Below are 72,089 nucleotides of genomic sequence, written 5' to 3'. Positions count from 1 at the left end.
TCAATGTGAACAAACCTAACCTTTCCATGGTCAAACATCTTGACCAAATATGTGCAAGGGCCACATATCTTCACTACTCTTCCTGGTAACCACTTAACCATTTACAGTGATGGTTCTTCACTCTAACCTCCTGATTCAACTTCACACTCCTCTCTCTAACTCTACCTTTATCATGACTCTCTTTCTGCCTTGATTGTTTCTCTTCTACGGATTGTGCCAGGTTTGGCTTTAACAACGAGAACCTGGTTCGTGGCTGTCATTTGAGAAACAACTCTGCTGGTTTTCTACCAGTCGTAGTATGAGGAGTATTCCGATAGGTAATCAGAAAATTTGCCAGTTTGCAGTCCAACGGCAACTGATGTTTCTTTGGATTTGGATCCAACATTTGCTTGATGAGGGCATGTTTGACAATTTGTACTGTGCGCTCTGCTGCACCATTTGAAGCAGGGTGGTATGGTGGAACTTTGGTATGTTTCACGTCGTTTCTGCTCATGAACTGTGTGAACTCTTCTGAACAATATTGCAGCCCTTTATCAGACATAATTTCTTCTGGGAGGCCATATGAAGAAAACAATCTTTGCAAATTGTCTCGTGTTTTGCTTGTTATTATACACATCGGAAACACCTCTACCCACTTCGAGTGACTATCTATCACTATGAACAATTGCTGCCCTTCTAGCTCAGCAAAATCTACATAATCTGGGAGGCCATTTCCATGGCTGTAATGGTACTGATGGTGGTTTCTTGCTCACCGATTGATATGTTGTACACTGACTGACTATGTACTCTATCTCTTTATCTAAACCTGGCCACCATAAGTAACTGCGTGCAAAGCTCTTGGTCAAGCACATTCCCAGGTGCTGGTCATGAAGATCTCTGAACAATTTAGACCTGAACCTATTTGGGATAACCACCCTTGCTCCCCACATGATACAATCTTTATCCACCGACAATTCATTCCTACGAATGAAGTATGGATGGATATCTTCCTCTGATACCTGGTTTGGCCATCCATTTGCTATGTAATCATACACCTTTGACATAATTGGGTCCTGTTTGGTTGCCCTACCAATCTCTTCAGCTGTGACTGGTAGCTGATCAATGTATGAGAAATAGAACACTTCTTCCTTATTGAGTGTAACTTGTGACGGGGATGGCAACCTGGACATAGCATCAGCATTACTGTGATCAGCTGATTGTCTGTACTCAATGTCATACGTATACGCTGACAAAACCATAGCCCATCTCTGCATTCGGGCTGCAGCTAAGGTTGGAACTGGGGACTTTGGATGGAGGATTGTTGTCAGGGGCTTATGGTCAGTAACTATGGTAAACTTACAACCAAACAAGTATTTGTGAAACTTCTTGACCCCAAAAATCAATGATAAAGCTTCCCTTTTGATCTGCGCATAAATCCACTCACTGGCACTGAGAGTGCGTGAAGCAAAAGCAATTGGTCTCTCCTCCCCACTATCTAGTACATGAGAGATCATTGCCCCAACTCCGTACAGAGAGGTGTCACACGCTAGCTTGATATCCTTAGATACATCATGGTGAACTAACATGGTACTCTCTACTAACTGGCTTTTACACTCTTTGAATGCTGTGTTGCATTCGCTTGGCCACTTCCAAGGGACCTGTTTTCTCAACAGCTCATTCAGTGGATGTAACAATGTAGCCAAATTTGGGAGGAACTTTCTGTAATAATTCAAAAGACCCAAAAATGATCGCAATTCAGAGACATTCTTGGGAGTGGGTGCATTTCTGATTGCATCCAGCTTTCCCTTGGTTGGATGTAAACCATCTTTGTCTACTCTGTGCCCTAAGTACTCCACTGAGTTTTGAAACAACTCACGCTTGTGAGCTGTCACTCGTACTCCTTGCTTCTCTAGCCGTCTGAGCACTTCATTCAACACCTCAGCCTGCTTGGTGCTGAAATGAGTATGTCATCCAAATAACACACTGCTCCTTCAATCCCTTGCAAAATTTGGTTCATCACCCCTGGAATATGTCGGGGGCAGAAGACACTCCAAATGGTAGTCTATTGAACTGATATAGGCCTCGGTGAGTATTTATAGTCAAGCATGACTTGGACTCTTCATCTAACTCAAGTTGTAGGTAGGCGTTTGTTAGATCTAACTTCGAAAAGATCTGGCCACCTGTCAGCGTTGTGAACAAATCTTCCACATTTGGCAACGTATTGGGTAGATTACACTAGAACCTGGTTTACAGTTACCTTCTAATCACCACACAACCTTACCTTACCATCTGACTTAGGTACAACAACAATGGGTGTAGCCCATTTACTCAGATCTACCTTTGAGATAATGGTCTCAGTTTCTAATCTTTTGAGTTTTTGCTCAACTTTCTCCTCGAGTGCGTATGGTATGGGACATGGCTTGCAGTATACTGGTGTTGCATCCTTCTGCACTCTGACACTTGCCTTGAAGTCTTGGATCGGACTAGCCGTTTCGCTGAACACCTTCGGATACTGCTTGATGACATCATCTTTCGATGCAAATTTCGCTTCCACACAAAAAATCTCATTCCAATCCAGCTTCAGTGCTCCCAACCAGTTTCTACCTATCAAGGCAGGCTTGTCCCCTGCCACTACTATGAGGGGCAAGCTCTGACACTGATCCTTGTATTTCACTGGTATGGTGACACTTCCTGCTACAGGGATTTGCTCTCCTGAGTAGCCTCGCAGCTCTACCTTCGATTTCTCTAGTCAATAATCACGCAACTCGTCGCGATATAGTGTTTCCGGTACCATGCTCACGGATGCACCAGTGTCGATTTCCATGGGTATCCTGGTTCCTGTGACATCTACTTGGATGACCATAACTTGCGAATCGCTGTTAGATACCTTTGTGCTACCTTTGACATGAATCTCCAGAAACTCCTCGTCCTGCTGCTTCTCTTCAATGGTATGTAGTGTCTGGTGATTTCTGTTTCTAGCATTGCCAGTCGGTTTACTCTTCGGTCAGCATGCCTCTGCAAGATGCTCAGTTTTCTTGCAGTAGAAACACTCTGCCTTCACATATGGACAGCTTTGAGCGATGTGTTGTCCCAGGCACCGATAGCACAACTTCAAAGCACTGTTACCTTGGCCAGTTGCTGAGGCCTTGGGGCTCAACTGCCTTTTACTTTTAACCTGCAGCCGATTCACCTCGATTGTCTGATGACTGGAAATGGCGTGGAACTCTCAGGAGTATCGTTCAGCCATATCCATTGACATAGCTGTCCGACAAGCTAAGTCAAAAGTCAAAATAACAACAGCACAACATGACTTCTGGTAAGAACTGTACTGCACATGGCTTTATTATTATATACATCAGTAGTCCACCAGGTGGCTGTATTACACCCTCCATCTGCCCAAATCTCAGAATAACTGAACTGAAAAAGATTTAAATTTTTTTATCTACTTTGATATTGCTTCCATGCATCCTGAGAAAATTCAGCATTCCCTTTCCAAACAAGAGGAGGAATTCCTTGAGTGTTTAAGGGATGGTTATCTGGATCAATATGTCGAGGAACCAACTCGGGAACAGGCTATATTGGACTGGGTACTGTGCAATGAGAAGGGACTAATCAGTAATCTTGTTGTACGGGGACCCTTGGGTCAGAGCGATCATAACATGATCGATTTCTCACTCGAAATGGAGAGCGAAGAAATTGACTCAGAGACTAAGGTCCTGAATTTAAACAAGGGGAATTATGATGCCATGAGACGGGAACTGAGTAGGTCTGATTGGACAACGTTCCTGGGAGGACTGGAGGTAGATAAACAATGGCAAACATTTAAAGATAGAATGACAAAATTGCAAAAATTGTTTATACCAATCTGGCATAAAAGGAAATCTAAAAAGGTGACTCAACCGTGGATAACAGGGGAAATTAGAGACAGCATAAAATCCAAAGATAGGGCGTATAAAATAGCCCAAAAAAGCGCCAGAGCGGAAGATTGGGAACAGTTTAAGATAGAGCAAAGGAGGGCAAAGGGCATAATCAAGAGGGGCAAAATAGCTTACGAAAACAAGCTGGCGGAAAATATAAAAACTAACTCCAAAAGCTTTTATAAGTATATCAAAAGGAAAAGACTGGTGAAAACCAAAGTTGGTCCATTGCAGTCAGATACGGGGGAATATATAATGGGAAATAAGGAAATGGCAGATCAACTAAATGCATACTTTGGGTCAGTCTTTACGAAGGAAGACACAAAAAACCTCCCTGGGATATCGGGAAAAATAGGGACATTGGCAAAGGAGGAACTGACGCAAATCAATATCTCTAAGGATATGGTGTTAAGGAAGCTAAAGGGATTGAAGGTGGACAAATCCCCAGGGCCTGATAACATGCATCCTAGGGTACTGAAGGAGGTGGCCCTAGAGATAGCGGATGCACTAAGGATGATTTTTCAGAATTCATTAGACTCGGGAACAGTGCCCATGGATTGAAGGGTAGCTAACGTTACCCCACTATTCAAAAAGGGGGGTAGGGAAAAAGCAGGTAATTACAGACCTGTAAGCCTTACATCAGTTGTGGGCAAAATGCTGGAGTCCATCATTAAGGATGAAATAGCGGAGCACTTAGCAAATGGGGACAGGATAGGACAGAGTCAACATGGATTTACAAAGGGTAAATCGTGCTTGACTAATCTATTGGAATTTTTTGAGGGAGTAACTGGTAGAATAGATGGGGGAGAGCCAGTAGATGTGGTGTACCTGGACTTCCAAAAGGCCTTCGATAAGGTCCCACATAAAAGATTAGCATGGAAAATTGAGGCTCATGGGATAAAGGGGAAAGTATTGGCGTGGATAGGGAACTGGCTGTCAGATAGAAAACAGAGAGTTGGAATAAACGGCTCATTTTCTGAATGGCAGGCAGTAACAAGTGGGGTACCACAGGGATCTGTCCTGGGCCCCCAGCTGTTCACAATTTACATTAATGACCTGGATCAGGGAGTCGGATGCAGCATTTCCAAATTTGCAGACGACACTAAACTAGGAGGGGGGGTGGGCTCAGAGGAAGAGACCAGGAAGCTCCAGAGCGATTTGGACAGACTGGGCGATTGGGCGGATAAATGGCAGATGCACTATAATGTGGACAAGTGCGAAGTTATCCACCTTGGGTGCAGGAACGGGAGGGCAAATTATTATTTAAATGGCAATAGATTGGGAGAGGGGGAAGTACAGAGAGACCTGGGTGTTCTTGTACACCAGTCACTGAAGGCGAGCATGCAGGTGCAACAGGCGGTCAAGAAGGCAAACGGTATGCTGGCCTTCATAGCAAAAGGGTTAGAATACAGGAACAGGGATACCTTGCTGCAGCTGTACAGGGCACTGGTGAGACCACACCTCGAGTACTGTGTACAGTTTTGGTCGCCTCATCTGAGGAAGGATGTTCTTGCCATGGAGGGGGTGCAGCGGCGATTCACCAGGCTGATACCAGGAATGGCGGGAATGACCTATGAGGAGAGACTATGTAGTTTAGGGATGTACACACTGGAGTTTAGAAGATTGAGAGGGGACCTCATAGAAGTGTATAAAATTCTGACAGGTCTAGACAGACTGGATGCAGAAGGAATGTTTCCCTTGGCGGGTGAGAACAGAACTAGAGGACATAATTTAAGGATAAGGGTTAAACCATTTAGGACAGAGATGAGGGGGAATTTCTTCACTCAGAGAGTGGTGAACCTGTGGAACTCATTGCCACAGAGGGCAGTGTACGCCAGCTCATTAAATATATTTAAGAGGGAATTAGATATATTTCTACGGGCAAAAGGGGTTAAGGGTTACGGAGAGAAGGCGGGGACGGGATACTGAATTAAAGGATCAGCCATGATCTCATTGAATGGCGGAGCAGGCACGAAGGGCCGAATGGCCTACTCCTGCTCCTATCTTCTATGTATCTATCTATGTATCTATGTAAGAGCAAATAAAAATCATTCACCTATGAGATTCCTTTTGAAGGCTTGTAGATGGATCTGTTGACAAAGTTTCACGGAGATCGATTTTTAATTAGGGACGTGTTCGGAGCAGGCGAGGCAGGGAAACCCCTGTGAGGGCCATTTAACTTCCTGGCCTCATTTAAATATTCCAGGACAGTATCCTGCCTAACGAGAGTGACTTCAGGGCCGTCGGGTGGGAGCACAAATCCAGTTGGGAGCCCAAGGTTGCCGGGGGGACATAAGGGAACAGTCTCTGGCATAAAGTTAGCGCTGGGCACTGCGAGAGAGAGGCTGGGGAGGCCCAAGTGCCTAACTTTATGCTGGAGAGTGTTCCCTTAGGTCCCCCCGGCAACCTCGGGCTCCCAACCCGATTTGTGCTCCCACCCGATGGCCCTGAAGTCACTCTCGTTAGGCAGGATACTGTCCTGGAATATTTAAATGAGGCCAAGAAGTTAACAAAAACGTGCAAGTTCCAAAAGACATTCAGCACTCAAAAGATTTAACCTGCGCCATTTCATTTCAGTGCTGTGTGCCAGCAACAAAACACTTTTTTTTAAATTGCAGTTCGCTGCTGTTGCGACTAGTTTACTTTGAACATTCTCCCTTTTTGTGAATCTGATTGCATGTTAGCAAATCAAGGAGTCGAACTCGCATGGCCTTCCCCGTTTTAATTACTCTAAATTCTAATCAAAGGGCTGGAGTATGGCGAGCTAGCAGGCAACATGTTCAAGACTGCCTCATCTAGCCACTCCCTGACTCCTGCCATGATTCCGCTGCCAGTGTTGGCCCCATGCGCATCTCCCGAATCTGGGAGTTAAAATGCCAGTGTGGCACTGATAAAGTCACGGTGCCACACTTCTCAATGTGAAGGAGGCCCCCGTCAGCCAGGGCCGACGGCCCTCCTGTGCCTGAATTAGGGAAAGTAAATATGGTGAGGAACGGGAACGCATCAGGAACACGGCGCAACCCTCCCGCCATCTTAACTCCCTTTCCGCAGCATTCCCACTGGACGGGGTGAGGGGGGTGCGGTGTTGTTGACACTACAATTCAAAAATTGCACACAGCTTCCTTATGCATTCAATTAAATGCAGCATTCTATGGGAGCTAAGGACATTTTTATCTGCATTGCTTCACACGAATGCCGTGTTGCCAGACAAGCACAATGGGCAAACCACTATCTTCTTCATGAACAATCTGCTGCTTACACTTACTGCCTCTTGTACACAGTGACATCAGCCTCAGCCAAAAAGCCCTCCGGCTCCCTTTTGAACGTTGCAGCAAATCTGCGCTCGCCGCAAGAGGCGGAAACTTGCTCCAAAGGTCAGTGCCCGCTCTGTGAAAAGAAAAAAACTCCTGACATCCAACCCATTCTGTGCTTATGTACCGCATGTGCGTGTGTCCTCATTCTCCCTAACCTAGCTTATTCAAATATCCGCATGGACACAGTCCGGAAACGGTAGCATAGTGGTAATGTCACTGGGCTAGTAATCCAGAGGCCTGGGCTAATGATCCAGAGCTGGGGAATTTAAATTCAGTTAATTAAATAAATCTAGAATAAATGTAGCTAGTATCAGTAATGGTGACCATGAAACTACCGGATTGTTGTAAAAACCCATCTGGTTCACTAATGTCCTTTAGGGAAGGAAATCTGCTGTCTGGCCTTCACCACACGGACTGCAGCGATTCAAGAAGGTGGCTCACCACCACCTTCTCAAGAGCAATTCGGGATGGGCAATAAACGCCGGCCTTGCCAGCGACACACACATCCCGTGAATGAATTTTTAAAAATCTATCCATTCCAATTATCCAATTCCAATTAAAATGCTTTATTGGCATGAAAGTTTACAGAGAACCATATTGCCATTCATTATTTAACAGATCTCAAACACAGGCATGGACAGGATAACTCGTGGCAGATTCACCTGCATATTGTCCCATTTCAAGATTCAATAACCCCCCCTCCAAACTCCAGGCCATACAATGTCAGGCTGGGCTACTCTCCAAGTGGGGGAGGTGAAACCGGATGTGAAGAAAGATCCCAAACTGTTCAAGTTTGAATTTAAGAGATTTTATGAAAATCTGGAGCCTACAAAGCACAACCCTTCTTAATATTTCTTGCAGGACATTTTGCGAATGGCAATGTCCCTTTAAGAGAATTTGGTGAGGTGCTAGTGTCTGTGTGGGATTATGAGCAGTTGATGTCTGGGTGTGGTCCTTCAGTAAAATCATGCGTAAGAATGGCAAAAATTTAGTGAGCATCCTGGCATAGTTATCCAGTGACATTAAATTCCTTTGTAATTATATAGTTTGCTATCAATTTATTCTGCGTATGTCAATTACTTTCCCTACTAGGCGTACCGTGTGTGTGGTCTTACAAGAAGGGATAAGTCGATAACTGTGATATCAGTCCTTGTTTCACACCAGTGGCCAAAAGCCGCCAGGAGTAATTTTCACTTTGGGTGTAAAACTGGTGGCTGTGGATTGGCCGCCCGTTATCCAACCCACCCGATTTTTGCTTCCCATGACACATGTTGGAGGTGCTGTTCATTGGTTGAAGCTTAAAATTGAGGCCCGTCTGCCAATGTTCCCTTTAATTTTTTTTTTGAGTGCACGGCCCCTTGAAGGGGCTGCGCGGGAGGTCCAGAGCGCAGCTTAAAGGAAACATTGCCGTCTCAAGATTCAAGATTCAAGATTCAAGATTATTTTATTGCCATATGTAACTGGTACAATGGAATGCTTACTCCCCACTCACTCCCACAATATAAGCATAAATATAAAAAGCAAAAGTTAAAACAAGTATAAATATAGAAACAATAAGCAAATAAGCATAGCAATGACAGTCCAAGTTGCAGGATATGATGAATTGTGCAAAAAGCCTCTATTACCACTGGAAGTAATAGTAATGTAATATGATAAGTATATGGTAGTATAAGTATAATATAAATAAGTATAAGTTAAAATGCAGTGTGCAATGTACAAATGAGATATAAGTTAAAAAGTTAAGATTGAGGTACAAGAGTCCTATGTGCACACAGTCCAGTGATCAAGAATATTCTTGTGCGCTCACGGTTCAAGTGATATACAGTTCCAGTCTGCCTATCTAGGTGGACATAAAACACCCCACGACACCGTGTTGATGAAGAGCAATGGTGTGGAGATGCCGGTGTTGGACTGGGGTGGACAAATGTAAGAAGTCACACAACACCAGGTTATAGTCCAACAGTTTTATTTGAAATCACAAGCTTTCGGAGCGCTGCTCCTTCGTCAGGTGAAGTGCACCTGACGAAGGAGCAGCGCTCCGAAAGCTTGTGATTTCAAATAAAACTGTTGGACTATAACCTGGTGTTGTGTGACTTCTTACAGATGAAGAGCAAGGAATTGTTCTAGCCAACATTCCTCCCTCAACCAACTCCATCAAAATCAGATCATTCAACTGATCTCCTTACTATATGTAACAACATGGCAACAGGAGTAAAGCATTCAGCCCCTAAAGTCGCTTCCGTCATTCAGTCAGATCATGGCTGATTTGCACCTCAACTCCATTTACCTGCCTTTGTTCCATATCCCTTGATACCCTTACCCAACAAAAATCCATCAATCTCAGTCTTGAAAATTTCAATTGACCCCCCAGCACCCACAACCTTGTGGGGGAGTGAGTTCCAGGTTTCTACTACCCTTTGTGTGAAATAGTGCTTCCTGATTTCATTGCCTAAACTTAATTTTAAAATGATGCCCCCTTGTTCTGGATTCCTCCACCAGAGAAATGGTTTGTGTCTACCGTATTGAATCCCTTTATCATTTTAAGCACCTTGATTATATCACCCGACAAGCTTCCTAGCTCAAGGGGATACAAGCCAAGTTTATGCAACCTGTCTTCATAATTTAACCCTTTGAGTCCTGGTATCGTTCTTGTTAATCTGCGCTGCGCTCCTTTGAAGGCCAACATAGAAACAGAGAAGATAGGAGCAGGAGTAGGCCATTCGGCCCCTCGAGCCTGCTCCGCCATTCAATGAGATCATGGCTGATCATCCAAATTCAGTACCCTGTCCCTGCCTTCTCCCCATATTCCTTGATCCCTTTAGCCTTAAGAAATATATCTAACTCCTTCTTGAATATATTTAATAAGTTGGCCTCAACTGCCTTCTTTGGTAGAGAATTCCACAGGTTCACCACTCTCTGGGTGAAGAAATTCCTCCTCATCTCTGTCCTAAATGGCTTACCCCTTATCCTTAGACTGTGACCCCTGGTTCTGGACTCCCCGGCCATCGGGAACATCCATCCTGCATTTAGTCTGTCCAGTCCTGTTAGAATGTTATAAGTTTCAATGAGATCCCCTCTCATTCTTCTAAACTCCAGCGAGTATAAGCCCAATCGACCCAATCTCTCCTCATACGTCATTCCTGCAATCCCAGGTATCAGTCTGGTGAATCTTCGCTGCACTCCCTCCATGGCAAGGACATCCTTCCTCAGATAAGGCGACCAAAACTGCACACAATACTCAAGATGTGGTCTCACCAAGGCCCTGTACAACTGCAGCAAGACATCCTTGCTCCTGTACTCGAATCCTCTCGCTACGAAGGCCAACATACCATTTGCTTTCTTAACTGCCTGCTGCACCTGCATGCTTACCTTCAGTGACTGGTGCACAAGGACACCCAGGTCTTGTTGCACTTCCCCTTCTCCCAATCTATTGCCATTCAGATAATAATCTGCCTTCCTGTTTTTGCCACCAAAGTGGATAATCTCGCATTTGCTAATGCTAGAGTCCATTATAAAAGATGTAATAGCAGAGCACTTGGAAAACAGTGACAGGATCGGACAAAGTCAACATGGATTTACAAAAGGTAAATCATGCTTGACTAATCTACTGGAATTTTTTGAGGATGTAACTGGTAAAATAGATAAGGGAGAACCAGTGGATGTTGTGTATTTGGACTTTCGATAAGGTCCCGCATAAGAGATTGGCGTGTAAAGTTAAGGCACATGGGATTGGGGGCAAGGTATTGACTTGGATAGAGAACTGGTTGGCAGACAGAAAGCAAAGAGTTGGAATAAACGGTTCATTTTCCGATTGGCAGGCAGTGACTAGTGGGGTACTGCAGGGATCGGTCCCAGGACCCCAGCTATTCACAATATATATTAATGATCTGGATGAGGGAACTAGATGTAATATCTTCAAGTTTGCAGACGACACAAAGCTGGGTGGGCGTGTGTGCTGTGAGGATGATGCCGAGAAACTCCAGTATGATTTGGACAGGTTGGGTGATTGGGCAGAAGCATGGCAAATGCAATATAATGTGAATAGATGTGAGGTTATCCACTTGGGTGTCAAAAACAGGAAGGCAGGATATTATCTGAATGGCAATAGATTGGGAGAAGAGGAAGTGCAATGAGACCTGGGCGTCCTTGTGCACCAGTCATTGAAGGTAAGCATGCAGGTGCAGCAGGTGGTTAAGAAGGCAAATGGTATGTTGGCCTTCGTAGCGAGAGGGTTCGAGTACAGGAACAAGGATGTCTTGCTGCAGTTGTACAGGGCCTTGGTGAGACCACATCTTGAGTATTGCGTGCAGTTTTGGTCGCCTTATCTGAGGAAGGATGTTCTTGCCATGGAGGGAGTGCAGCGAAGATTCACCAGACCGATACCTGGGATGGCAGGAATGACATATGAGGAGAGATTGGGTCGATTGTGCTTATACTCACTGGAGTTTAGAAGAAGAGAGGGGATCTCATTGAAACTTCTAAAATTCTAACAGGACTAGACAGACTAGATGCAGGAAGGATGTTCCCGATGGTCGGGGAGTCCAGAACCAGGGGCCACAACCTAAGGATAAGGGGCAAGCCATTTAGGACAGAGATGAGGAGGAATTTCTTCACCCAGAGAGTGGTGAACCTGTGGAATTCTCTACCACAGAAGGCAGTAGAGGCCAATTCATTAAATATATTCAAAAAGGAGTTAGATATATTTCTTAAGGCTAAAGGGATCAAGGGATATGGAGAGAAGGCCGGGACAGGGTACTGAATTTGGATGATCACATGATCTCATTGAATAGCAGAGCAGGCTCGAGGGGCTGAATGGCCTACTCCTGCTCCTATCTTCTATGTTTCTGTGTTTCTATATTTATCCAAATTATACTGCATCTGCCATGCATCTGCCCAATCACCCAACCTGTCCAAATCATACTGGAGTTTCTTGGCATCCTCCTCACAGCACACACGCCCACCCAGCTTTGTGTCGTCTGCAAACCTGGAGACATTACATCTAGTTCCCTTGTCTAGATCATTAATATATATTGTGAATAGCTGGGGCCCTAGGACCGATCCCTGCGGTACCCCACTAGTCACTGCCTGCCACTCGGAAAAAGGCTCGTTTATTCCAACTCTTTGCTTCCTGTCTGCCAACCAGTTATCTATCCAAGACAGTACCTTACCCCCAATCCCATGTGCTTTAACTTTGCATGCTGATCTCTTATGCGGGACCTTATCGAAAGCCTTCTGAAAGTCCAAATACCCCACATCCACTGGTTCACCCTTATCTATTCTTCCAGTTACATCTTCAAAAACTTCCAGTAGATTAGTCAAGCATGATTTACCTTTTGTAAATCCATGTTGACTTTGTCTGATCCTGTCACTGTTTTCCAAGTGCTCTGCTATTACATCTTTTATAATGGACTCTTGCATTTTCCCCACTACCGATGTCAGGCTTACCGGTCAATAATTCCCTGTTTTCTCTCTACCACCTTTTTTCAATAGTGGAGTATCATTAGCTACCCTCCAATCCATGGGAACTGTTCCAGAGTCTATAGAATTTTGGATGATGACCAGCAATGCATCTACTATTTCTAGGGCCACTTCCTTAAGTACCCTAGGATGTAGATTATCAGGCCCTGGGGATTTATCGGCCTTCAATCTCGTCAATTTCCCTATCACCATTTCCCTACAAATACTGATTTCTTTCAGTTCCTCCCTCTCATTAGACCCTATGTTCCCCGACATCTCTGGGAGGTTATTTTTGTCCTCCTTTTTGAAGACAGAACCAACGTATGTATTTATTTGGTCTACCATTTCTTTGTTCCCCATTATAAATTCCCTGATTCTGACTGCAAGGGACCTACGCTTGACTTCACCAATCTTTTTCTCTTCACATATCTATAGATGCTTTTACAGTCAGTTTTTATGTTCCCTGCAAGCTTACTCTCATACTCTATTTTCCCCCTCTTAATTAATCCCTTTGTCCTCCTTTGTTGAATCCTAAACTGCTCCCAATCCTCAGGTTTACTGCTTTTTCATGCCAATTTATATGTCCTCTCCTTGGATCTTATGCTATCCCTAATTTCCCTTGTTAGCCACGGTTGAGTCACCTTTTTTGTTTTATTTTTATGCCAAACAGGAATGAACAAATTCTGTAGTTCATCCATGCGATCTTTAAATGTTTGCCATTGCCTATCCACCGTCAACCCTTTGAGTAACATTCCCCAATCAATACTACCCAACTCGCACCTCATACCATCGTAGTTTCCTTTATTTAAATTCAGGACCCTAGTCTCTGAGTCAAATACTTCACTCTCCATCTTAATGAAGAATTCTATCATATTATGATCGCTCCGCCCCAAGAGGCCTCGCACAACAAGATTGCTAATTAATCCTTTCTCATTATATAATACCCAGTCTAAGATGGCCTGATCTCCAGTTTGTTCCTCGACATATTGGTCCAGGAAACCATCCCATATACAGTCCGGGAATTCCTCCTCCACAGTATTGTTACTAATTTGGTTAGTCCAACATATCCTTCCTGAGGCTCGCTGTCCAGAACTGAACGCAGTACTCCAGCTGTGGTCTGATCAAGGATCTTATTTTGTGCAAAGTGGATGTGGTGTTTGCCTGCATAACAACAGTCACTGCCCTTCAAAATAACTTTGGATTGTTTCTGAAAGGCACTACATGGCACTGTATAAATGTACAGGCCCCAAAATCGCACTGCCGTTCCAGTGGACTCCTGCCATAAGTCCAGTGGAAGTCTGCCAGAATGGGCTACAAACAAAGTTGGGACCTGCCTATGCTGGTTCTTGGCCTTAAGTATGAGTTTCCAGGATGGCCTTGTGTGGGCAGATTGCCTGCCCACCTCTACAAGGCTGAGGGGATGAGGTCTCCCTAAGTCAGAAGTTCCAATCTCCCAGCTCTATGTCAGGACCCAGTGTACGATTGGTGGAAGTACGCCTGGTCTCATCAATTATACCTGCCTGGTTGCAAAGGAATCTGTGTCCACCTGAGGGTCATTGACAGGGTTAGGGGCCTAGACCCCTGAAGAGTATCCAAAAATGGGTTAGGGAGAGGGATTTGATGCAGCCCCCTTTACAAGGGCATCCAGATTGTTCTTGTGGTGGGGTGGTGTGGGGGGAAACCAAACACCTTTCTGAACCAGCCAGCTACTGCTGGCCTTTCCAGAGTATTCGTCAGGGGGCATCTTGGGTGTGCCGCACAACCCTGAAGGTCTGTTCCTGTTGACTCTGCAAACTTCAGGATCAGCGGTGGAGAGCGGTGGCCCTGAAGACTTTCCAGGCTTCATTCCCTTGTTTTGAACCCAGAAATCTCTCCAAGAAAGAAGGAAAGAAAGAAAGAAAGACCTGCATTTCTATAGCGCCCTTCATGACCACTGGACATCTCAAAGCGCTTTCCAGCCAATGAAATACTTTTGAAGTGGAGTCACAGTTGTAATGTGGGTAACGCGGCAGCCAATTTGTGCACAGCAAGGTCCCACAAACAGCAATGTGATAATGACCAGATGATCTGTTTTTGTTATGTTGGTTGAGGGATAAATATTGGCCCAGGACAAGAAGCTCAGGCTGCTTCAACTCTTCCTGAGGCAATCGAGGCTCGCACCTTGTCAACACGTTGGATATTTCCATTGCTAATTTCCATTTGCCGGAAGCTGTTTTCACAATCGTTCGTCTCCGTGCCGTGTAGGATGATGACCCTCCTTTAAAGCTGTGGTTTGACTTGAAGAATAATATTTGAATTTAGGGGTACGGTAGTGTGGTAAACCACTTTTATCGTTCACTATCGTTACACTATAGTTATCACTGTTATATTGTTCTCACTGTTCTCACTGTTGTATCACTATACGAGGTCGCCTCTTGTCACGCTGTTATACCTGGGCTGACCATCACTGACTCCGCCCATGGCTCCACCTACCTGCCCAGGTATAAAGGTAGTCGACTGGCTGGTATTCCTCCTTGTTGGATCCGATCACCCATGAGGGTGGGCTCTGTTATTTAGTCAATAAAAACCTATAGTTACTTTCCTAACTCGTCGCTTTTCATTGGACGAATTGATAGGTACATCAATTTTATTGACTAAATAACAGAGCCCACCCTCCGGGGCCCGTCTTGCTGCGAAAGCACGTGAGGGCCCATAAAACGGACCCCCTGGTCGAGAGGGTGAACCTCCTGCACGCCAACCCCCAGTACGCCTACGTGGCTTACCCAGACGGGCGGGAGGATACTGTCTCCTTACGAGACCTCGCACCCTCGGGCACTCCGGAGACACCACCTTTACCCCCCCCCACCACCCCCCCAATTCCAGCCCAGGTAGACGGCATGCCGGAACCCCACGAGCCTTCGCCGACCACGCAGACACTGGATAATGCAACACCGCCGCTGCGACGATCGGAGAGGCTTACGAGGCCTCCGGACAGACTGACATACCAGAACTGGTAGTACACTTCACCCCGCCGGACTCAAATCTAAAGAAGGGGTGAATGTGGTAAACCACTTTTATCATTCACTATCGTTACACTATAGTTATCGCTGTTATATTGTTATCACTGTTCTCACTGTTGTATCACTATACGAGGTCGCCTCTTGTCACGCTGTTATACCTGGGCTGACCATCACTGACTCCGCCCATGGCTCCACCTACCTGCCCAGGTATAAAGGTAGTCGACTGGCTGGTATTCCTCCTTGTTGGATCCGATCACCCATGAGGGTGGGCTCTGTTATTTAATCAATAAAAACCTATAGTTACTTTCCTAACTCGTCGCTTTTCATTGGATGAATTGATAGGTATATCAGGTAGCAGTGTAGTTATGTTACTGGACTAGTAATCCGGCAGGCCTGGACTAATGATCCAGAGACGTGAGTTCAAATCCCACCAGGGCAGCTGGGGAATTTAAATTCAGCTAATTAAATAAATCTGGAATAAAAAGCTAGTGCCAGTAATGGTGACCATGAAACTACCACATTGTCACAAAAAAAACATCTGGTTCACTAATGTCCTTTAGGGAAGGAAATCTACTGTCCTCTACCTGGTCTGGCCTATATGTGACTCCAGACCCACAGCAATGTGGTTGACTCTAAACTGCTCTCTGAAATGGCCCAGCAAGCCACTCAGTTGTACCAAACTGCTAAAAAGAAGTATCACGGACTGCAGCGGTTCAAGAAGGTGGCTCACCACCATCTTCTCAAGGGCAATTAGGGATGGGCAATAAATGCTGGCCTTGCCAGCGACACCCACATCCTGTGAACAAATTTTAAAAAATGACAAAGGATTTGTCCTAATTATTTGGCTTAAGTGGCCCGTTTGTTTCAGCACAGTAGATGGTGGCATAGTGGTTAGCACTGTTGCCTCACAGCGCCAGGGACCCGGGTTCGAATCCAGCCTCGGGTGACTGTCTGTGTGGAGTTTGCACATTCTCCCCGTGTTTGCGTGGGTTTCCTCCGGGTGCTCCGGTTTCCTCCCACAGTCCAAAGATGTGCGGGTTAGGTTGATTGGCTATGATAAATTGACCCTTAGTGTTAGGGGGATTAAATACGTGGGGTTACGGGGATAGGGTGGGATTTGTGTTGGTGTAGGGGTTACGGGGATCGGGTGGGATATGTGTCGGTGCAGGCTTGATGGGCCGAAATGGCCTCTCTCTGCACTGTGGGGTTTCTGTGATTCTGTGATAGACCACTTGGTCAAGAGTTCCGCCACAAACTCTATTTCCTATATTTCCTAAGGAGGCTGAGGGGATGTAACCTGTCACCCCTGATCCTCTCTAACTTTTACCGCTGCACAATAGAGAGCATCCTGACGAACTGTATCACAGTATGGTATGGCAGCTGTAGCTACTATGACCGGAAAGCCCTGCAGCGGGTAGTCAAAACTGCCCAATGCATTACCGGCACCCGGCTACCGACCATAGAGCACATATACCAGAAACGCTGTTTACGGAGGTCACGGTCCATCATCAAAGACCCTACCCACCCCAGCCACAGTCTGTTCGCCCTCCTGCCATCTGGGAGACGCTACAGATGCATTCGCACCCGTACGACCAGATTTAGGAACAGCTTCTTTCCCAGGGCTGTCATCCTACTGAACTCCACAAATAAACTCTAAAGCCTGCACATCTGCTAATGCACTTTATTATGGTTATGTTTATGTTAATGTATTACAAGCCAAATGTATGTTGAATGTTTAAATGTCTTAATCTAAATGTACACTCTCGGGAGCTGCAAGCCTACATTTTGTTGTACTGCACTTGTGCACTAACAATGGCAATAAAAGTTGATTTGATTTGATTTGATTTGATGTCCTGTGAGCAAGGTTACTGTAGGAGCATGTAGCACATTCATATTAAGTGTTTCTCTTCACTGTTTTCAATGAAATCGTTAACCTGTTAAAACATGCCTTTGTCAAAACAGTAGAGAGAATTTCAAAGAAGCCATGTTAAGCGTTCGTATGATGACATCACTCGGGGCAATCTCCAATGCTTCTATGTTCTCCAGAAGCCATTTTTTCTTTTATATGAGGATGTCAAAAATGTATTAAACAAAGGCCGTCAGCCTTCAGTAAAGATGCCTGCACCAGCAGGTAGCATCTCTTAATGCTGTGTAACCAGAGTATGGATCATGCTCAAAAGTGCATCACATAAGCACAAACAGATGTACGGGCATGCGGCTGGATTAGCAGAGTTCGGTTTTGTTAGTTAAGCTGCTCTTTAACCCATTTTTTTTAAACAGGAAGGGTCCAGCACTAAACTGACTCTTGTGCATTTCCCGGCAGATTTCACAGTGACATGAAAGCATTTGACAGTTAGGGATGTTATTAATAAATGTCAGAAGCCTCACAGAACTTGTCCCTGCTGAAACCAGATGAACAACAACGAAAAAAAAATCCTTAAATGTCAGACCAGAAAGTTTCAAGCTGGTTAAACAGGTCCCGGAGGAATTTCTACATCAGTCAATATTTCATGCGATTTTTTTTACAACTTGACAGGAAGTCTCTGGGGTAAAACATAAGTAAATAAGGTAAGAAATAAGATACTGTTTGAAAGTTTCAAATGCTAGTTATTCATTCCACACATACATGCTGGTGACACACGAGTGCTCTGGAACTGTGGAGTGGTAAATAGCGAGGAGGGAAGCCTCAGGCTACAGGACGATATAGACGGGATGGTTAGATGGGCAGAACAGTGGCAAATGGAATTTAACCCTGAAAAGTGTGAGGTGATGCATTTTGGGAGGACTAACAAGGCAAGGGAATACACAATGAATGGTAGGACCCTAGGAAGGACAGAGGATCAAAGGGACCTTGGTGTGCATGAACATAGATCCCTGAAGGCAGCAGGACAGGTAGATAAGGTGGTTAAAAAGGCATATGGGATACTTGCCTTCATTAGCCGAGGCATAGAATATAAGAGCAGAGAGGTTATGATGGAGCTGTACAAAACGCTTGTTAGGCCACAGTTACAATACTGTGTGTAGTTCTGGTCGCCACACTATAGGAAGGATGTGATTGCATTGGAGAGGGTGCAGGGGAGATTCACCAGGATGTTACCTGGGCTGGAGCATTTCAGCTATGAAGAGAGACTGGACAGGCTAGGGTTGTTTTCGTTATAGCAGATAAGGCTGAGGGGGGACCTAATTGAGGTGTACAAAATTATGAGGGGCATAGATAGGGTAAATAGAAAGGAACTTTTCCCCTTAGTAGAGGGGTCAATAACCAGGGGGGCATAGTTTCAAGGTAAGGGGCAGGAAGTTTAGAGGGGATTTGAGGAAATACCTTTTCACCCAGAGGGTGGTTGGAATCTGGAACTCACTGCCTGAAAGGGTGGTAGAGGCAGGAACCCTCACAACATTCAAGAAGCATTTAGATGAGCACTTGAAACGCCATAGCATACAAGGCTACAGACCAAGTGCTGGAAAATGGGATTAGAATAGACAGGGCTTGATGGCCGGCGCGGACACGATGGGCCGAAGGGCCTCTTTCTGTGCTGTATAACTCTATGACTCTATGTGCTTGATAGAGGCAGTTGCAGCTGTAAGTTCTGTGGATCAAGCAAGATTTACAAAACAATCGTCGGGGGATATTTTGTTTGACTCCAAAAGTATTTTTCAGTTTCCTAATATTGTAAGATCCGTAACGTAGAAGGAAAATGTCTGCAAGGTGACACTTGTCTACTTTTTAAGAATCAGCACTGGAATGGACTTGAAATTGGAACTGATGTCTGGCCACAGAATGTTGGGGCACTAACACATCATACTGTGAATTGGGGAAAAGAAAGAACTTGCCAGTTATATAGCACCTTTCACAACCTCAGGACGTCCCAAGGTGCTTTATAGCCAATGATGCACTTTTGAAGTGGAGTCACTGTTGTATTGTAGGCAAAGCGGTAGCCAATTTGCACAAAGCAAGCTCCCACAAACAGCAATGTGATAATGACCAACTAATCTGTTTTTAGTGACGTTGGTTGAGGGGATAAGTATTGGCCAGGACACCGGGGAGAACTCCCCCCGCTCTTCTTCGAAATAGTGCCGAGGGATCTTTTACATCCACCACCTGAGAGGGCAGATGGAGACCTCGGTTTAATGTTTCATCCGAAAGACGGCACCCCCCGACAGTGCAGCACTCCCCCAGTACGCCGGCACCCCCCGACAGTGCAGCACTCCCCCAGTACGCCGGCACCCCCCGACAGTGCAGCACTCCCCCAGTACGCCGGCACCCCCCGACAGTGCAGCACTCCCCCAGTACGCCGGCACCCCCCGACAGTGCAGCACTCCCCCAGTACACCGGCACCCCCCGACAGTGCAGCACTCCCCCAGTACGCCGGCACCCCCCGACAGTGCAGCACTCCCCCAGTACGCTGGCACCCCCCAACAGTGCAGCACTCCCCCAGTACGCTGGCACCCCCCAACAGTGCAGCACTCCCCCAGTACGCCGGCACCCCCCGACAGTGCAGCACTCCCCCAGTACGCCACCCCCCCCGACAGTGCAGCACTCCCCCAGTACGCCACCCCCCCCGACAGTGCAGCACTCCCCCAGTACGCCACCCCCCCCGACAGTGCAGCACTCCCCCAGTACGCCGGCACCCCCCGACAGTGCAGCACTCCCCCAGTACGCCGGCACCCCCCAACAGCGCAGCACTCCCCCAGTACGCCGGCACCCCCCGACAGTGCAGCACTCCCCCAGTACGCCGGCACCCCCCAACAGTGCAGCACTCCCCCAGTACGCCGGCACCCCCCGACAGTGCAGCACTCCCCCAGTACGCCGGCACCCCCCGACAGTGCAGCACTCCCCCAGTACGCCGGCACCCCCCGACAGTGCAGCACTCCCCCAGTACGCCGGCACCCCCCGACAGTGCAGCACTCCCCCAGTACGCTGGCACCCCCCAACAGTGCAGCACTCCCCCAGTACGCCGGCACCCCCCGACAGTGCAGCACTCCCCCAGTACGCCACCCCCCCTGACAGTGCAGCACTCCCCCAGTACGCCACCCCCCCCAACAGTGCAGCACTCCCACAGTACGCCACCCCCCCCCGACAGTGCAGCACTCCCCCAGTACGCCGGCACCCCCCGACAGTGCAGCACTCCCCCAGTACGCCGGCACCCCCCAACAGTGCAGCACTCCCCCAGTACGCCACCCCCCCCGACAGTGCAGCACTCCCCCAGTACGCCGGCACCCCCCGACAGTGCAGCACTCCCCCAGTACGCCGGCACCCCCCAACAGCGCAGCACTCCCCCAGTACGCCGGCACCCCCCAACAGCGCAGCACTCCCCCAGTACGCCGGCACCCCCCGACAGTGCAGCACTCCCCCAGTACGCCGGCACCCCCCGACAGTGCAGCACTCCCCCCAGTACACCGGCACCCCCCAACAGTGCAGCACTCCCCCAGTACGCCGGCACCTCCCAACAGTGCAGCACTCCCCCAGTACGGGTAGCGTAAGTTGCTTCCTGTAGTCCTTCACAATGCTATGTTACTGATCTTAGCTGTGCAAAAGCATTAAGTGGAGTGTAGAGGCCTCGAAATTGAGGAGGAGAGGCAGCACTGAGCCGCGCCCAGACATGTCAGCAACAAAATCAGAATGTGGTTGGCAGAAGCCTGGGGGTCAGGTTGGCTGCCTCAACTTTGTCTACACTAGTGATTCTCAAAGAGAGTTCCAGTGTAGCATCCTTGTGGAAGTTTTGCTATAGTGCTAAAGAATCATTCTCCTATGGCTCAGCTTCATCAACTGTCTCAAGATTCCTGCTCGGATGCTGGGTCAGGAGCCCCTTTGAGTGTTGACAATACTGCTGCCTGTCCCCTTCTCGGTCTCAATTGGTTCATCGCTCAGGGAGAGCAGGTGGGTGGGAGGAAAGGAGGGCTTGGCATCCCCATCAAATTAGAATCTTTTTGCATAATTTTGAAGAGCCTAACCAATAAGGAAGATAGGCCTAGGTTTTCAGTAGCTTGCGCCAGCAGTTAGCGCCTTAAGAGAAGTGATTTCCGGGCGCTATGCGTGTAGCGCCCGGGCGCAGCGCAGTTTGCGCTCCGCCCCAAATTAAGTTGCCCGTTAGCGCCGGCGCAAAGTTTAGCGCCCGCCCGGATGCGCGCGCAGAAAATGACGTCACATCCTCGTGCAACGCCCTTTGGCCGCCCCGATTGCAAACTTCAGTCGGACCGCCCCATTGTGCGGCGGGCGGCCGGAGCGTTTGGAAAAAGGAACGCAACACAACCAGCGCGGGCCCCGGGGGGCGCTAATTAAAGGGAACGTCCTCTCCAGTATAAAGGCCATCCTTTTTTCAGAAAACAGTCTTGTGCAACGCATTTCTGGAGACACAACAAGGAGGATAGCTAACTGGTTTCAAGCAGCAAGAGGCAGGTATTTTTGGACTCAGGCAATAGCGCTGCAAGTGGCCATTTGGAAATTAGACTGTTTGCCAGGATTTGATGGGGGCTGCATGGGGTGCCAACGCGCAGCTGCAGCGCCATATCCGTAGGGCTCGCAGACGCATTGTGAGAGGGGCAGCCCTGGCTAGAGGCAGAGGGGGCTACAGGCGTCGGCCACGTAGGCCTTACCCAGTCAGGCTATACCGCCAGCAGCGCTCCTACCTAAACATGAGTGCCGCGCGATGTGTTAGAAGGATCCGATTCCGAAAGGAGGTGATTGCAGAGATCTGCCACCTGCTTCGCCGAGATCTGCGGCCAAAGCTCAGGTGCAGGACGTCTCTGTCGGTGGAAGTGAAGGTGACGGTGGCATTGAACTTCTATGCCACCGGCTCCTTCCAATACGCTGCTGGGGACATAGCAAACATCTCCCAGTATGGCGCGCATCGCTGCATCCGCCACGTGACCGAAGCACTGTTCAGAAGGAGAAGCCAATTCATCTCCTTCCCCATGGCCCTCGAGAGCCAGCATCAGCGCGCATTGGGATTTGCCAGACTCGGGGAATTCCCCTTGGTGCAGGGCGCCATTGACTGTATGCATGTGGCTTTGCGGGCCCCTCTGGAGCATGGCGAGCAGTATCGCAACAGGAAGGGCTACCATTCTCTGAATGTGCAGCTGGTATGTGACCACAAGCAGCGCATCATGGCAGTCAATGCCAGCTTCCCAGGCAGCAGCCACGATGCCTTTATCCTGCGGCAGAGTACTGTGCATGACATGTTCCAGGCACAGCCTTCCCCAAGAGGATGGCTCATCGGGGACAAAGGCTATCCTTTGTGCACCTGGCTCATGACCCCGCTTCGCGCGCCCAGGACCGCTGCTGAAGAGGCCTACAACGAGAGCCATCAAACCACCCGCAACATCATCGAGCTAACTATTGGGGTCCTCAAGCAGCGGTTCCGCTGCCTTGATCGCTCCGGAGGAGCTCTCCAGTATTCGCCGGACCGGGTCTCCCAATTTGTGGTGGTTTGCTGCATGCTGCACAACCTGGCTATCCGCAGGACTCAGGCACTGCCACCTGACGTTGGACCAGCACCTCAGGAGGAGGAGCAGGAGGAGAATGAGGAGGAGGAGGAGGAGCAGGAGTACGTTCCCAGGAGGGAGCGACCAGGGCCAAGGGCCGCACGACGCCACCTTATTACACGGTACTTCTAAGCCCCCTGTCAGGGAATGGCCAGGGGCCATGAGGGAAGATGAATGCAGCCGCTCCGCAAGCCCTCAGCCGGCGAAGCCAACAAACACTAAGAAGAACAACCATGGAGACTGCATGAATAAAGATAATTTTTTATTGCACAAAAATGAAAAGCCCTTCCCACATGAATCCCCAAAAACAATAAACGGGCCCCACAAAAAGCCCAACAAACGACTCACTCGCACAAACTGGGGAGGAGCCACTCCACCTTTATTGAAACCGGGCCTCAACGTCGGCCTAATGCAAAAAATAAGCCCTCCAAAAGCACAACCATGGGCAAAATAAAGATGGCCACCGCCATATTAAAGGAAAGCTGGCCACACCCTCTACTGAGTGGCCCGCGAGGGCGAGACCTTGGCCAGCATTTTGCCTCCCCTGCCCTGCCTGCTGCTCCTTCGCAAGCTCTGCCCAGTGGCTGCTGCGATGCTGGGGGAAGGCGCCTGAGGCTCAGATGCCCTTCCGCCAGATGCCGCTGGGGGGCGGCCTACACGGCGTTTGGGCCTCGAGGGGCCGTCTGCTGAGTGGCGCACCTGAGCCTGGCCACCATCAGCTGCAGCCGCTTGCCGTCGATGCCCCAGAGGGGGAATGGCAGCGACGGATGGCGCAATGTGGGCCAGCTGGCGTCTCGGATGCGCTGGCTGGTGCTGTGGCGCGGTGGCACTCGGCCGGGCCCGCACTGCAGGATCCGCAGCAATCAGCCGACGGGCGGCTTGCTGGGATGGTCCAGCGCGGCGCCTGCCCTGGCGATGCCTGCCTGAGACAGCGCGTGTGGCAGCAGTGAGTGGCCCTGTGGTCCTGGTGTGCGCGCGCATCACATCCGCCAGGGTCTTGACGGCATCAGTTAGCATGCGGCCAGTCGCGGCAGTTGCTGCCCCGAACTCGCGCACACTGGTCGCCAGCGACTCGATGGCCTCAGGCATGCGCCCCACCGCGCTCATGAGCTCCGTGTGGCGCCGGTCCGAGTCGTCGGCCATCTGATCCAGCTTCCGCACCTCCTCCGAAGTGAAGGTGTCCGGACTGGAGTCGCGACTCTCCCGCTGGGGAGGAGGGGGCCGAACTAGGGGACCCTTGCCGCGTTGGTGACGGCGAGTGTGCTGAGCAGCAGCACTCCCCTCTGATCCTTCCCCCCTTTGGGGGGAAGGCTGCGGGCCACGCGCACGGCTGCTGGGTGGCTGGACGCCACTGGTCCCAGAAGCTGCATTGCCCTGCGACAGTTCCTCCAGGCACTCGTCCAGTGAGGAGGTGTCAAGCATTTCCTCCTCTCCTGCGGGACGTGACTGTTCCCCCGAAGGTCCGGCTTGCTCCTCCTCCTCCTCCTGGTCGGAGGTGCTGTCACTGGCAGCCTCAGGGTCCTGGTCGTCACCAGCTGAAAGCAGGAATGCACAAGAGTAGCTTCAGAGTGAGGAGACGGCGTCAGCGAGGGAGTTAGGACTGGTGGGATTCAGCGCATTGCTGGGACAGTGGCAAAGGAGGTAGCTCGGATGGGCCAGTGCGACGCGAGAGGGCCAAAAGGCGAGGTCCTTACCATTGCCGGGCAGTGGAGGGTCGGATACACCGCACGCTGTGGGGACAATCACACGGGCTCCCATGAGCACACACACGCGCTCCTCCAGCCGAGTGAGCTTCTGCAGCTTGGCGCGGCCACCCCTGGCACGGGCCTGGCGATTAAACGCTACTTTAGCCTGCAAGAGAAAGGACGGGCTGTAAGTGCGCAGTGAAGCCCTGATGTAGTGTGCACTGCCTCCCATGGTGGAATAGCTTGGACAGAGTGAAGCCCTGATGTAGTGTGCACTGCCTCCCATGGTGGAATAGCTTGGACAGAGTGAAGCCCTGATGTAGTGTGCACTGCTTCCCATGGTGGAATAGCTTGGACAGAGTGAAGCCCTGATGTAGTGTGCACTGCCTCCCATGGTGGAATAGCTTGGACAGAGTGAAGCCCTGATGTACTGTCCACTGCCTCCCATGGTGGAATAGCTTGGCCAAAGTGTAGAGTGCCGAATGGCCATTTGATGCTCATGACTGTCCCAATGCTGCTGGCTGAGGGCTGGCCAATAGGACTTTCAGGTCCCTTTGCCCATCATGTCAGGTGTACATGCAAGAATGAGGAGGAGACTGGAAAGGCTACTCACCCTCACAATCCTGGTCAGATCGTTGTATTTCTTACGGCATTGTTTGTGGGTCCTGGGGGCCTCGCCGGTGAATGTCACCCTCTGGGCGATCTGCTTCCAGGCTTTGGTGTAGTCGTGGTGGGTTGGATTCCTCCCACTCTCTGGAAACAAGATCTTGCGCCTCACCTCCAGAGCTGTGACCATTATGTCCAGATCACCCTCTGAGAAGCGCAGGGCACGCTGACGGGCCTTCTCTGGCGTTGCCATGACTCCCTGGGGCTGAGCAGTAGTGTTGAGGCCTCTTTGCAAGGCTGCAGTGTGCAGGGCGTGGCAGCAGACCAATTCGTCCCTTCCCCCTTTAAGAGCTGGTCGGCACCACGGGGTCTGCTGTCAGTGCAAAAATGACCGCACCCGTGCTGCGCCCCGCCTAGGCGCTATCCCTCTGGACCGCCGGCTTAGCGCCTAAAGGTAGGAGTGCAACGCCTCTTTTAGCGCTCCACCACTCTCTTAGGGCGAAGCCACTGAATTTCCGGCAACGGGGCGCTACTTTGGGGCGGGCGCTAACTTCGGGCGGGCGCTAAGGTTAGCGCCCCAAAACTGTCTGTACTGAAAATCTAGCCCATAGTGTTCACTATGACCAAACTAGACTTTTTAGAAACCCAAGCTAGAGCCTGTCCCATACCATCTCCTTTTGCCTTGAATATCGCTTAATGTCTCTTAACCTCTCCTGCCTTCTATCCTATCACAGACCTTCCCTTTTGTTCTTTCATCCCCTCCCCCCTGGTATGGGACAGGCTCTAGCTTGGGTTTCTAAAAAGTCTAGTGACCATTCCCCTCTCAAACAGGTATACCGATTTGGATACTGTTGAGGGGGATGACTCACCAGGGGAAGGCAGCAGCAGCCAACTTCCTGGCACTGGGGGTGCTCCTGCTGCCCAGGAAGGGAGGAAAAAGAGTGGGAGAGCAATAGTGGTAGGGGATTCTATAGTAAGGGGAACAGATAGGCGTTTCTGTGGCCATAGACGTGAATCCAGGATGGTTTGTTGCCTCCCTGGTGCCAGGGTCAAGGATGTCACTGAGCGGCTGCAGGGCATTCTGGAGGGGGAGGGTGAACAGCCAGAGGTCGTGGTCCACATTGGTACCAACGACATAGGTAAAAAGAGGGATGAGGTCCTGCAGCAAGAATTTAGGGAGCTAGGTGGAAGATTAAAGAGCAGGACCTCAAAGGTTGTAATCTCTGGATTACTCCCGGTGCCACGTGCTAGTGAGTATAGGAATAGGAAGATAGAACAGATGAATGCGTGGCTAAAGGGATGGTGCAGGAGAGAGGGCTTTAGTTTCCTGGATCACTGGGTCTGCTTCTGGGAAAGGTGGGACTTGTACAAGTCGGACGGTTAACACCTGAACCAGAGGGGGACCAATATCCTTGCGGGGAGGTTTGCTAGCACTGCTGGGGGGGGTTTAAACTAACTTGGCAGGGGGATGGGATACAGAGTGGAACTATAGTAGGGGGTGATTTACAGCCAAATACGGAGGAAAAAACAAGTCAGCTGGGAAGGCAGAGCAAATATGTGAAGGCAAAAGGGAATATGGCAAGGCTGGAAGGCATTTATTTTAATGCAAGGAGTCTTGCAAATAAGGTGGATGAACTGAAGTTGTTGTTGAACACATGGGAGTACGATATTGTTGCTATCACGGAGACATGGTTGAGGGAGGGTCAGGACTGGCAGCTCAATATTCCGGGGTATAGAATCTTCAGGCGAGACAGAGGGGGGTGTAAAAGAGGAGGGGGTGTTGCAATATTAATTAAGGAATCAATTACTGCTGTAAGGAGGGATGATATATTAGCGGGTTCCTCTAATGAGGCCATATGGGTAGAACTTAAAAACAAAAAGGGGGCAAGCACTTTGCTGGGAGTGTACTATAGGCCCCCAAACAGTCAGGGGGAGATAGAGGAACAGATATGTAGGCAAATCTCAGAGAAGTGCGAAAATAATAGGGTAATAATAGTGGGGGATTTCAACTTCCCCGATATTAATTGGGATAGTCAGAGTGTGAAAGGCTTAGAGGGTGCAGAATTCTTAAAGTGCATCCAGGAGAGCTTTTTGAGCCAACATGTAGAAAGTCCTACAAGAGAGGGGGCGGTACTGGACCTAATTCTAGGGAATGTAGCCGGGCAAGTGTTGGAAGCGTCAGTAGGAGAGCATTTTGGCGACAGTGACCATAATTCGGTGAGATTTAAGGTGGTCATGTAAAAAGACAAAGACAGCCCGGAAATAAGGGTTCTAAATTGGGGAAAGGCCGATTTTAATATGATAAGGCAGGATCTGGCCAAAGTGGACTGGGAGCAGCTACTTATAGGAAAATCCACATCAAAGCAGTGGGAGACTTTCAGAAGGGAAATAGAGAGAGTACAACGCCAACATGTTCCTGTAAAGGTCAAGGGTGGGACCAACAAGCAAAGGGAACCTTGGATGACAAGGGATATACAAAAATGCATTAGGAAAAAAAGGGGGGCTTTTGGCAGTTACAAAAGACTAAAGACGGAGGAAGCCCTAGAGGAGTATAAAAAGTGCAGGGGCATACTTAAAAAAGAAATTAGGAGGGCAAGGAGGGGGCGAGCAAAATAAAGGAAAATCCTAAGATGTTTTATAAGTATATTAAGGGCAAGAGGATAATCAGGGAAAGGGTAGGGCCCATTAGAGACCAAAGTGGCAATCTGTGTGTAGAGCCAGATGATGTAGGCGGGGTTTTAAATGAATTTTTTGCATCTGTGTTCACTATGGAGAAAGACGATGTAGACATAGAAATCGGGCAAGGGGACTGTGACATACTTGAACATATTAGCATCGAGAGGGAGGAGGTACTAGCGGTTTTAGCAGGCCAAAAAGTGGATAAATCTCCAGGCCCGGATGAGATGTATCCCAGGCTGTTGTGTGAGGCAAAGGAGGAGATTGCAGGGGCTCTGACACAAATTTTCAGAACCTCTCTGGCCACAGGGGATGTACCAGAGGACTGGAGAACAGCTAACGTAGTACCATTATTCAAGAAGGGTAGCAGGGATAAACCAGGGAATTACAGGCCAGTGAGCCTAACATCTGTGGTAGGGAAATTATTGGAAAAAATTCTGAGTGACAAAATTAGTCTCCACTTGGAGAGGCAAGGATTAATCGGGGATAGTCAGCATGGCTTTGTCAAGGGTAAATCATGTCTGACCAATCTGATTGAATTTTTCGAGGGGGTGACTAGGTGTGTGGATGAGGGAAATGCTGTGGATGTGGTTTACATGGATTTCAGTAAAGCTTTTGACAAAGTCCCGCATAGGAGACTGGTCAAGAAGGTAAGAGCCCATGGGATCCAGGGTGCCTTGGCGCGTTGGATCCTAAACTGGCTGAGTGGCAGGAGGCAGAGGGTGATGGTCGAAGGTTGCTTTTGTGACTGGAAGCCTGTGTCCAGTGGGGTACCTCAGGGATCGGTGCTGGGACCCTTGCTGTTTGTGATCTACATAAATGATTTGGATGAGAATGTAAAAGGTATGATCAGTAAGTTCGCAGATGACACGAAAATTGGTGGGGTGGTAAATTGCGAGGAGGAAAGCCTCAGGCTACAGGACGATATAAACGGGTTGGTCAGATGGGCGGAAAAGTGGCAAATGGAATTTAACCCTGAAAAGTGCGAGGTGATGCATTTTGGATGGACAAATAAGGCAAGGGAATACACAATGAGTGGTAGGACCCTAGGAAGTACAGAGGGTCAGAGGGACCTTGGTGTACGTGTACATAGATCCCTGAAGGCAGCGGAACAGGTAGATAAGGTGGTTAAAAAGGCATATGGGATACTTGCCTTCATTAGCCGAGGCATAGAATATAAGAGCAGGGAGGTTATGATGGAGTTGTACAAAACGCTGGTGAGGCCACAGCTGGAGTACTGTGTGCAGTTCTGGTCGCCTCACTATAAGAAGGATGTGATTGCTTTGGAGAGGGTGCAGAGAAGATTCACCAGGATGTTACCTGGGATGGAGCGCCTCAGCTATGAAGAAAGACTAAACAGGCTGGGGTTGTTTTCCTTGGAGCAAAGAAGGCTGAGGGGGGACCTGATTGAGGTGTACAAAATGATGAGGGGTATAGATAGGGTAGATAAAGAGGAACTTTTCCCCTTAGTAGGGGGGTCAATAACAAGGAGGCATAGATTCAAGGTAAGGGGCAGGAGGTTTAGAGGGGATTTGAGGAGAAACTTTTTCACCCAGAGGGTGGTTGGAATCTGGAACTCACTGCCTGAAAGGGTGGTAGAGGCAGGAACCCTCATAACATTCAAGAAGCATTTGGATGAGCACTTGAAATGCCATTGCATACAAGGCTATGGACCAAATGCTGGAAAATGGGATTAGACTGGACAGGGATTGATGGTCGGCGCAGACACGATGGGCCGAAGGGCCTCTTTCTGTGCTGTATAACTCTATGGCCTAGAAATTCATTAGGGCGCTGCCAGCTTTGCGGCCAGTTACCGCCTAAAGAGGGCTTCTGTGCCAAAAATGAGTTTGCGCTGATATTCAGCGCAGCAGTATTGGCGGCGGTAGCCGTTAGCGCTGCGCCGCCCCGAAACCGGCCCGATCCCCATATTTAGTAGCGGCCGCCTCCTCCGAAGCGGCCGCAAACAGCGACCAGAAAACGGGGCCGTGCTGTAGCCTTAGTGGGGCGCTTTAAAGGGGAAGGTGCGGCCGGCCGCTTTTTCGGCGGCCGCCTGCCCGCACCTCCTTCCCTGGCCTCCTCCACCGCCCCCCCCCCCCCCCGCGGCATTGCCGGCTGCTTTCCGCGAACCCGGCACTTCTCCGTGGTGCCGGGCTCATTTGCCGGCACTCTCCAGCGGCGATCTCCCCGTTGCAGGCAGCTCCCCCTTAAGAGAAGGAGGAGGCCTGCAGTACCGCAGCCTGCCGCTCCGCAGCGGCTGGCGCAGCGGCGCCAAGAGCGCTGAAATTCAGTGTCAGCGCCCCAAGCGGAGGCGGGCACACCCTGGTATAGCGCCCGGTTCCGAATTGGGGCGCAAACACTGAATATCTGACGATCGCTAATGGCTCCCCGCCCAGCGCTAACTTTTGGGCGCGAGCGAGCTGGCCGCCCCAAAGTGAATTTCTAGGCCTATGACTCTATGGGCTAGATTTTCAGTTGCTTGCGCCAACAGTTAGCGCCTTAAGAGAAGTGATTTTCGGGCGCTATGCGTGTAGCACCCGGGCGCAGCGCAGTTTGCGCCCCGCCCCAAATTAAGTTGCCCGTTAGCGCCGGCACAAAGTTTAGCGGCCGCCCGGATGCGCGCGCAGAAAATGACGTCACATCCTCGTGCAACGCCCTTTGGCCGCCCTGAATCCAAACTTCAGTTGGATCGCCCCATTGTGCGGCTGGCGTCCAGAGCGTTTGTAAAATGGAACGCAACACAACCTGGGGAGCGCAAATTAAAGGGCCCTCCTCCTGCACTATAGACGGCAGTCTGCATGTGTTGTGTGGAAGGATCCAGTGTGTTGTTGTGAACGGTGTATTAATGTTTCCGGCCACCACCACCACCACCACCACCACCTCCTCCTCCTCCTCCTCCTCCTCCTCCTCCTCCTCCTCCTCCTCCGAAAAAACACATGCACCCTACCCCTTTAAGAGCTCACTGGCACCAGAGTGTCTGCCGTGCGCTGCGCCCGAGCTCGGGTGTTGCGCTCTGCACCGCCGGCTTAGCGCCTAAAGATAGTAGTGGAACGCCTCTTTTAGCGCTCCACCAACCTCTTAGGGCGAAGCCACTGAATTTCCGGCAACGGGGCGCTACTTTGGGGCGGGCGCTAACTTCGGGCGGGCGCTAAGGTTAGCGCCCCAAAACTGTCTATACTGAAAATCTAGGCCTATGACTCTGTGACTCTATGAAACGTTAACTCTGTTTCTCTCTTCACAGATGCTGCCTGATCTACTGAGTATCCATTTTCTGTTTTAATTTCCTCATTTTATCTGGGTAGAGTTAGGCCCTTTCATAGGAGCTCTCTCTAATTTGAAGTGTTTCGAAGATACTGGGCTTCTGTGCTTCAATAATCCTCTGCGGCTCTCTACTCTGTGGCCACCTTACCTAGATCCTGATACACAACCATACTTTAAGTTTTAATGGAACACACAGATTTTCAGCACTTCAGCTCCCTGGCAGTTTAAGCGATTATTTGTTCAATTTAACAATGTTAAGAAAGGCATTCAGACTTCTAAAGACACTGACCTTGTAATGACACTGTGCAAATATTAGCATACCATTCAACGCTGTTCGACATTAGTCCTGCTACTTTAATGGAGACATTAACCCAATAAGCATCCATGTACCCATATTCACACAATGTCATTTCAAGGCCACCGATTTCATATGGTTGTATTCCAATGCACTAGTTTGCAACTCTTGACGGGCTGGTGTTGGGTGAGAATTCCGCTTGCTCCTGTGACTCTGCCATGACCCCAAAAACATTTGTCTGGCTCATATGCTTCCAGCAGGAGCCCCACCTTCTTTTTCTTCTTCTTAGGCAGTCCCTCGGGACCGAGGATGACTTGCTTCCACATTAAAAATGAGTTTGCAGGTGACTGATTAGTCCAATGCGGGACCTACAGTCTCTGTCACAGGTGGGGCAGATGGTGGTTGAAGGGACGGGTGGGTGGGGTGCTTGGGTTGATGTGCGCTGTAGTGTATGTACCTTTAAGAGCCCCTGTGTACTGTAATACCTGTAGTGACCACTCGGGTATATAAGCCTGTATAGCATCTTGTATCTTTTAGTTCACCTCCAGACTTTGTTCAGTAAACACCTGTTACACCAACTCCTGCATTCTGTGTCTCCATTAACACACGGATACAACAGTGGCGACGAATTGGAAACGGACTTACCTGCAATTCGGCAGCACCTCAAGGAGATCGATTCCTCAGACGAAGGTAGAAGAAAAAAAAAGAAAAAAACTGGTTTCACCAGCTAGCCGGGCTGGTGGCAGGTACTGCACTAATCCTTCCTGGGCGGCGGGCTGGGGCTCGATCGGGTGGCTCTGCAGCGGTGCCGAGCAGAGAGTCGGAAGGTGGAGGCAAACAGAGATGGAGGGTGGAGCACTCGGGAGACGGCCGGCGCTGCAAAGCAGGTCGGCGTTCGGACCAAGCAGAGGGAGGGAAAAGTCCCAGAGAGTCCGGCGGGAACGAGTCTCCAACTATTAAAAATATCTGTGTAAATAAAAACCGCGGAGAACAGCATTGTCAGCAGCGGCAGCGGCGGGAAAGCGCGGGAGGCGCCATTTTTTTCTCGGCAGGGAAGAAAGGAAAGCGCAGGAGGTGCCATTTTTGATTTTCAGGATGCCTAAGACTGGCAATATTACTGCTTTCGATAGTAATATAGAGGATTGGACCACATATGTGGAAAGAGTGGCGGTATATTGCACAGCGAATGAAGTAGAGGATGATAAAAAGGCATCAATACTTCTAAATCTGATGGGCGCAAGGACATACGGGCTGTTACGAAACTTAATCACTCCAGCCAAACCGATGGACAAGAGTTTTAAGGAGATTGTTGATACCCTACAGGAGCACTTAAACCCAACACCGCTGCTGATAGCGGAACGATTCAAATTCTTCAGGAGGAATCAGCACAAGAATGAAAGTAACGCTGATTACCTCACTGAATTAAGAAAGCTGTCAAAGCACTGCCAATTCGGGGCAGGACTGGCAGATTCTCTTCGAGACAAATTCGTCTGCGGTCTCCTAAGTGAAGGAACACAGAAAAGGCTACTTTCTGAGAAAGATTTGACACTGGACAAGGCTTTCAGTGTGGCTGTATCATACGAAGCAGCAGCAAGAGGAGCTGCAGAGATACAGCAAAAGCCACAGGACTTCGGCACCCATGAAATGACACGGGGTTTCGAGAGATGTTATCGCTGTGGCAGATCCACCCATGACCAGAGGGACTGCTGGTTCAAGGACAAAGCATGCAGGCAATGCGGAAAGATGGGACACATTGCACATGTATGTCAATCAGAAACAAAAAATCCACTGACAGAAAAAAAATCAATAAGGAAAAGTACAGAAAGGTACAAATGATGACGGACAGTAGCTTCGAAGACCAGAAGAGCGATAGCGACTCCGGAAACAAGAGACTAAGCTGTCTCAAATTACATAATGTAATTGCCAAAGAAGATTACCAGACCATTTGGGTTACCCTCACGATAGCGGGGTCCCCAGTTAAAATGGAGCTAGATACAGGATCAGCTCTGACCGTCATAAGTCGACGGGATTACGAGCGGCTATTTCCGCATATACCTTTGAAAGACACATCCATTATCTTGAAGACATATACGGGGCAGAAAGTATACCCCAGAGGGAAAATAAGGGTGCCTGTTGTATACAACGGTAAGGAAATACAGAAGTTGTATTTATACGTTCTGCAAGATGGTGGTCCACCGCTGTTGGGACGTGAATGGATCAGGAAGATACGTTTAGACTGGTACTCCATTCAGGCACTGACGGTGACCAGTAAGAAAAAAAATGATGATGACGTCATACCTGAACGATTAAAAGACATCTTGGCCAACGCCAAAGAAGTGTTTCAACAGGAACTAGGAACCATGAAAGGCGTCACCGCCTCAATAAAAGTGGAAGATGCGGCAATTCCCAAGTTTTTTAAGGCAAGGCCGGTGCCATACGCAATTCGTCCAGCAGTCGAGGCAGAGCTGGAGAATTTGGAAAAGGCAGGCGTGTTATCCAAGGTAGATTGGAGCGAGTGGGCAACACCCATCGTCCCGGTCATGAAGAAAACGTTGAATAATGATAAATCTGAAGAACAGAGAAAAATTCGCATCTGTGGGGACTTCAAGGTGACTGTAAACCCGGTCCTTCACACGGTACAGCATCCTCTTCCGAGGATAGAAGATATTTTCGCCTCACTATCCGGAGGGAAACGTTTCACCAAAATTGACTTGGCACAGGCATATCTACAGATGGAGGTTGAAGAGGCCTCTAGAAAGTATCTCACGATAAATACACACAAAGGCCTGTACCACTACAATCGACTGGCTTTCGGAGTAGCATCAGCTCCAGCTATCTGGCAAAGAGCTATGGAGCAAGTCCTGCAAGGGATTCCGGGGACTCAATGCTACCAAGACGACATCCTTGTAACAGGAGAAAATGACAACGAGCACCTTGCCAATTTGGAGCAGGTGCTCACTAGGCTGAGAGAACGGGGCCTACGAGCAAATCGCCCCAAGTGCAAATTTTTCCAGGAACAAATATCATATTGTGGCCATATAATTAACGAAGAAGGGTTGCATAAGTCACCTGAAAAAATTGAAGCGGTCATAAAAGCCCCAGCACCTGAAAATGTCTCACAATTAAGGTCGTTCCTGGGATTGATAAATTACTATCATAAATTTTTACCGAACTTGTCAACTGTTCTGCACCCTCTTAATGCACTGCTACAAACGGGAGTAATTTGGAAATGGAGCGAAGACTGTAAACGTGCCTTCCATAAATGCAAAGGCTTGATCACGTCCAAGGAAGTGTTGGCTCATTACAACCCATCACTGCCAATCAGACTGGCGTGCGATGCATCCCCTTATGGCGTAGGAGCGGTATTGTCGCATAGATTCCCTGATGGCTCGGAGCGGCCGATAGATTTTGCGTCACGCTCATTGAACTCAGCTGAGCGTAACTATGCCCAGATCGACAGGGAAGCACTCAGCCTAGTGTGGGGAGTGAAGAAATTCAACCATTGGATTGTGGGGAGTGACGAACAGATATGTAGGCAAATCTCAGAGAAATGTGCAAATAATAGGGTAATATAATGGGGGATTTCAACTTCCCCAATATTAACTGGGATAGTCAGAGTGTGAAAGGCACAGAGGGTGTAGAATTCTTAAAGTGCATCCAGGAGAGCTTTTTGAGCCAGCATGTAGAAGGTCCTACAAGAGAGGGGGCGGTACTGGACCTAATTCTAGGGAATGTGGCCGGCCAAGTGGAAGAAGTGCTACTAGGTGAGCACTTTGGTGACAGTGACCATAATATGGTGAGATTTAAGGTGGTCATGGAAAAGGACAGGGATGGGCTGGAAATAAAGGTTCTAAATTGGGGGAAGGCCGATTTTAATAGGATAAGGCAGGATCTGGCCAAAATGGACTGGGATCAGCTACTTGTAGGAAAATCCGCATCGGAGCAATGGGAGGCTTTCAGAAGGGAGGTTGAGATCATACAATGGCAACATGTTCCCGTAAAGGTCAAGGGTGGTTCCAAAAACCACAGGGAACCTTGGATGTCAGGGGATATACGAGAATGGATTAGAAAAAAAAGGAGGGCTTTTGGCAGATACAAAAGGCTAAAGATGGAGGAAGTCCTAGAGGAGTACAAAAAGTGCAGGGGGATACTTAAAAAAGAAATTAGGAGATCAAGGAGGGGCCATGAAATAACACTGGCGAGCAAAATAAAGGAAAATCCTAAGATGTTTTATAAGTATATTAAGGGTAAGAGGATAACTAGGGAAAAAATAGGGCCCATTAGGGACAAAAGTGGCAATCTGTGTGTGGAGCCGGAAGATGTAGGAGGGGTTCTAAATGAATCTTTTGCATCTGTTTCCACTATGGAGAGGGACGATGTAGACATAGAAATAGGGCGGGGGGACTGTGATATGCTCAAACATATTAACATCGAGAGGGAGGAGGTATTGGCGGTTTTAGCAGGCCTAAAAATGGATAAATCCCCAGGCCCGGACGAAATGTATCCCAGGCTGCTGTGTGAGGCAAAGGAAGAGATTGCGGGGGCTCTAACACATATATTCAGAACCTCTCTGGCCACAGGGGATGTGCCAGAGGACTGGAGAACCGCTAATGTAGTACCATTATTCAAGAAGGGGAGTAGGGAAAAACCGGGGAACTACAGGCCAGTGAGCCTAACATCAGTGGTAGGAAAATTATTGGAAAAAATTCTGAGGGACAAAATTAGTCTCCACTTGGAGAGGCAAGGATTAATCAGGGATAGTCAACATGGCTTTGTCAAGGGAAGATCATGTCTGACTAATTTGATTGAATTTTTTGAGGGGGTGACTAGGTGTGTGGATGAGGGTAACGCAGTGGATGTGGTATACATGGATTTCAGTAAGGCCTTCGATAAAGTCCCGCACAGGAGACTGGTCAAGAAGGTAAGAGCCCATGGAATCCAGGGTGCCTTGGCACATTGGATACAAAACTGGCTTAGTGGCAGAAGGCAGAGGGTGATGGTCGAAGGTTGTTTTTGTGACTGGAAGCCTGTGGCCAGTGGGGTACCACAGGGATCGGTGCTGGGTCCCTTGCTGTTTGTGGTCTACATTAATGACTTGGATATGAATGTAAAAGGTATGATCAGTAAGTTCGCGGATGATACAAAAATTGGTAGGGTGGTAAATAGCGAGGAGGGTAGTCTCAGTCTGCAGGACGATATAGATGGGTTGGTCAGATGGGCGGAACAGTGGCAAATGGAATTTAACCCGGAAAAGTGCGAGGTGATGCACTTTGGGGGGACAAACAAGGCAAGGGAATACACAATGAATGGTAAGACCCTAGGCAAGACGGAGGGTCAGAGGGATCTGGGTGTGCAAGTACACAGATCCCTGAAGGCGGCGGAACAGGTGGCTAAGTTGGTAAAAAAGGCATATGGGATACTTGCCTTCATTAGCCGAGGCATAGAATATAAGAGCAAGGAGGTTATGATGGAGCTGTATAAAACACTGGTTAGGCCACAGCTGGAATACTGTGTGCAGTTCTGGTCGCCACACTACAGGAAGGATGTGATAGCTTTGGAGCGGGTGCAGAGAAGATTCACCAGGATGTTACCAGGGCTGGAGCGCTTCAGCTATGAAGAGAGACTGGGCAGATTGGGTTTGTTTTCCTTGGAGCAGAGGAGGCTGAGGGGGGACATGATTGAGGTGTACAAAATTACGAGGGGCATAGATAGGATGGATACTAAGGAGCTTTTTCCCTTAGTAGAAGGGTTAATAACTAGGGGGCATAGATTCAAGGTAAAGGGCGGGAGGTTTAGAGGGGATTTGAGAAAGAACTTTTTCACCCAGAGGGTGGTTGGAGTCTGGAACTCACTGCCTGAAAGGGTTGTGGAGGCTGGAACACTCACAACATTCAGGAAGCATTTGGATGAGCACTTGAAATGCCATAGCATATAAGGCTACGGACCAAATGCTGGAATATGGGATTAGATTAGACAGGGCTTGATGGCCGGCGCGGACACGATGGGCCGAAGGGCCTCTATCCGTGCTGTATAACTCTATGACTCTAACTCTATTACCTACACGGACAAAAATTTACCTTGTTGACTGACCATCAACCCCTCGTCTCCATATTCAACCCTAAAAAGGGCGTTCCCATTATGACAGCGCAAAGGCTACAGAGGTGGTCCCTTTTCCTAGGGGCACACCAATATGACATAGAATACAAAGGATCAAAACAGCATGGGAATGCTGACGGTTTATCGTGCCTACCGTTGCCAACGGTAGAAGAGGCACCTACAGTGGACCCAGTGGAGATGTTCCCCTCAACCATAGTGGAATGTCTACCAGTAACAAATTCTACCATTGAAAAGGAAACGAGAAATGACCCGACTCTCTCACGAGTCTACGATTTAACGGTGAAGGGATGGCCAGCACATGGCGAACCACTGTTGCCAGCCTTCTCGCAAAGAAGAGAACAGCTGTCAGTGTGCCGAGGAACCTTGATGTGTGGATCCAGAGTGGTGATTCCACCCAAACTCCAGGATAAAGTGCTAAAGGAGCTTCACGAGGGGCATCTGTGTGGAGTGAAAATGAAGAACCTAGCCAGAGCGTTTGTGTGGTGGCCAGGAATCGATGGAGACATCGAAGAAATGACCAAGAGCTGTCTAGGATGCCAGAAGGTCCAAAACGCCCCACCACAAGCCCCTCTACATCCATGGGAGTGGCCCTCATCTCCATGGCAAAGGGTACATATCGACATTGCTGGTCCATTTATGGACTCAATGTTCTTAATCGCGGTTGATGCACACTCCAAGTGGCCGAAGGTAATAAAGATGTCCTCCACCACCACGGAAAAAACCATCACAGTATTAAGGACCATATTTGCCAGGAATGGGCTGCCTGAACAGATCTGTTCTGATAATGGACCGCAATTTGTGTCCGAAGAATTCAGGAAGTTCTTAAAAAACAATGGGGTTAAGCACTACACGTCCGCCCCATACCATCCCGCCACCAATGGATTAGCTGAAAGGTTTGTCCAGACCTTCAAGAAGGCCATAAAGGCCATGGGTAATGAAGACATAAAACTACAACATAAGGTAGATAACTTCTTGTTTGCGTACAGGAATGCTACACATGTGGTTACAAACCAAACTCCCGCCATGATGTTTTTCAATAGAAGACTAAGATGCCGGCTGGATTTGATCAAGCCAAACATCAGAAGGGACGTAGAGAACCGGCAATTTCAAGGCATGAATGAAAGGCCAACTAGAACCTTCCAGATAGGTCAACAAGTTTTGGCCCGGGACTACCGTACCAAGAAATGGCAGCCTGGAACTATTTGCACACGACTAGGACCGCTGATGTATACCGTGGACATTGGAGAAAGCATAATAAGGCGCCATGCTGACCAGATCATAGAATCATCCAAAAAGGGACAACCTACACCACAACTCTATACGCCTAATGATGAAGCGGAGATACCCATAGTATCTACCTCCGATCCGGTGATACTGGAACCAGATGAACCCGACACTGGCATTCAAGCCGAATCGACCTTGCCAAAAGAACCTACTACACCACCGAAAACTACTACACCACCGAGGCGTTATCCGGACCGAGTCAGGAAGCCTCCAGAGAGACTGACTTATAATTGATTAACTGCAGCAAATGTGTAGATTATTGTTCTTGTAAACATGTTAATTAATGATTACTTAAAATGTTATGTACTAATTATCTAAAAGGGGAGGAATTGTAGTGTATGTACCTTTAAGAGCCCCTGTGTACTGTAATACCTGTAGTGACCACTCGGGTATATAAGCCTGTATAGCGTCTTGTATCTTTTAGTTCACCTCCAGACTTTGTTCAGTAAACACCTGTTAAACCAACTCTTGCATTCCGTGTCTCCATTAACACACGGATACAACATGCGCTCCTTGTGCTGCCTGCGCTTGGCTTCCGCTTGCTCCCGGCGAAGAGACTCGAGGTGTTCGGCGCCTTCCCGGATGCTTCTCCTCCACTTTGTGCGGTCTTGGGCCAGGGATTCCTTGGAGTCGGTGGGGATGTTGCACTTTTTCAAGGAGGCTTTGAGGGTGTCCTTGAAGCGTTTCCTCTGCCCACCTGGGGCTCTCTTGCCGTGTCGGAGCTCCGAGTAGAGCGCTTGTTTTGGGAGACTCGTATCAGGCATGCGGACGATGTGACCCATCCATCGGAGCTGGTCGAGCGCGGTCAAAGCTTCGATGCTGGGGATGTTGGCCTGAGCAAGAACACTGACGTTGGTGCGCCTATGCTGTCTCTGCAAGATCCTGCAAGTCCATTGGCAGTATAGGCGCACCAATGTCAGCGTTCTCGCTTCAGGCCAAAAACCCCAATATTATTTTGTTTGATACAATGGCCCAGAAATTCGGGTCTCCATGGGTGAGTACGCACGGGGTACTCACCCGTAGGCCCAATGGAAGTGCCGGTTTTCTGCATGCACTGTGCATACGCGGGAAACCGGCACTTCCGTTCCTCTGAACGAATGGGTTCAGAGGTTGAATGCATGCGCGGGAGAGGCTGCGCGTGCGCATCGAACTTCGGTCTTTTTTATAGGTTTTCCCGGGAACGTAAGCCTGCAGAATTTAGAAATGTAAAAAGCAGGCGTAAGGCCTGCTTTTTACAAGGTAAGTGGTGAATTAATTAAAATTGAAATTTCTTCCACAGGTTTATTATTTTTAAATACTTTAAAGCAAGGTAAGTTTATTTTTAGCCCCGTTAGAAAATAAAATTATTTTTCTCAAAAATTTAAATTATTGTTTAAAATAGTTATTTCATATAATTTATAGTTTATTTAAAAAATATGATTAAAAAAAAATGTATTTGAAGATTTAGTGCTATTTTGGGGCCATAGTATTTATAAGTCTTGACAGCACTTCCTGTCAGACTTATGAATGGAGCATCCCCTGCTCCGATTGGCTCCCCATGGCCCACGTGATCCCAGGGGACGCATCGAACTAACTGCGCCCCTGGGATACACAAGCACTGTGCACCGGCAGCTGGAGCAGGCCCAGGATCGGAATCCCACGGGGGCCCACAGCACAACGGCCGGCGCGAAAGGTAAATGCAGATCGGGGGCTTGCACCCGTGGGAAGCCCCCGACCCGAATTTCTGGGCCATTATTCCAAACATTTGTCACTCTTTGAGAAAAGACATTTTTCTTGCTAGCTGTAGTAAATGTAGGTTTCCATCCTTTTCTGTTAAGCCCCCTACTGCTGCAATATTCTTGTGTTTTGAAATAATAATTTGGGTTTAGTTTATTCATATTATTATTTACTTTATATGTTTTGATGAGATCCACCCCACTTTAATTGTATTCTTTCTGGATCGTAAACCTTAAGCTTTTTTAACCTGGACATGAGACCTTTGTGCAACCTATTGCTTGCCAAAACTGTGGTAAAATTTGGGCAAACATCTAAGTTACATAAATCAAAGAGCACAGCACTTGTACAAAATATGTTGCAATTTTACCCATTGATTAAATTGTCTTTTTGATTATATTTAATCCATTTTGTTAGACAAAATGATGTAAGCATTTTCATAACAATTTGAATACATTTATTGAAAAAATGCATCTTTTCACAAACCACGCATGGGAAATGAAAGTAATGCTGCTGTTAATATCCCCTCTACACTACCATACTGCATATTGAGTATGGTAGTGTTGCTGGACTAGAAACTCAGAGACCTGGAATAATAATCCAGAGAACATGGCCGGACTTTTCCCTACCTGGGCGGGTCTGGTGCGGCTGCTGGCCATGGCAGGTCACGACGCCATTGCTGGCTCCATCCCGCTCCACAGAATTACTTTACGTTATTAGGGCCTATTAAGCCCATCCTGCGCATTACCCGGCCCAATTAAATGGTGCAGTTCTGGTGATGTCATTCATGACGTGTTTTCAGCTGGGATCTTTAAAGGGGCCATGGCCACATTAGATTTCAAGTTTAATCTAACATAGTGCTGTCGGTGCACTACAGCATTGGAGTGCTGCAAACACTTTGACAATCACTGCATAGAGGCAGAGGGCTGCACCCAGGTTCTCCAATGACTCCCTCCATGTGCTTGTGGATGGAGTCAGGGCACGCAGGGAGGTCCGCTTCCCTGCCAATGGCCGGAAGAGATCTCCCCAGGACACCAAAACAGCCTGGTTGGAGATTGCAGAGGAAGTCACAAGCAGGGATGTGGTCAGGAGGACCTGGGTGCAGTGCCACAAACGTTTCAATTATCTCATTAGATCAGGAAACATGAGTACAAAGCCACACTCAACCTCATCCTGCTGTGCCTCCCATCACTCTGCCTTCCCAACCCTACTCCTGCACATCCTTACTCACACCAACATACCTTGTACGTCCACCCATCCCTCTCTCTCTATCTACATATCACATCCCCATCTCACTAGCCACCACTCACACTCACCCTCATCCTCGTGCAATCATACCAACTAACAACACACAAGGAGGTCACTTTGCATTGCCACCCCACTCTATCATAGTCCCCCTCTACAGATGTAACCCATCCATTCCTTACACTCATTCCAACACTCTCACTCAACCTTCTCTTCTTTCTCTCCTGCAGGAAAAGAGAGCCCACAATAAGAGGGAGATGGGGAGAACCAGCAGTGGCCCTCCATCATTTGCAAACCTTACAACAGCAGAGGAGGCTACTTTAGAAATATCTGGAGTGGCCGAGCAGCTGGAGGTGGGAGACGGAGAGAGGGGGACATCTCAGCAACCTGGTGACAAAATTACATATCATACAGCTACATGGCATACATCAGTCACTCATATGGGGACTGATGTCAGCAGCCACTGAATGCTCATCATGTGCATAATGGTATCTGTAGCCATTCTTCATATGACATATCTCACTCATCTCTTTACTCTCCTATAGGTCCATTAAGAGCACCTCCCGTGCCCGTCACTGTCCAGAAGGAAGAGGAAATTGACTCCTCAGAGGAGCCTCCAGCCTCTGAGGGCGCACCATCACCAGACATAAGCGCACCCAGCACCAGCACAGATACACACACCTGGGTGGATCCCACGCGACATAGAGTAATGTTGTCACCTAGTGTCTCACAACTCACAAGTGAGCAAGAGCAGATGGTGGAGACAGGGACAGCAGTGGAGAGTCCTCGACGGAGGGCGCAGGACGCTCCTAGCTCTGCTCAGCTGCATGCAGACGCTGAGCCTTAGGGGCCATTGAGGGTGATCCTGGAGGTGCATCTACAAATGTTCAGGGAATGGAGGAGTCCATCTCCAACATGAGCACCACTGTGTCGCAGGCGATGGCGACAGTAGGCTCCTCCATGGAAAGGATGGCCACCTACATGGAGCAGCTAATGCACCACTCATAGGAGCATATGGTTTCTATGGAGAACAGATGGCTATCTGTGGAGGATAGATGGCTATGTATGGAGAATAGAGGGCAGAGGCTCATACACCTCCTCTCTAGGAGGGATGTCAGCATGGGTGTGGTCCTCATGGCCCCACTGATGTGCAGCAAGATGCTCTCCAGCTCCTTGGCAGCAGGGAAGTGAGCAGGCTGCCTCTACCTCTGCTGAAGCCATAGGGCTAGCACCTCATAGAAGCACATGGAAGAGAAAGATGATGTACAAGTAGATTCACAAGGGTAGTGTAGGATTTCGCAATAATTTTGAAATTTCCTACAGTTCCGTAGATTGATTTTTGATTAAAGAATACCTGGGTAGAATATGCCTTTAAAAATCCAGGGATCAAAATGGCCATCAGACCTCGTGGCAGAAGACAAAAGGACAGTCTCTCTTCAAAACATGGGCTGACAAAAGAGGACTGAAAGGCAGCCTGTGTGTGTCTGTGAAAAAGGATAATTAAAGGTGGCTGTCCGACCTCGTGGCAAAAGTGCATATGAAAAGGGGAAATCAAAGATGGCTGACAAAGGATTTATTTAAAAAAACCAGCCCTGAAGCAATGGAGTAGTTAAACTGTCAATCAAAGGCAGTTCAGGGAGTTTCCCTCCCTGCAGGACAATCGATGTTTGTTTTCACTAAACTGCTACAATGTTGAACTTGAGACTGCCAATCAATTGTGGTTGGGCGTGACCACAGGAGAATCAGTTTGTTTACATTAACATCCAAGGGCTGTTTACTTAAGGAAATAGACATGGTTTTTCAAACTGAGACAGTTTCATTCAACCCATCACAATGAATGGGAATACATTCAAAAACCCATCACAATGAATGGGAATACATTCAAAAACCCATCACCAGGAAATGGGTAATTCATCCAAAACCCATCACAGTTAATGGGGACAGCGGATCCCTTTTGTTTAGCCCAGATGCATCCGGATTTAGGCGGGAAGATTTCAGCTGCAAATGGGATATAAGATAGCTTCTCAGGAAGCCTCTCTCTCTCTGCAGCCTCGCCTCCATGCCCTCTACAACTTGGGAGCCCACCCAAGGGAGTGGAATACCAGCAGTTACTTTTAAACACTGGGGTATCTCTATCTTTAGGGTGGTGAAGAATCTAAGACCGCAAGGGCACGGAGCAGGCGTTTCATTGGTGAGCATACCTTTTCTGGCTCATTACAAGGCAACTTAGAATAGGTATAGGGGTGGGAATTAAGGGGAATTTTTGTTAAAACTGTAATTTTAGTCAATTTTCCCTCATTGTGTCCATTTTCTCCTCCCCTATTGAAGTATCAGTGTTGCACTAAGCAGAAAAGTGCTGTAGTGAACACTAAGTAGTTGTATTAAAAGTGCTGTATTTAAGTAAAGGCCACTAAGCAAAAGGTGCTGTAGTGAGCAAAGTGTACTGTATTAAAAGTGTGTTGCACTAGTTAAAAGTGCTGTATTTAAGTAAAAGCCACTAAGCAAAAGGTGCTGTAGTGAGCAAGGTGTACTGTATTAAAAGTGTTGTATTTAAGTAACAGTGTTCTATTAAGCTAACAGTGTTGTAGTAGGCACTAAAGTGTACTGTGAGAAGTAAAGTGTTGTATTTCAGCATAGGTGTGCTGTATTGTTTATTTTCAATTTTTTGTTTTGTTTCAATAAATACTGGTCTGTTTTGCACCCAACCACAAGTCACGTTTTCTGTCTACATCACTACCGAATAAGTCCGGCGGTCAGAACCAGGAATAGGGGAGCGCTTCGAAACTGCACGGGGGTCCCTGGAGCAGCTCAGAGGCTTCTGACTGGCCAGAGACAATAACCCCAACTCCGCTTATTAAGTCCTACAGTAGCCATAAGGGTGTTTTATCCAATGTTTATGTAAAGTTTCCGTTAATGTGCTGTCAAGCATAAAGATCTTTATTTTCACCACTTTCCCATCTTGGACACATTTGTGTGCACCTTTGGAAGTGGCTTAGTGAGTTGCAGTGAATGGTGAGACATAATGGTACCTCCAGCAATGGTGGTGAGTGTGAAAGGAATGGCTTGGCCATTGCAGGGATGCTTTATGGTGTTGGTGTGGAGTGGTGCCAACTGACAAGTTAAGTAAAGCTGGCCATGATGAGGCCATCCCTGGCCTCCAGGGCAGCAATGTGGTCGTGTGCTGATGCCCTCTGTCTTGTGCAGCATCAGGTGATTGTGGAGAAGGTTGGTGGTGTTGTTGTTGGTGCTGCTGGTGTGTCTGGTGCTGCTGGTGTTGGGGCTCATCGTGGTCAGATTCTGAGGACCAAGGTGAGAGAGTATTAACAGCATCTATGTTGATGGAATAGTTGGCAGGCGAAGTACAGATGACAGAAGCATTCTGTCAGTGGTAAGAGAGGTTCTTCCAATGAGGTGACACTGGATGGAGACTTTGCTGGAAAGACTTGCAGCCTGCAGAATCTGTGCTGGGAATGCTGTGAGCAACAGCTTCTGCCTGAAGAATGTGATCAGCTGTCAGGTGGGAGCTTTTATAGTACATTTCATGCTGTCATCTAATCAGCTGGAGCAATGACCACTCAACTCCCGCCTCAGGTTGACAGACGTGGTTCCTGAGCAGCGTGGTTCCCGTGGCCATCCAGCTAGATTTAAAATGTAGGGAAAAAGGCACTTAACTGTCTGAAAACTAGGTTATAATGATTTCAATTAGGTCGCCCGCCTCTGCTGGTTGGGTCACTGCCGCACCTGCAAATGCACCCGAGGGAAGGGCGCATGGGGGTGGGATGACGGCACGTTCCCGACCTGCTCCAAAAAATATCAACTTTCCCACCCGACACGCATCTGCAACCACCCCGGAAAATTCAAAGTTCAAACCCTATGTTTAAGAGTTTGAATTCAGTTTAACAATAATCTGGTTGTATAAATCTGGCATCAGTTTAAAAAACAAGTGAAGATGGAGCTATCAGATTGTTGTAAAAAACCAAGCTGGTTCACTAACGCCCTTTAGGGAAGGAAACCTGTCGTCCTTGCCTGATCTATGTGACTCTAGACTGGTTGACTCTACATCCAAAGCCACTCAGTGGGATTGGTTCAAGAAAAAGGTCCACCACCACCTTCTCAAGGCAACTAGGGATGGGGAATAAATGCCGGCCTTGCCAACGACGCCCAAATCCAGAGAATTAATTCAAAAGAAAAGCTCCAATCACATGGGAGTATATGGTACACCTGAAGTCTAAAACAGAGCTTGGTGCAAGGATTTATGTAAGAGCCTCTTCCCACTCCTAAGTATATATGAACTCAGAAATAAAGATCAGTCTTTCAAAATGACCTGTTTCTCTGCCTGACGTTTGCACTGATTTGTAAGCAGGCAGCGTTCCAGGTAGTCCTTTTGAATTGCATTCCAAGTTGTACCTCTTGGGATCAGGACAGTACTAAATATAAAGTTGTCTATTATTTTTGGCTGTCTGTGACAGATGAGGGATGTTAAAAGAGTTTGGAGACAATGGTTCACTTCAGTACTGTACAAGGAGAAACCAGCGCTCAAAACAACCATGACTTGTTAGCTAATTAATGTTACATGATCAAAATATTTACTTAGTACTTTGTTCCTTCAGCACCAGGTTCTAATTTGGCACACAACACAAGGTGGATTTGAATACTGCAACAAGTGTCTGATGCCCCGTACAAAACTGGACCAGCCTCCAAAACCTATCAATTTAATCATATGAAATGCATCTTACTGCTATTTCCCTTAACTGGGGTAAAGGAAATCTATTTTTCCACACATTAATTTGGCTGATCTAGCTTCATTATTTGATTGTAACCGTGGAGGCTCAGTCGTTGAGGGTATTCAAGACAGAGATTGATAGATTTTTGGATACTAAGGGAATCCAGGGATATGGTGATAGTGGAGTTGAGGTAGAAGATCAGTCATGATCTTATTGAATGGCGGAGCAGGCTCGAGGGGCCGAATGGCCTACTCCTGCTCCTATTTCTTATGTTCTTATGTAACCACAGACATATCAGACACAAAAAGCAAGTATTTCTAAGCAGATTTGACGTGAACTACACGTAATTTGCCTCCAGGCACACTGTACGCATTTATTTACTTCTTGGTTTGCTTTTGTGTATCGATGATGTACACAGGGCTTTTAATTTAACACAAAAGGAACCATTTTGTTTGTGCACAAGTTGATTGTATCTCTTGCCTCCTGGATCATAGATGAAAAAAGACCACGGTCCATCTAGTTCGCCTTCTACCATCCTGGTGGTTGCATCATACAACGATAATGGAGTTGTTGACTAATCACGGCAATCAATCTCTATCAATTAGTCTACAACAGACCCAGACATGAGTGAGGAAAATCCCAGTGGTGGAGAGCTTTGGGAACCATAAGTTCAAAGTCACCAGTTCCTCCCAAGCGTGTTATACTTACTTACCACATGCCATGTCTCAAATATTCATATACTGTATCCCTGTGGTGATTATTCCTTGTTTAGTAAAAGTATTGTGATTGGTTGTTTGTTAACTGCCTTGGGATATATGTTGTAATCTCATTGGTAGTTGATGATCACATGATGTGTTGTGGCCACCTTAAATTCAGTTCTTTTCCAGCTTTGGTTGGGACTGGATGTGGGAAGATGTGCTGCAGATTTTAAAGTTAATAAAGCCTAGCTTTGGAAGGCAAATCTATTCTTTATTTCAATTTATTAACTTTATGTTAGAATGGAGCGATATCTTCAACCAGAATGATTCAAGGCTGACCCCAATTCTGCTGGAGTGGATGATAAATGGAAACATTGGTATTGTACATTTAAAAACTTTTTGGGCGTGTTGGATCAAGAGTCTCTAAATAAGCTGAATATGCTGATCAACTACATTGCTCCGGATGTATATAAATATATTTTGGACTGTAAAACTTATGAAGTGGCTATTTCTACATTGGAAAAGATTTTTGTTAAACCAAAGAATGAGGTATTTGCACGTCACCTTCTATCTGCCCGTAGGCAGCAGGTGGGAGAATCTTTGGATATTTATTTACAAGCACTTCAGTGCCTTAGTGTTAACTGTAATTATAAGGCCGTGACGGCTGAAGAATATAAGGAAGAATCGGTACGGGATGCTTTTATTAATGGATTACTGTCTAGATCAATTCATCAGCGGTTGTTAGAAAATAAGACTTTGGATCTTAAAAGTGCTTTTGAGCAAGCTTCTACATTGGATGTGGCTCAGAGAAGTTCAGATTCTTATGCTCTTTTTAATCGGCCTGCGACTATGGTTTCGGCAGTTTCGGATGAAAAGGAATTATGTGGACTTAATGGGAGTGGTTTACTAGATTCTGAAACAGTTTCTACTTCGGCGGCTGTTGCCTCTAGGATTCAGAAGTGTTATTTTTGTGGGAATATCCGGCACCCTCGTCTGAAGTGTTCTGCTCGGGAGGCTGTGTGTAGTAAATGCGGCAAGAGAGGTCATTATGCACGCGTGTGCAAATCATCAGGTTCAATTACCTCCTCCTCTCCTGGTGTGGGAGGGCCCTTCTCCACTACCTCCTCTGTGACTATTCAGCCTTTAGATAGGGCGTTTATTGCATCAATTTCTGCTGCATTTGCTCATGGCCTAAACAAAGCTATAGTTACGGCTCAAGTTAATGGGTTGGAAGTGAAGGCCCTTATAGATACGGGCAGTACTGAGAGTTTTATAAGTCTTCAGTTTGCGAAGGAGAAGCATTTGAAAATTTTGCCTGTTACGTATCAGGTGTGTATGGCTCAGACGACCCTTACTTCACAAATAGCTGGTTGTTGCTTTGTGAAAATGATTCTTCTAGGTAATACGTATACTGATATACGCCTATCTGTTTTGCCTAATCTCTGTGCGGATATTTTGATTGGACATGATGTGCTTCAGTTACACGAGTCTCTTAGTCTTTCATTTGGAGGGACTAAGCCACCTTTATCTATTTGTGGATTAACCTCTTTATCTATTTCTCCATTATCACTTTTTTCCAATTTGATGTCGGATTGTAAGCCAATTGCTACCAAGTCAAGAAGATATAGTAGTCAGGATAGAGAATTTATTAATTCTGAAGTTCAACGTCTCTTATTGGAAGGAATCATTGAACCTAGTTGTTCGCCTTGGCGAGCACAGGTAGTTGTCATGACTAACGAGAGACACAAGAAACGAATGGTGATAGACTATTCCCAAACTATTAATAGGTATACTCAATTAGATGCGTACCCTTTGCCTAAGATTGATGAGCTTATCAACAAAGTATCTCAGTATAAGGTTTTTAGCACTATTGATTTAAAGAGTGCTTATCATCAGATTCCTATTGTTAAGAAGGATCAACCATATACGGCCTTTGAGGCTGGTGGAAAGCTGTATCAGTTTTGCCGAATACCATTTGGTGCTACTAATGGTGTTGCTTGTTTTCAACGGGCAATGGATGCTTTTATAAGTGATAACTCCCTCTCTGACACCTTTTCATACTTAGATGACATCACAGTGTGTGGCAAATCAAGGGTGGAGCATGATTCTAATTTAAAAAGATTCCTTCAAGCTGCGGAAAAAGTTGGTTTAACTTTTAACAAAGAGAAATGTATCTTTTCGACTACTGAGGTAAATCTATTGGGGTATATTATCTCGGGAAACAAGATTAAACCAGATCCAGAACGTCTGCGACCATTGATTGATTTACCTTGTCCTACTAATTCTAAGGCTTTGCAACGAGTTGTTGGACTGTTTTCTTATTATTCTAATTGGATTGCAAATTTTTCACGGAAGATCCGGCCTCTTATTCGGGTTACGACATATCCTCTATCATGGGAGGCCAGACATGTTTTGAGAATTTTAAAAAGGATATTTTAGGAGCAGTTGTGCATTCTATTGATGAGCAGGTTCCCTTTGTGATCGAGACGGATGCTTCGGATTTTGCAATTGGGGCTACTCTGAACCAAAATGGAAGACCTGTGGCCTTTTTCTCACGTACTTTGAACAATAGTGAAAAAATACATTCTTCAATAGAGAAAGAGGCATACGCAATAGTAGAAGCATTGCGTAAATGGAGACATTATTTATCGGGGCGACATTTCACGTTGGTAACTGATCAAAAATCTGTGTCCTTTATGTTTGATGTTAAACATTTTGGAAAGATCAAAAATGATAAAATAATGAGATGGAGGATTGAGTTGGCATGTTACCATTTTGACATAGTTTATCGTCCTCTGGTGGAGGAGGTGGAGCTGTTGGAGGCAAATTCCCAATATGCTCATATTCGATTCCAAGATGGGAAAGAAAGTACTGTTTCAATTAAAGACTTGGCTCCTTGTGGGGGCCAGCCCTCTTCTGAGGATATTAACAATAGTCATGATTCAGATAATGTGGATGCTGTTACAGATACTATGAATATTTCCAATCCGATTGCAGATAATTATACTTCTATTAGTCAGCCCTTGATAGATGTTTATGACCATCCCAGTTTACCTTCTGATGGGATTTCTAATCCGGAAACCGTTGAAAATCGGGATATGGATAGCCTTCCTGCTGAAGATACTTCTGTGCCTTCTGGTGTGGGAGGGCAAGGAATTTCACCAAGGTTAAGAAGGTCGACACGAACAAGATATCCAGTCGACTGATTGAAAATTGACTTTTAAATTGATAGTAATGTTTTAAAATTGTTGAAATATTATAGTATATTGTTTTAGTTGAGAGATACTTAATACTTATGTGCAATGTTATTATTTGTTGTTGTTCACTTAGTATTGTGTCATGTGAACAGTTTTATTCTTGTTGTGCATAGTTTTAGTTGTAAATAATTAATTATAAATTGTAAAGGTTATTTAGGTTGGAGTATATTTTAAAAGGAGGGGTGAATGTGGTGATTATTCCTTGTTTAGTAAAAGTATTGTGATTGGTTGTTTGTTAACTGCCTTGGGATATATGTTGTAATCTCATTGGTAGTTGATGATCACATGATGTGTTGTGGCCACCTTAAATTCAGTTCTTTTCCAGCTTTGGTTGGGACTGGATGTGGGAAGATGTGCTGCAGATTTTAAAGTTAATAAAGCCTAGCTTTGGAAGGCAAATCTATTCTTTATTTCAATCCCAAAACAATATTTTCTGAAAGAAATCTATTTTTCATATGAATGAATCAGAACTATCTGTTTCCAATGTTCTTAGGGAGCCCGCTCCACAGATTTGCCACTCGCTAACTGTTCCTGCAGATTGGTTTTGAATTTGACCGCCTTCAATTGCAAGCCGTATCCTCTGGATCAACTGTCCTGGAAAAGGTGAAATAGCTTTACATGGCATCCATTATCGAGTCCCTTTAGAATCCTAAAAACAACAATCATAATTACCTCTAAACCTTCTCTTCAGACGCTCTTCATAATCCAATCGCTCCATCTCAATCATTCTGGCCACGATGACCCAAAACACTAAGGGGGAGAAATTGGGTGAGTAGCGCCACCTGTTAGCGCCTAAAGAGGCAGTCAGTGGCTGTAGCGCCACTGGCTGCGCCTCCCGCAATATTCAGCAGGGGCGCTAATGGTGGCGTTAGCCTTTTGTGCTGCGCCGCCACCAATGATGTCATCGGTGTGCGCAGCGCCCCATTCGCGATATTTGGTAGCGAACGCCGCTGTAGTGCCGTTCGCTACCCATGCCCGGTTCACGGGGCCTTGCTGTGCCGGCAGAGGCGCAAGTTAAGATGGAGGTGCGGGGCGGCTGCTTTTTTGGCGGCCGCCTGCCAGCACCTCCGTCCCCGGCCTCCTGGTCCCCTCCCCGCGGCATTGCCGGCTGTTTCCCGAGAGCCCGGCACTTCTCCTTGGTGCCGGGCTCTTTGGCCGGCACTCACGATCAGGGCTCGCACTGCTGCAGGCCCCTCCCCCTTAATAGTGGGAGGAAGGTCTGCAGTACCGCAGCGTGCCGTGCCGCAGCGTGTGGCGCTGCGGCACATAGCGCTGTGAAATTCACTTTCAGCGCCCTAAGAGGGACGCGGAGCGCCTCGAGCCGCGCCCCGTCCCCCTCTAGGGGCACTTCAACTGAATTTGCGGCGATCGCTAATGCGGCAATCGCGGCGCAAATTCCAGCACCCAGGCGAACTTTGCGCCGCTTGGGCGCCTCAGGCCAATTTCTAGGCCTAAGACTCTCTTTCATTTGGATAGAGCACCGTGGAATTTTGAGGGCATGCATGACTCAAACAGAATCCTTTCATTATACTTGCCCTACTGCTTCTGGCACTCCAACCTTTCTACTTTTCCAACTATAGTTTGTGAATAAACCAGGAATGTTTTGGTGTTTTTTTTCTCCTCTGACCATTATCATTCTGTGGTCAACAGAATTGTTAAACACATAACAATCCCTGGATTTCTTCATCATTATTATACTTCCCGCATATTTCCTCATATTCCTCATACTCTGGGGTTTTGCGCTTGTCACACCTTAATTTTCCACCCATTAAAGCGAAATGGGGGTAATTTTGACTTTGGGTGAAAGTGTAAAACGGGCGATATCGGATCAGCCGTCCGTTATACATCTCTCCCGATTATCATTTACTTTAAATTCACTGGAATTGAAAATCAGGAGAGATGTATAACATGCGGCTGATCCGATATCACCCTTCTTACACTCTCACCCAAAGTCAAAATTACCCCCAATGGGTGAAAAACCATTGGCTGGTCAGCACAGAAGGAGAAAAACCCAGTCTCCATATTCTGAAAATTGCCTACTTTAGAACAATCAGACCTGCTCCTCGTGCTCCTGATTTAGCAGCTTCAGAAACGGTCGTTGTCCTTGGGTGGTTGTGCTTACACATCTCGATGGTAGAATTTGTTGGACTAAAATTCAGAAACATGTTTCCAGCTGCAGGGAACCTTGAAGCGATCACACCGACTAGATTGCTTTCTCCTATAGACACGGTCAGCTAGTCAGTGTACGCCACAGTTCAAAGTAACAATCAGCACTTTAATTATTCTTGCTTTATTCATGGCCAGCTGATCAATAATCAATTAAATAACTATCGTCGCTGGGTCAAAATCCTGGAACTCCCTCCCTAACAGCACTGTGGGAGCACCTTCACCACACGGACTGCAGCGGTTCAATAAGGTGGCTCACCACCACCTTCTCGAGGGCAACTAGGAATGGGCAATAAATGCTGGCCTTGCCAGCGATGCCCACATCCTGAGAATTAATAATATATATCATCCAATGGTTTGAGATTTGCCCTATTTATTTCATTCAGCATGTGCACAGTCAAAGGGGGAAGAAGACTTTCTGCAGAATTTTCATTACCTGGACAGGTCGGGTGCGGGCGGAGGGCGTGGCGGGTCAGGACCCCGTTCCTCTTTACTTTCCGCTCTTCAGAGCGACTTTCCCTTAATGGCGCCAATTAAAGCAGGCCTGCGCATTTCCCAGCCCTATTAAATGGTGCGGGTCTGATGACATCACCGATGACTCATTTCCAGCTGGGTTATTTAAAGGAGACTTGGCCACAATGCATTTGAAGGTTCACCTAGGAGTGTGCAGGCAGTACATATCAGCAGTTGGGTCTTGCTCAGCCTTGCACACATGACTGCACAGAGACAGGGGGCTGCACCCAGGTTTTCCGATGACACCCTACATATTCTTGTGGAGGGAGTCAGGGCACGCAGGGTGGTCCTGTTCCCTGTTGATGGGCGGAAGAGACCTCCCCAGGAGACCAAAAGTGCCTGACTCCAAATAGCAGGGGAGAGCAACAGCAGGGATGTGGTGAGGAGGGCCTGGGTGCAGTGCAGGAAGTGCTTCAATGATCTCATGAGATCAGGAAAGATGAGTGCAATGCCACACTCAACTTTATCCTGCTGTGCCTGTCACCACATCCCCATCTCTCTGCCTTCTCAAGCCTGCTCCTGCACATCATTCCTCACACCAACTTACCTTGCACATTCACCCATCCCTTTTTCTCTATCTACATACTCACATCCCCTTCTGACTAACCATCCCTCACACTCATCCTAATGCAATCACACCAACTAACACCACACAAGGAGCCCACTTTGCATGGGCACTTTGGCATTGGCACCACACTCCCTCATAGTCACCCTCTACAGATGTAACCCACACATTCCTTACACTCATGCCATCGCTCTCATTCAAACTTCTCTTCCTTCCCTCCTTGCAGGGGAAGAGAGCCCACAATAACAGGGAGAGAGAGGGAACCAGAGGTGTCCCTCCCTCCTTTGTCACGTTGACATCAGCAGAGGAGGTGGCCCTGGTGGTCTCCAGAGTTGCGGAGCAGCTGGCGGTGGGAGACGGAGAGAGGGGGACCTCTTAGCAACCTGGTGACAGAATTACATCTCATACAGCCACATGGCATACAGCAGCCACTCATATGGTGACTGATGTCAGCAGCCACTGAATGTTCATCATGTGCATAATGGTATTATTACCCATTCTTAATATCGCATTTCTAAATCATCTCTTTACTCTCCCACAGGTCGATCAAGAGGCTCCCCCCGCGCTCCCTCACACTGTCCAGCCGGAAGAGGAAGATGACTCCTCAGAGGAGCCTCCAGCCTCTGAGGGTGCACCGTCAGCAGACCTCAGTGCACCCAGCACCAGCGCAGATACGCACACCTTTGTGGGTCCTACGTGAGATAGAGTAGTGTTGTCACCTGGTGTCTCACAAGTCACAAGTGAGCAAGAGCAGATGGTGGAGACAGGGACAGCTGTGGAGAGTCCTCGCCAGAGGGCGCAGGACAATCCCGGCTCTGCTCAGCTGCATGCAGACGCTGAGCCTTGTGGGCCATCCAGAAAGAGGGTGATCCTGGAGAAGCAGGAAGAAGAGCAGGGTGCTCTGACAGGTTTTGCGGCCATGATGTCTGCAAATGTTCAGAGAATGGAGGAGTCCATCTCCAACATGAGCACCACCGTGTCACAGGCGATGGCGACAATAGGCTCTTCCATGGAAGGGATGGCCACCTGCATGGAGCAGCTGATGCGGCACTCACATGAGCACACGCTATCTATGGAGGACGGATTGCTGAGGCTCATAGACCTTCTCTCTAGGAGGGAGGTCAACGTGGACTTGGGTCATCATGGCCCCACTGCTGTGCAGCAAGGTGCTCTCCAGCTCCTTGTTAGCATGTAAGTGCAGGTGGCCCATGAGAGGGATGATGGTGAGAGGGGACATGGAAGTGAGGGCTCCTCTCAAAGTGCTCACACTTCTCCTCCGTTGCCTCCCCCTCACACAGAGCCCTGCATGCCTCCTGGGGTCGCGATGGCCAAGTCTGCTCCTGCACAGTCGCAGGTGGAGCAGACTTAAGCGGGACCATGACAGGCTCCAAAACCCAGAGGACATCCACCAAAAGGGACTGTGCAGTCACAGCAGGGAAGTGAGTAGGCTGTCTCTACCTCTGTTGAAGCCATAGGGGTTGCACCTCGTAGAAGCACGCATAAACAAAAAATGATACAGAAGTAGATGCACAGGGTTAGCACATGAGTGTTGAAAGAAGTGTTTTTGTTAAGCTTCCATTACTGTTATGTCACATAAAAAGCTATTTATTATCACCACTTTCCGGTCATGCCCATTTTTGTCTGGTACTTTGGAAGTGGCTTAGTGAGTTGGAGTGAATGGTGAGACATAACGTTACTTCCAGCAATGGTGGTCCATGTGAAAGGAATGGCCTGGTCATTGTAGTGATGCTTTATGGTGGGAACCTGGCGCAACATGTGGCAGCCATATGGGTGTAATGCAGGAAGTTAAGTAAATCTGGCCATGATGAGGCCATCCCTGGTCTCCCGGGCAGCAATGTGCTCGGGTGCTGCTGGCATCTGGACCTTAGGTTCCTCCTGCTCCTCGTCTTCCAACTGATGCTCCTCCTCCTCCTCCTCCTCCTCTGAAGAGTCTGTGCGCTCAGAGCCTTGCTCCTCATGCAGCCCTTAGTCCTTGTCACTGCACTATGTTGTGCGGCACACAGCAAACAATGATAATTCTGGAGACCCTGGCTGGTGTGTACTGAAGGGCTGCTCCAGATCTGCCAAGTCATCTGAAGCGCATTTTCAGCATGCCTATTTTTTGCTCTATGGCACATCTGGTGGACATGTGGCTTGCATTATATCTCTCCTCGGCCTCAGTACTTGGCCTTTTCAAGGGTGTCATGAGCCTCGTCTTCAGTAGATAGCCCTTGTCTCCAAGCAGCCAGCCAGAAAGTTTGTTTGGAGGAGTGAAGAGCTGAGGGAGTGTGGACTGGTGCATAATGAAAGAGTCATGGCAGCTGCCTATGGTTGCAGACCAGCTGCACATTGAGGGAGTGGAAGCCCTTGCAGTTGACAAACACTCCTGGGTGATGATGGGGTGCCCTGATGGCCACGTGTGTGCAGTCAATGACACCCTGCACCCATGGGAAGCCAACCAGAGCTGCAAAGCCGAATGCCCGCTCAGTAACACTGGCATCATCAATGGCAAAGTTGATATAATTGGCTGACTTGTTAAGCATGGCATCAGTGACCTGTATCATGCATCTGTGGGTGGCCAACTTCGAGATGCTGCAACTGTCTGCTGCAGATCCCTGGAAGGAGCCTGAGGTGAAGAAGTTGAGGGCAGTGGTGACTTTGACAGCCACTGGTAAGGTGTGTCCACCAGGTCCCCTGGGCTGCAGGTCTTGCTCCAGCAAGCTGCAAATGTCTGCGACGACCTGGCGCGATAGCCTGAGCCTCCTGAAGCACTGCTGCTCTGTCATGTTGAGGAAGCTCATCCTCTGACTGTATGCCCTGTGTTGGGGACATCGCCTCCGGCGCGGTGCAGCCCTGCGCTGATGCCCTCTATCCTGTGGAGGAGCATCATGCTGATGTAATAGATGGCAGGTCAAGTAGAGATCAGAGAAGCAATCTGTCAATGGTGTGATAGGTAGTAGCAATGAGGTGAGAGTGACTTCCGAAGTTGCAGAAAAGACTTGCAAACTGTAGACACCTAAACCTGTGCTCAAAATGCACTCAGCAACAGCATTTCCCTTAGGAAAGTAAGCAGGTGTCAGGTGGCAGTATTTATCGTGCTTTCCATGCTCTGCAGTAATGACCTCGATCAGTGGCCACTGAACTTCTGCCTCAGCTTGACAGACGTGGTTCCCGAGCTGCGTGATTCCCGTGGTCATCCAATGAAATTCAAAATGTCTGGTTAAGAAGATGGGTAAGGGTCTGACAGCAAGGTAATAATGATCTAAATTAAGATGCCCGCCTCTGCCGTTCGGGTCCGTGCCGCGCTGGCAAACGCGCCCGAGTTAAAGGCGCGAGGAGGCGGGATGACGGCGCATCCCCGCGCGCTCCGATTAATTTTGACTTTTACTCCCAGCCCGCCTCCAATCCCGCACGCACGGCAGCAGGAAAACCCTGGCCTTTATCCCATCAGTCGTGAGTTGGATATAGATCTCAAAGGGCATGGCGCTAACTCACAGATCAGCACATTTGCCGCTACCTGTTTTCTTAGATGGAAGAGAGAGAAATGCCAACGTCAATATATAAACACATGCCATGCAACTTTAATTATTCCATTTTGTTTTTCGGACTGGCTTGTTAAGTGTATCGCCATGTAACTTACCACATTCATTGAATATTATGGAATCCGAGTCACTCTGAGATCAGAGAAGCACATTCCAGCAGTTTAACAGCTCAAAATAAATGTTTTATGTTAAGCTGGAACAAATCTACTTCGAAGCTAAAAGTGTCGAATCAATTTGTGAACACGAGACAAAATGGATCCTTCTGATTAATGAGTCAGTGCTAACTCGTTGTAACTTGCAAACTATAAATGTATTTCTGGGCTGCTGCTATGTCAGATCTCTTTGCGTTTGCCCTCCGCACGAATATCCTGAAGAACATACATCAGCTACACATGCGAGGGAGCGTTACTTTCTAACAAACAGAACTGAGCTCACAGTGAAGCTGTAAAAAGTTAGTTTCCCAGGCATGATGTTGAGGGAGGCAGTTAACTCCTTGGCTGAATGCATTGGAGAAAAAGTTGTAAAGTCTGCAGCATTCCCCTGATTGAGACTGTGGTTATCCCATATTTGGTTCCAAATGACAGGATATCCAGGAATAGTCTCCTGCATTTCTAGCAATTCCCTAACTTTTCCTATTTTAGGAGTTTGTTGATAAGATGTTGTGTAACAGTAAATATTTACCCATTCAGCTCTTTCAGGCTTCCGCTTCGCCGTCTCCAGCACTTCAAGGGGCAGTGATTTATTTTGGTTTGCTCCATGTCGTCGGTCCCTGCAGTAACAAACACTTTCTGTTAGGCTGGGTTCTGCCAACGATTAATGTTTTGTCTGAATGCAATAGTCACTTGCCCTTACCCTGTCTAAACATCTTTGAGCTCTTAGTAGGCCAGCTTCTAGCAAACAGATACTTTTTCCAAACATTACAGGTTCAGAATAGGAGGCTGGGGAGGGGAAATCGGAGACAAGGAGACGGGAGATAGGAGGCCACGAAGGGGGATTGGAGACCAAGGGGGGATTTTTTTCAGGGAGGGTCAGTGGGCGCGTTTGGTGGTGGGTCGGGTGGGGGAAAAAAACATTTGTCTGTGGGTAGGGAACCCGCTGTCAACCCGCCTCCATGCTAGTTTCCCAGATGTCGGGTCTATCACCGCTGAACAGACCTGACACCAAGCAGCGGGGGAGGCAATTTAGATTATTAAGAGCTTGTTAACAGGCAATTAAAATCTATTTTAAGCTCACCTTTAGGTTTTAAAATTTCACCCTCGGCTTCCCCGCTGCTCGGGGATCGCGTCAGGTAAGCAGGTCAGGTGTTGTGTCAGTATGGGATGAATTTTAACTTGACAGCTGCAAATGTTCTATAAAAACTCTCATTTCATAGCTGTTCACTTTCCAAGATTAGATGCTGTTGCTTACTGCTTTTGGAAGACAGATTGAGCTTTATGCAGCTTGCAAGTGTTTGGAACAAACTCTGTATCCAGTGTCATCTCATTGGAAAAACTTCTCTCACCATTGACAGACCACTCCTGTCACCTGCCATCTATTCCATCAGCATCGGTGCCCTTGAAACTATTTCACCTTAGCCCTCAGAATCCCAGCACGATCAGCCCCAACACCAGCAGCACCAGGCACACTAGCAGCACCAGCAACAACATCAACCTTCTCCGCAATCAACTGATACTGCACAGGAGAGAGGGCATCAGCACCCGACCACATTGCTGCCCGGGAGGCCAGGGAAGGCCTCACCATGGCCAGATTTACTTCACTTGATGCTGTACATCCTGGCTGCCACATGATGTGCCAGGGTGACACCACCCCACACCAACACCATAAAGCATCCCTACAATGCCCAAGCCATTCCTTTCACACTCATCACCATTGCGGGGGGTACCGTTATGTCTCACTATTCACTCCAACTCACTAAGCCACTTCTAAAGGTGCACACAAATCTGTCCAAGAACGCAAAGTGTTGAAAATAAAGATTTCAATGTTTGGCAGCACATTAACAGAAACTTCACATGAACATTGGCTAAAACACACAAGTGCCTACCCTTATATGTTGTTAGTTGGTATGATTGGACTAGGATGAGGGTGAGTGTGAGGGGTGGCTATTGAGATGGGGAAGTGATAATGTAGATAGAGAGGGATGGGTGGAGGTGCAAGGTAAGTTGGTGTGAGTAAGGATGTGCAGGGGTAGGGTAGGGAAGGCAGAGTAATGGAGATGTGATGAGTGGCACAGCAGGATGAGGTTGAGTGTGGCTTTGTAATGACATTTAGTGATCTACTGAGATCATTGAAAGGTTTGTGCCACTGCAGCCTGGTCCTCCTAATGACATCCCTGCTTGTGTCCTCCTGTGCAAAGTGCAACCAGGCTGCATTGATCTCCTGGGGATGTCTCATCCGCCCATTGGAAGGGAAGAGGACCTCCCTACATGCTGTGACTATGGAGGGAGTCATGGGAGAGCCAGGGTGCAGCCCTGTGCCTCTGTGCAGTGCTTGTCAGTGTTTGCAGCACCTCAATGCTGTAGAACACTGACAGCACAAACGTCAAAAACAATTTGCACATGGTCCCTTTAAGGAAACCGGCTGATGACGCGCCATCAAGTGGTGTCATCAGACTCCGCTTCCTTCAATTGGCCGGGAAATTCGCTGGGTGGGTTTAACAAGTCCAATCAGCGTAAGATCACTTTGGACAGCGGGCTGTAGCCAGCAGCAGGGTCGCACACCGCCACCGACCCCAGCCACACCGGACCCACCGAGGTAGGGGAAATTGCGGCCCAGGAGGCAGGAGATAGGAACATAGGAACAGGAGCAGGCTATTCAGCCTTTCAAGCCTGTTCTACCCTTCAATTAGATCATAGCTGATCTGTATCTAAACTCCATCTACCCACCTTGGTTTCGTAACCCTTAATACCCTTGCTTAACAAAAATCTATCAATCTCAGTTTTGAAATTTTCAAGGTAGGAGGCCAGGGAGGGGAATCGGGGGCAGGGCATGGAGGGATCTGAGTCCAGTGGATGGGAGATAAGAGGCCTTGGAAGAGGGACCGGAAGCTGGAGAGGGGAATCGGAGGCTGGGAGTTGGGAGATAGGAAGATGGGGAGGAGAATCAGAGGCTGAGGAGGAGAATCAGAGGAAGGGCAGGGGGATCTGAGGCTGGGGGGTGTACAGATAACTGTAGCTGTAGTAAAGACAGCTGCTTGACGGTAGCTGTAGTAAAGACAGCTGCTTGACGGCAGTCGGATAAATAGGAAGCCATCTTGGCCATGCGGCAATAACAACAGAAAATGCTGGAAATACTCAGCAGGCCAGGCAGCATCCGTGGAGAGAGAAACAGAGTTAACATTTCAGGTCTGGCAGTACTACACGAGCTGGCACTGACTCAAGACCTAATAAATGATATCTACTCGTAAGCCTCTTAATACTACGATATAAGATAACATTACATGGTACCAGGATTTATAGAATGCACGATACGGGCATACCACAACAATGGAAGGGATAAAAGCACCGACTAGCCTGCAACTTGAAGGAAATCTGGACAAAAATTGGCGTGAATTCAAACAACGCTTTCTTCTCTACCTCACAGCGATCGACGCCACGACTAGCTCGGGAACACGTAAGGTAGCTTTGTTGCTAACAGTGGCTGGCTCACAGGCAATCGAGCTGTATAATACATTTACGTTCACAGCTGAAGGTGACAAAAATGATCTGGACAAGGTGATAGATTTGTTCGATAAATACTGCACACCTAAAAAGAATGAAACGTTCGAGAGATTTGTTTTTCGCTCCTGCGGGCAAAAGCAAGGAGAATCCTTTGATGTTTTTCTGACGGACTTAAAAACAAAAGCACAAACATGTAACTTTGGAGGCTTGAAGGAATCGATGATACGGGATCAGGTCGTTTTCGGAATAGTTGACAAGAAGGTGAGGGAGAGAATGCTTAGGGACAATGACTTAACTTTGGATGCTGCAGTAAAAATATGTCATGCTAGTGAACTCTCAGCCATGCACACGCAAAAATTCGATGGGAGAACTACAGCAACGGGTGTGAGAGCGCTGGGACTGGACAACCTACCAGTGGATGTAGTACACAAAAGAGACACAAGAGGGCGCACAGAGTTCAGGACTATGACGCCATACGATTGCAGACGGTGCGGCAATAGACACGTGGTAAGACAGTGTCCGGCTTATGGGAAGAACTGCGCAAAATGTAAAGGCAGGAATCACTTTGCTAAAATGTGCTTTTGGGAAGAGAAAACCGAAGGTAAAAAGACAGTGCATGTTATTAAGACTGAAGACACGGAATCGGAGACTTTGTATGTTGGAATGGTACAAAATGACTTAAAACAGTGTAAAGATATGGAAAACGAAGTACATTCCGTAGGACTAAAGACTGAAGTTTGGATAGCCCCCTTGCTGGTAAATGGCACCATTGTTCCCTTCAAGCTAGATACAGGTGCTAAGGCAAACCTCATAAGCTGGAGTGATGCACGGAATCTCAAAGTGAGACCAAAAATACTGAACAAGACAGTGGCTTTGAAGGCGTACAGTGGACAAAGTACTGAAACAAAAGGAACGTGTAGGCTGAATGTTAAGGTAAAAAATCGCATTCACCCATTGACGTTTGTTATAGTGCCTGAAGGACATGAATCACTGTTGGGGGATAAGGCATGTGTGGATTTGGGCTTGGTAAAACGACTCTATACTATTAATGAACTGAACTGTGTGCAGAGTGTCCCCCAAGACAGTACAAATATAAAGCATGATGCTATAACACACAAGTACACGGATGTATTTCAGGGTTTCGGAGCACTGCCCTTTACATACTCCATCAAACTGAGAGATGACGCACAGCCTGTGATTCACGCGCCCAGGAGAGTTCCGGTGGCCCTCCGTGAGAAACTGCGGAAAGAGCTAGACAGTATGGAGGGACTAGGTGTCATAAAGAAGACTGAGGAACCGACTGACTGGGTAAATTCCATGGTTTGCGTCAATTAAAAAAAGACTGTTAAATTGCGTGTCTGCATGGATCCCAAGGACCATAACGCTAATATAAAAAGAGAGCACTATCAAATCCCAAAGAGAGAGGAAATAGTCAGCAAAATGACAGGAGCAAAATTCTTCTCCAAGATGGATGCCTCGCATGGATTCTGGCAGCTGAAACTTGATGAAGAGAGTACTAAGCTGTGCACCTTTAACACCCCGTTTGGTCGATACTCTTACCAGCGCCTGCCCTTCGGCATTAGCTTCGCCCCAGAAATCTTCCACAGAGCAATGGAGCAAACCTTCGAGGGCCTGGATGGTGTGCGGGTGTACGTGGATGATCTGGTAGTATTGTTCGTTCTGGTCTCCTGCCAGGCTTTGTGCAATAATTACCCTTGAGTGGTTCGACCCACTCTCCCCTACGGTTCTAGACCTTGGACTTAGATGCAGAGAACTGTTGTGCAGAGAAAGGACTCAATAGACCAGGTTGAATAGCACGAAATGGATGCTTTTATTTTTAAACAGTTTGAAGCATTACAAAATACATGTCATAGGCACAGATTAAAGTAAGTACAATCATGCACAAATTTATGAACTTGACTCTATGGAAATGGGGAACACACGGCACGTCGTAAAAGGGGAAACACATTACGATTTAACCTTACTCCCTCCCCTAAATACCTAAACTAAGTTTCGATTTGAGGAACTCGGGATCATGCTCACCACTATCAGAATCGCAAAAAAGGGGTTCGCAGCCTTTCTGGCACAGCTTTCCGTCGTCATGTGGATTTGGAAACTTCTGGCGTAGCTTGTTTTTCTCTCTCTCTCAGGCGATGAGGCAGTGGACACAGCCTCGGTGAGCGCTCCTCACGGCTGAAATCCACTAAGTCTGTTGTGGATTTGGGTTCATGGAACAGAACAACACCTCGATGGGATGTTGAGGCACGGAAGTGCTAGGCCCGGAATGTCCTTTCTCTCCGGCCTGGATCGTCGGTTTTCCTGAGGGTGTCTTCTTCTTCGGCCTGGGTCGTCGATGATCTCCCGACAACGGTACCCGGGCCACCCTCGTCGTCTTCTCGTCACGGCCGAGCCTTGTCTGGCTGAACACCGACCACGTTGTCCTTTCCGAAATGTCCGTCCGAAACTTCCTGATCGAATTCCGAAGCTACCGAGGTAGAAGAGGCGCTGATGGACTTTTCAAAATCCATATTTATGCCCCTTTTGGGCCAGCCTTATCTCCCGCCAGATCATAGTCCAGTCTTTGTAATATTTTGGCGGGCAGAAATCTCTGCAGGGGCGCTTTGTCTTGTAATGGGAGCCGGTGATAACTTAACTGGCCTTCCTGGCCGATAATGTCTTTTAATGTCTTTTACATTGTCACCGTGACTCGGTTCGCATATTGATCGGTCTGGAGATTTCCCTTGATGGCTGTTAAACGGTTTCTCCTTTGTACATTAAATGGGTATAAGTGTTCATGCATTGTCCGCCCATATCTTGATGGGCCCCATCCTGTTTGCCTGAAACCGTCCTGTACTTAGAATCCATTGAATATGTATGCTGTTTCCCTGAGTTTCGGTTTCCCGATACTGGCTTTCGCGGGCTTACTGTTTTCAATCCACAAGCCTGTCTGGCTTGCAGTAACAGAAATCAACTGGTCCAGAAACTGATCACGAGGCCTGGCGGCCATTTTGTATGCCCTTTTATCAAAGGTTTTTCTGTGCAAGCTTACTTTGGTCAATAAACTGTCTTATTTTATCCTGTTTTCTTGCGTGATTATTGCTGAAAATTTCGAATCTTACAGGCCCCCCTGTGATACTGATAGTTTGCTAGAGGTATCAATGATCCTTGGTGAGCAAATTTTCCCTGATTCCCCACATCCAAAACATTCCTGGCACTTAACTATCTATGACCCTCACGACACATGCAGTTCCCATTTCCGAAAAAAAACGAAAATTACTTTGTGCACATTTGGACAATCATAGGCAGCACTTCTTAAACTATAACACATTCATCTGTCAGATGTGCAGGGGTTGATATCCTCTTGCACCACCTGCATACACCTTTTATTAATCCAAAACTTAAGAACGACTAATAACATAACAATATTCATATGCTTAAAACAAAAACACGCAAATGGCCAAAATCTAAAAATGGAGGGACGCTTAACCTTCAATACTAGCAACTTAAAGTGGGGTGTCTTCTTCCCCCATTCGCACATAACGTTCTCTCCATTCTCCTGTGTTCTCGTGCCTCTGGAGGCGTTTGCCTCTTTTGCAATGCACGAATAGCAAAAATATCACAATTAAAACCTGACACACTACTAGGATGTGGGATGCTATTCTAATCCAGGCCGGGACCTCTATGTTAGTGAACAAGTCCCACCATGGTGGGATGACTATGTCCAATATGTCTTTTCCTATCTCTAAAGTCTTCTGCTCCAGTGTGTAAAAATGTTTCTGTGAAACTATAACGGCTTTTAAAATCTTGGTGAGGTGTTCGGGAAGAGGGGGAATGACATAACCAAAATGCGCGACGAATCGTTGCAAGTCCGTGAAATTCTCTTTGACAGTGAGGTGAATGGTGGAGGGTGCAGGAATGGGGACAATTCGTTGTTGTGCCACTTGAACCTCGGCCCTGGGTTTGAAACAGAAACTGCTATCACTGATCGAACACCACTCGTGTTGTCCGTAGCGGTAGTGAGGCGCTGCAGTGGTGACGCAGTATGTCCCACCCCCGATATATGCTACCTGCGGGGGCACATGGTCCTCTGCCATTGCCTCCATGGTGCAATTTATCGGCTTCGCGCTAGCGGTTCTGAACCAGCACTGTGGTTTCAAAAAGGCATTCAAGTGCTGGGGACACAGGATGATGTGTGCTCCCCGGCTCCGACACCCCGAGAGGTCGGTGCCTGTCATCATACGCTCCCATCTGATGACGTAAGGCGGGACCACTGTGTAACGAATGCGTGCGCCCCCCTGAATGACTCCAATGTTCTCCACCCTGTATACCGGGGCGGGCTTTGCTGCGGGACCCAACACCGGCATTCTTACCACTATTCCCATGATAGTATGATTCGAACGTCCGCAGTCCACTGGGACTGGGTACGCTTCTGCAGCTAGTCTGAGCTGGCACGGGCTTAATGCATTCTCAAAAGGGTGGAGCGCTTGCAAGTGCTTGTTGCTGATCCAGGACGGGACCAAGCCCTGTTTTAAATCCTCAAGATTACTGCGGCCCTCGCCCAGTAACCACGCCCCGTATAGCACACAGGCCTCGTTTTGCGCAGCTTGATCGGACACATTCCGATCCTCCTTAATGAGCGCATTTACCGTTCTCGCGTGTTTCTCCAGCTCAGCTATTATTTCCTTAAAGTGTAGTGTCATGGCCTGGTCCTCATGTAACTCAGAACCCACTACCTTATTTTCGTCTGTCAGTATGTTCCTTAACTGGGCTTTTAAACCGTTGATCTGTGTCTGCAGCTCCACGTTATCTAGAGCGTTGACGACAGATGTCCCGGTATTAAAAGCAGTGAATATGTCATTTACTGTACCCCTTCTTTGCCTCCCGACTCGATCCAAAACTTCTGGTGGTGTGGTGTATAATTTGTCTTTGTCGATGTCGGCAAAGTCAAACTCGTAAAACTGTCTAAACATTCGGGTTAACAGGACCTGGTATAATTGTTCCGTTTCTTTGGGACACCACTCCGGCAATCGTACCTCAGTGAGGTTTAAAATCACCGAGGCCACCGCGTAGTGTACCCCTTGGTACAGCACCTGACTGGTGGGTACCAATACTAAACCGTTCCCGGGTCCCTTGGTGGTGGTTGGGCACCCTTCTTTCTGGGCTAGTGCTGCTGGAAGCGTGGGCAGGGGCTTGCGTGGGCGGGTGATGAGTTCAGTGGCGTTTACCGGAATAGGGGAGTATGGGGCTCCACACGCTCGAGTGCTGACATCCCATCTCATCCCCTTTCCTTCATCCTGCCACTGCCTCTGGAAGAAGATGGATACGCCCTTGGGGCAAACGCGTTTTGAACCCCACATACAGACATATATTCCTTCATCTGGTTCCCACCATTTGTCCCAACACACACGTAATTGTCCGTGAGTCCCCGTAATAGTCCGATGGGTATTATTACCCAGTCGCTCCCACTCGACCGTAGAGTTCTTCATGTCCTTTCCCAGCTTTCGCAGCCACCACCATCGCCTTAGTGGTACGTTCCCATTACACACCAGACAGATCCTCTTTCCCACGGTAACGCTGACTCTGGGTGCAAGGATCCTCACCCGCGGGCACGTTAACGAAGTCTCTTGGTAGGCAAAACCGAAATTGCTGGAGTATTCCGTAGAATTCGTCCTGGTTCGCATATTGATCGGTCTGGAGATTTCCCTTGATGGCTGTTAAACGGTTTCTCCTTTGTACATTAAATGGGTATAAGTGTTCATGCATTGTCCGCCCATATCTTGATGGGCCCCATCCTGTTTGCCTGAAACCGTCCTGTACTTAGAATCCATTGAATATGTATGCTGTTTCCCTGAGTTTCGGTTTCCCGATACTGGCTTTCGCGGGCTTACTGTTTTCAATCCACAAGCCTGTCTGGCTTGCAGTGACAGAAATCAAATGGTCCAGAAACTGATCACGAGGCCCGGCGGCCATTTTGTATGCCCTTTTATCAAAGGTTTTTCTGTGCAAGCTTACTTTGGTCAATAAACTGTCTTATTTTATCCTGTTTTCTTGCGTGATTATTGCTGAAAATTTTGAATCTTACAGTATGGGGCTCCACTCAGGGAGAGCACGACACCAGACTGGAAAAAACACTTCAGAGGATACGGCAGTATGGACTCAAACTAAATAAAGACAAATGTCAGTTCAGCGTCAATGAAATCACATTCCTCATGGACAAGATTTCTGCAGAAGGGATTCAGCCAGGCAAGTCAAAGGTAAAGGCCATCCATGACATGGAAAAACCGAAGGACAAGAAAGGGGTTCAGCGGGCCCTTAGCATGGTTAATTACCTAGGGAAATTCATTCCAAATCTGGCAGTGAAAACCGCTCACTTGAGAAAACTGCTGCACCAAGAGACAGAGTTCCAATGGGGACATCAACATGAGAATGAATGAAAGGGGCTGCTACACATTCTAGCAAGTGAACCCCTACTGAAGTTTTTCTGCCCTGAAAAGAGGACAAAAGTGCCCACAGATGCCTCTAAGGATGGATTAGGGGCTGTCCTTCTACAGGAAGATGAAGGAGAATGGCAACCAGTGGCATATGCGTCACGCTCCATGACAGCTAGAGTGCCGGTATGCGCAAATAGAGAAGGAGTGCCTGGGCTTGGCATTTGGGCGTGAAAAATTTCATACCTACATCTATGGACTTCCCAAGGTTATCCTAGAAACTGACCATAAGCCACTGCTAGGGATCGCAAAAAGAATCTGTGTGACATGTCATCATGGATACAGCGCCTAATGATGAGACTACAATGTTATGATTTTGAGCTCACATATGTGCCAGGGATGATGCGCCTCAATAACTTCAAGGCTCAAAGTTAACTGGATAAAACAAGGCTTTTATTAGCAAAGAAAGATGCCTGTGTCTTCACCTAGCATTCTGCTGTTCTGCTGCAAGACAAGCCTGGGCTTGTCTTAAGTAGGGCCAGATATGGGCGGAGCCGACACACCCAATGGGGAGAAAGGGGGCGGTGCACTATATACAATACAAGGTAAAAACACAGGAGCAGGCAATACAAACACAGGAGCAGGCAATACAATATATGTAGTTAAATACAGAGTCTGATGAATGACATATTTCATCACAAGGGACACAAATGTTCATTGCAGATACACTATCCAGGGCTGCGCCTTATGCCACACAAAACAGTGAAACAGAAGAGGATGTGGACCTTCATGTGGATATGGTCTATGCAGCATTGCCCACCTCACAGGAACAACTATCAAAGATAGCCACAGAGACATCAAAGGACCCTGTTCTGAGGAAAGTGATGAGAAATCTTCAAGAGGGTTGGAAGAAAGGGTCATGTAAACAATATCATCATATTCAGTCTGAGCTTTCTGTGGTCAATGGACTACTGCTTAAGTGTGACAGGATTGTAGTGCCCATCTCTACGCGACGAGAAATGCTTAACAGGATACATGAAGGGCACCTGGGTGTGGAAAAGTCAAAAAGGAGAGCACGTGAGGCGCTCTACTGGCCAAACATGAACTCTGATATTGACCAGATGATCAGTGAGTGTGCTACATGTCAGGAGTATCACTACAAGCAAACAAAAGAGCCCCTCATTACCACAGAGTTCCCATCACAACCTTGGGAAAAGGTAGGAACTGATATTTTTCACTACGAAGGAAAAGACTATTTGTTAGCTAGTGAATATTACTCTAATTATCCTGAGATTGCTCTCCTACCCAGCACCACGTCAAGAGCTGTGATAACTCACCTGAAGTCAATCTTTTCCAGGCAGGGCATCCCTCTAACTCTGGTCTCTGTTAATGGCTCTCCCTATGCCAGTCATGAGTTTCAGTCGTTTGCTACAGAGTATGAGTTTAAGCATGTAACCTCCAGCCCGCTCTACCCTCAAGCCAATGGAAAAGCGGAGAAGGGGGTGCAGATTGTGAAAAGACTATTAAAGAAAGCAGCACACAGCAACACTGACCCATATCTGGTCATGATGTCGTACAGGGCGGCCCCGCTGGAAAGTGGCAGGTCTCCAGCTGAGCTCTTACTGGATCGCAAAATCCGTACTCGGCTTCCCAGGCATGTCACACCTGATCACAGAGATGAGGTATGGGCAGACAAGGCCCGGAAACTTCAGCGGAAACAAAAAACGCTCCATGACCGCACAGCCACTGCACTAGTGCCTCTACAGGAGAAGGATGTAGTTCGCATTGAAGGGTCTGGGTCATGGAATCAAAGAGCCACCGTTCTACAACAGGTTGCCCCCAGGTCATACAGTGTCATGACAGAAAATGGCAATGTGTATCGCAGAAACAGGAGGCACCTATTGAAAACCACCGAGACATATCAGCCGCAGGAGGACAGAGAGGATGAGCTGATGATGGAAATCCGACAGAGTGACAAGGAGACAAGGGCAATGCCACAAAGTGATGAAGTACACAGGGGTGACAATGAGACAAGGGATGCGTGTGGTACAGACATGAACTTAATGGACACAACTGGGTTGGCCCAGCAAATACCCGCTCAGCTACGCAGGTCACAGCGCAACAGAAAGCCTGTCGTTAGACTCGACCTGTAGACAAGGGAAAGACTGTAAACAGCTAATGGACTTCTGGGTGTGGGTAGTGTTTATATGTACCAGCAGTTATTGCAAGGTATAGTTACACTGACAGTTTTTACATGTTGTTAATAGTAATTAATAGTAGTTACACTGACTGTTTTTATATGTTGTTAATATGTGTTCTATGTGTTATGTTATGGTGTTTACTGTTTATGTCATCGTTGAGGGGGAAAGATGTACAGATAACTGTAGCTGTAGTAAAGACAGCTGCTTGACGGTAGCTGTAGTAAAGACAGCTGCTTGACAGCAGTCAGATAAATAGGAAGCCATCTTGGCCATGCGGCAGTACTACACAAGTTGGCACTGACTCAAGACCTAATAAAGAGTACTCAACGATATCTACTCGTAAGCCTCTTAATACTACAATATAAGATAACATTACAGGGGGTAGGACATAAGAGGCCTGGGAGGGGGTATCAGAGGCTGGGGAGGGGGAATGGTGGTAATCGGTGGGGGCGGTGGTGGTGGAAGGGAACAGGAGCGGTGACACGCATTCTTTAAATGTGGGCTTGGGATGAGCAGTCCTGTGTCGGGCTGCCTCAGGTCAAACCAATCTTGGCCTGGGGGCCTCAGACAGGCATTAGCCGCTTATTTGCGAGCATGTGAACAGCTGCATGAATCATACACCATGCCCCCTCGTGCCCAGTTTTAGTCCAAGATGTCTCGGAATCAAATGGAAAAGTAATGACTTATATAATCTTTAAAGATAACAAGGAGTTATCCCTGTGGGGCTGTGGGATTTATCCATCTTTCAGAATAAATGTGATTTTTTTTTTACTTTTAGGCTCCAGGGAAAACTGGCGTTTGAGACTGCGTCAATTATTCTTATTACCATTCATAGTGCTGCCTAGATTGCCTGTGGGTGATTAAAACACAGGATTCGGCTTCACTCCTCTTGTTCTGTGAAAGGTATTGATCACCCGCAGCTAGGTCTAGCGGAGGTTGACTCGCAATGGTTGGGGAGGGCGTAGGAACGCTGGCCCATGAATTGCCGAACGGTGCCTTTGAGGTTCCTGGGGGGAAATGCCCTAAAATGGAGTCTTGGCTTGAAAGCTGGTCGCACAAAATGGAGTTCAATTGTTGAACTGAATTCTGGGAAAAGGCTTTTAGCTAACACAGGTGAAGCTAACCATTGCCCAGGCCTTTGTTCACGGAGTTTCCCAGATAGTTTGGCCATAAAATCTTCTAAACTAAAGGCCGTAAACTAATTGAAGCCGTAAAACCTCTAGGTTAATGGCACCAGGAAGGCCTGTGTTTGTACTACAGGCATCCCGTGGTGGTATGAGAAGCCATTGTCATTAACTCAAACCACTTAGGTAACACCTAATGGGACATAAAGATGTCACCTCTTACCATTTGGCTGTGTAAAAAACTCTTGAAGAATGCAAGATCAGTAATGGCGGTCATAAAATTATAGACACAAAGTCTGTCTTGCTGGGGGGGAAAAGTCAAGCCCCAGCAACTCGATGATAGCCACAGAACTCCACATGTATCAGGTTTGACTGAGAGGAGGGCGAGGGGAGTGAGTCCTTCTGGTACCAGTGTCATCCTGATTGGTTAAGTGAATGTAGGGGGACCTCCCTTTAAAATCAAGATATAAAAATAGAAGGGCCCTGCACCCCACAGTTTGATCAGGGTTAGACAATCGGTAGGCAGTAGTAATAGCAATAGTAGACAGTCTGTAGTAATCTGTTTCTAAAGAGAACAAGCTGTCACTCCCTCTGTCTTTATAGGAGTAGCAATCCTCTCTGTTATTTCACTTAGGTTCTCTTTGTTCTGTAAGAACCTTTAGCTAGCAGACACAGAAGGGTGCCTTTACAGGTACAGTGTATTAGGACAAGGAGTAAAACACTAATACAAAAAGAAAATACTGCAGATGCTGGAAATCTGAAATAAAAACAGAAAATGCTGGAGACATGTAGTGTATGTAACCTGTACTACCTTAAGAGGATACTTTAAGGTGATGGACTACTTTTTAACGGCTCCTGTACATTGTAGTACCGGTGGTGACCACACCGGTATATAAACCCTGCGGGGCAAAGTGTACCTCAGTTCCGCCCTGACCCTCAATCACTAAAGACCTGTTTACTTACTTCTGTTGTCTGTGTCCTGTTATTCATTATAACTGCACTTGTAAACACAGACTCAACAGTGGCGACGAGTCTGATCGTACCTAGTGGCAGTTTTGTATCACCTCCCCCAGTACTGATTCTGGGGCCCATTCCAAGGAGGCTTCGTCCTCAGAAACGGGCGTCGGAAAAGGGCATCCGCCCTCAACATCCTGCAGAGCACTGCATCGCACGGGAGGCCATCGGGAA

Source organism: Somniosus microcephalus, chromosome 1 (genome assembly GCF_052327205.1).
Source record: "Somniosus microcephalus isolate GS21.2 chromosome 1, FLI_Smic_1.0, whole genome shotgun sequence".
NCBI classification, from domain to species: Eukaryota; Metazoa; Chordata; class Chondrichthyes; order Squaliformes; family Somniosidae; genus Somniosus; species Somniosus microcephalus.
The sequence above is the reverse complement of the archived record's forward strand: the minus strand, read 5'-3'. Positions refer to the sequence as shown.